At 41.2% G+C, this 72,089-nt stretch overlaps 1 pseudogene; it reads right to left on the bottom strand.

Moving 5' to 3' along the window:
- Nucleotides 1-20,966: 20,966 nt before the first annotated feature.
- Nucleotides 20,967-70,709, bottom strand: LOC147446720 (uncharacterized; annotated as a pseudogene).
- Nucleotides 70,710-72,089: the final 1,380 nt, after the last annotated feature.

Below are 72,089 nucleotides of genomic sequence, written 5' to 3'. Positions count from 1 at the left end.
GGAGGGGGCGAGCCTTGGGAGTAGGGGATGAGAGAGAAACTCACACACACACACACACACACACACACAATCTCCCTTTACACAAAGGGATTGAGGGACACATGTCAGCTCCCTAGCCCAGATGCCCACAAGGTGTACCCAATTCCTATTGGATGGCCTTGGAGGTGGACCAATGAGAATTAGGCTATAGTAAATCTATTTTAATTAATTTAAAAACACTTATTAAAGAACCAATGAGAATTAGGCTCTCTAGAAGACTATTGGACAGTCTCCCAAGGGGTCCAATGAGCATTCAGCAGCCCAATGGCTTGCCTGATTCCTATTGGCCAGGAGGCAAAGGGGTACAATGAGAGTTTAGTTGCATTTATTAAGTACATAAAGCTCTAACAAAAGGGGAAAGGGGACACATGTCAGAAGGCTATCACTTATACTGCTTAATTATCATTGGCTAGCCCTAGGGAGGTCCAATGAGAGCGGAGCATGAGCAAATAGCAAGAGGGGTCAACCAAGAGAGAGAGGGGGCTGATTTTTGCAAGGCATTATCACACACACACTCACACAATCTCATGTGTGAAGAAAAGAAGACTCTCTCTCCTTCTCAAGCTTTAATGGAAAGCTTACCATCTACTCCAAGGTTGTGAGAAGGGAGGCCTACACCAACAACTCTTGGCTTTGTGATGCAAATCCAACCAAGAGACAAGCTCTAATGCACGCTCATATCCTCTACCATGCTAATTACTAAGCTAAGATATGCTAATATGAGTGATTATGTGAGGAGATGTACATCTTTCTCGTAAGAATACTCCTTCTTCCTCTCAATCTACTCTCATACCCCGTTAGCTCTCACCATCTTGGAAGGTGTGTGAGGTCTTGGGTCTGAGACCGGAGAGAATTAATGTTTTGTTTGATAAGTGTTTTTCTTAGTGCATGAAGCTTTCATCTTCATTGCACTAGCTAGTCTTGAAGGAACACAAATAATTGTATTGTACAATGTCTCTCTTGATGGGAGAAACCATAATACAAAGCCTTTTGGAGGGGGGACCGGCTCCATGTAAATCCGGTCCTCAACTATTGTCAATAGCTTAATTTCTCTCTCTTTTGAAAGTATTGTTCATGCTATCTAACTAGGTGTTATGATTTTTGTTGCTCTCTCCACCCAAGCACTCTTGTAATTATCATTAGGAATCTATTCTAATGAAATGCCCACTATGTTCGTGCTAATTTCCACTACACAAAGTTTTAATGCCATTAAATGTTATAGAGAGCCCAACTTAAGTGTGCACAAAAACCCATGCCCGTGAGTCTTAATGAGTGATGTGATGTGAGATGAGAGAAAACACATAATAGATGTTTCCAAAATACAAAAATAACAACACGAATGCATTGAGAACGTCAAAAAACCTTAGGATGGCACTTTAAGACACTAAAATCCGATGTCTCTACCAAGCGAGTAGAGGCCCAAAAATGAGTCTATTTCTTTCTTAATGCAAGCCCTCTTGTATTTGGTAAACAAATGTTGCAATACATAAAGACTCATTCATTGGTTCATCATATTGCTAGAGTTTGATTTTATGGTAGTGGTTAAGAAAGGCAAAACACACCTTAGAGTAGATCACCTCTCTAGGTTACCCAATGGAGAAGCACCCAAAGGAGTAGATGATAGTACACCAAATGCTTACCTCCTCAACATTAAGATGGTTCATAAGTGGTCTCAAGAGGTAGTCATACTTTTACAGAGGGAGGTGCATTTGATAGGAAAAAACAAACCCACAAGCAAAAAATGATTAGACAAGCGAAGACATTTCAACTTATAGGGGGACACCTGTACCATCTAGGATCCAAAATAATATTGCAAGTATGAACTAGTCCAGAAGAACATGAGTGCTATCTCATGGAATCCGACGTGCAGGGAATATCCTTCCATTGGTCTCAAAAGAAGACACACCAACGCCTAAAGAAATTGTGCTACATGCAGGAAAAATCCATCGCTCGAATATGCAACATTGTTTAAAATAATAATTACACCTCAATGGAGCCAATATATGGTTGATTACCTAGCAACTATGACCTCGACTAGGACATTTTGTGAAAATGTAAAGCGATCCAGACAAAGAGACATTGAATTGGAAGCTAGAGGCTGTACGTTAATTAAAAATCAACTTTACAAAAGAGGGCAGGATAACCAAATAAAAATATGCGGAATAGAAAACAAAAATCTACCAATCTTAGATCAAGCACACGGAGGAATTAGCGAAGTCCATTTCTCAAGAGATAAGACAACTAAAATTGTTTTTACTGTTGCAATATGGCGGCCAACATTGCACATGGATGTGAAAGAATATGTTAAGCAATGTGATGATTGGTAGCGTACCAAAGTACCTAGAAGAGAGATGAGATGCCAATACGGCCAATGATGGGAGCAAGGTAGTTTGCTAAGGGGGACTTAGATTTTGTGGGACATATCTCACCACCTACTTACAAATCCCATGCCAAATATATCATCTTTGCCATGGACTATCTCACGAAATGAGCTGAAGAAAAATCCACACAAAAAAGAAAATTCCAAAATCACTACACAATTTCTATATGAAAATGTATTTGTAAGATATGGATTACCCATAGAAATTGTTAGTGATATAGGCACACACTTTGTAGATGAATTTATTCAAAATCTTCTTGAGGAATTTATGATTATTCATAAGAAGTATGCCCCTTATCACCCATAGGCCAATGGATAGGCTGAAGCTACTAATAAGACACTTTGCACAATATTGACTAAAATTGTGATGAAATCACAAACTCATCGGGACCAAAAGTTACATTCTGATTTGAGGGCATATAGAGTGGCCTATAAGACATCCATTGGAATAATGCCTTACAATATGGTGTTTGGTCTGAATTCCATCCTACCCATTGAATTCTTAATCCCAAATTTAAGAGTGCTAAACAATTAGAGTGGGAAGATCATGAGTTGTCAGCAAGACTAGATGATTTACAAAATCTAGATGAGCTACGTCTTCAAGCTGTAGCATCTATCTATGCTCAAAAACTATGCAAAAAAAGAGTTCTTTGACAAGAATGTGCAGTCAAAAGAATTCAAAACATGGGACTAGTCCTTAGTGTATACCCTAAAACAAAATGCTAAAAAATTTAAAAAGAAAGGGATGGGACCCTTTGTGACCAAACATCTATCTCCAAGCGGGGCCGCCAAGCTTGCAAGATTAGAAGGAGAAGAAATGCCTAATTGGGTTAGTGGATGCAAGCTCAAGAAGTATCACATGCCACTAGCCCAAGAGATGCTACAACGGATTCATGGACAAAAACAACGAACAAAAGAAAAGAAATGGATTGTTGAAGATACACAAGAAGAGGCTAAAGAACGAATGGCTAAATGAAGGCTACTATGACAACATCAACAACATGGGAGACCATTGTGGATCAATACTATTTTCATAAATGAATTGAATGAAGATAGATTGGATCCAGTGATCAAGGTCAAGATTCTCAAAAATCAAGTACAAAATACCGCTCTACTCGATACAAGAGCCCAAGGAAATGTCATTTCCTTCAGCTTATATACAAAGCTCGATCAAGACGTAGAGATTCAAATGACACAACACGAGATGGAGAGCTATATTGACGACCATCTCAAATCATTAGTATTGGTAACCTCATTTGCTCAAATCAATCAGTATATCTACCCACATAGATTTTTTGTGGTGGAAGATCATCAGAATCAACACCAATTACTGCTAGGTCAGTCATGGAAAAGGAAGTACAATGTTCAAATAGATTGGATACAAATTTAGATTGAAACAAAGAGTCAAATGGTTTTATTAACTAAAGTAAAAAAAATACGGCCAGCTTTAGAATACATGACTAATATGGGCAAACAACCCTTGCATACAAGAAGCACGCATTGGATTCACAAAGAGTCTCCACAAAAATCAACACTTCAAATCAAGGTGACACTAGTCTCATTCACATTAAAAATGAAAAAATTCCAACAAGACAAACACAAAACAAAAGAGAAAGATGGATACCCAATGACCAACTCAGAATAAAGCAGGTTTGGGATAGGATAGATGAGATATATGCAAAAGAGTCACTCCAAACCCATGAGCCGGTACAGACTCAGCTATAGTCTGACACACCCATACAAACCCCTCATGCATCTATCACACACATATGGCTACCAAAGAAGTTAGTTCAAGCTTAAAAACACAAGAAATTATTTGGATTCCCAAGACCATTATGTCAAAAATCTCTAAAACGAAAAACCACTAGACAAAGCAACCCTTACCGACTCAAAAACCAACCAAGTCAACAAAGCAAGTTTGGATAGTCAAAGAGTTATGTCTTGCACAATGAAATCAATGCTGGATATGGATCCGAGTGGAAACACCACATAGCAAACATCAAAACCATATGCTCAGTAAGGAAATGTAAAAACAACGAGCATGGCAGCCAAAATAGCCCAAGCAAGTTATCAACATGGCAGAACCCATTGATTTTTTCCAAATGCCTATGAAAGATTGTGTTGCACTACTCCAACAGAAACTATATGGACCTAGAAATGTTGCTCCACCCACCTTGTATGTATAATTTCCAATTCATCGAGGATGACTCAGTCACGAGAGGGGGATGCATATGGAACCTATGGAAATTATTATCGCACACTGTCTTACAATGTTTTAAACCTTGTTGTGCTTTATTGCAATTTGATTTTTCAACAAATGATAAGTAGTTTCCATAAGTATGTAAAGGGGAATCGAATCATGTGAGGGCCAAAATTAACCCCGTACTCTTGTATATACTCCACACATGAAATTTTTTGTATTTTGTTTCTAATTATATGATCAACTTTGATCAAAAATCAAAGTTTATCAAAAATCAAGAAAACGCACAAAAAATAGACCAATATAGGCTTAAATAATATCAAGAAAACCCACAAAAAATAGACCAATATAGGCTTAAATAATATAGCAAGAAAGCTTATTTTCTTAATTGAGAATAATTTAGCTAATTTTGAGATAGTTTTTGGATAATTTTTGGCTCTATTTTACTAGATTTTGGAATTTACCGTAGTTTCTTTAAGTACCTTTTGGATATTTCTTCTAAAAATCTAATAGAAAAATCCAATGAAGCAACAGAAAATATATAGAAAAATGAAAAAACATGATACCATGAAGAACTCTCAAAAAATGTTTGGAAGAAAATTGAAGATATCAAAATTTGACCTAAATATGAAGGTGACCCGAAAGGTGAACATGTCGTATATCTGGGACATACAAAGTCCAAATGTGAAAATTGAAGATCCATCAAAAATCTAAGGTATGCATAGGGAATGATGGGAGCAAAAAGAAAAATGGAAATCTAGAAGCACTAGGCACATATACTAATTTAGGGAAATTTCCTAGTCATTTTCACGTAGCGACCCTACGGGAGAGAGGAAGCCAGCGAGTACATACAGCATTTGAAGAGTACATATGCATAGATCAGTCATCTCCATGGTGAGTGGATCTAGTACTGAACTCTATGTTGCTTATTGTTAAAAGGGTAGTTGATTAGCCAATGCTGAATTGGATTCTGCTGAGTCAGAAGTATGCTTAGTCGAATATTGTTAGGTCGAACGGTGCTGACTCGGATGTATATGCCAAGAATATTTAGTTAGAACAGTTGTGAGTCTCTTTAAAAGTAGAGATTGTGGGTATGTAAAGGAGAACACAAGATGTACAATCTCCATCTATGAAGTTTTCTTGATGTGTCTGAAGTTTCTCTTGGCTCTGTTTTGCTCTGTCTAAAGTTATCTATTCTGTGTTTGACTGAATCAAATCATGGAGTGAGAGTTATTTCTCTATTTGAGATCATGTATGGACAAGGAATTATGTGTTGTTTGAACCCCAATACTTATCGAACATGTGCTTGCATGCCAAATACTAACCCAATCACCAAAAACACAAAACGGGGTATAAGTTTCAAAGTTAGAAACATGCACATTGGGGATTGCATAGGTGACCAGAACTTGAATGGAAGGGATCAAAATAACCACTAAGGTGGAGGGAGAGTAGATCCAGAGTCTTAATAGGAAAAATCACCAAGTGACAGCTACCATGGTCGGTGCTACCATTCCAAAAAATTGCATCCAAGTGTTGGAGCATCTTCACAAGGAGTTGTAGACCATGTGCATGCCATGAAATCCCTATTTAAGTAGGTACTTGTCACCAATGCAAGAAAAATGTTTTCACAAGGAAAAATAGGCCATCCAGACCCAACCTTGGCTCCCAATGGATCAAACAAGGCACTTACAGGTACACAAGAATGGTAGGAAGCTACCCATGAAGTTTGGTCAAGAAATCTCTCAAGTGGCAACTACCATGATTGGTGCCACCAAGGCCATTTGCACTGATAGGTGATTTCCACAATTTCCCCATGCTAGGAACATGTTGCCCATGCTTAGAAATCACCGAATGAACCACCCTAAAGTAAAGATAGCACAAATCTTGCAAATTCTAGGACAAAAATCCGTAAAATGAAAAAAATAGGTAAAACCAAAGGGCAATTCTAGAATTTTGATGCCATAAGCTGAAAAGTACCCAAAGGAATCTAAAACAATTGGAAGTTTAGCAAAATTTTCCATAAAACTCAAACTAGGACAAAATGTGTATTTTTTGTGTGTTTTTCACCAAACAAGTCACAATGGACTAAATCTCATACCACAAATAGGAATTTCTCCATGCAAAGCTCAAGAAAGACCTAAGGAATAAGCAAGAAAGAGTTGAAGTTGATTAAAAAAAACCAAAGAGACCATAACCAAGCCAAATACATTTAGGAACACGAAACATTGGACGAGGCGACTAAAATCAAAATTTCTAAGGTGGTGCATAGCATAAAAGGAGTATAAAATCAGTAGGGACCAATATAGATACCACTCTCTTGATGATTTATTACAAAAGCCAGCTACCGCGGTTGGTTCCATAGGGAGAAGAAAGGAAATTATAGGTAGAAAAGGACACTTGAACTGTAGCAAGTGGGTACTCCACTGATCCAGAATGATGAGGGGCTCCCACCTATGGTCTGGGAATCACAAGAAATTATTCTAGGTAATAGATGACCACACAAGACCAAATATGTAAGAGCCAAGATCCCTTTTTTACCTGAAAATAGGGTTGTTGAGATCCAAATTGGTCAAACAGGGTATGGTTGGAATGAGTAAGACAAATAGAACCAAAATGTACAAACTTCATATCCATGTGAAACAGATGCTAGATATTGTGGTTGTTTCCACCTGCTCAAATTTGATAGAGGATGGTATCGGTATGTAGCCTTCATCAAGAGGATCTTACTGACACATCATATGCCAAAATTGGACACCTTAAACTCAAGTAATTGACCAAATTAAATATGAGATAACTACCAGCACAAATGATTGACATCTGATGACTATCTAGCTAGAAATTGTATCTTTATCATTTGTTTGCTATAGGGTCAGACACTCCAAAGAAGATGAGTCATACAAGCATTCTACAAATTGGAAGAGAAAGAGAGTTATAAGTTGACATGGACCACATTACAGGATCCAAAGCATGTTTTGTCGAGACGAATCCATCCAAGTACAACATGGCCTAAGAGTGTTCAACTATGTATAGAAGGAAGAGCAAGGGAAGAGATGTGAGGCAAAATAGACTCCTGTTTATTCATTCATGATATGAGCTTTAAGTATCTCTATAGCCTTGCACCATTGTAGGTGGGATAATTCCACCTTTCCTCTCCTTGACTCATACCTTGTACTCTAGGAAAAAACTCACACTTGATAATCCTCCCGTTGAGGTTTGGACTAGGAAGAAACTAAAGAAACTCACATACCTAGCACACTCAAATCCAGGATCAAAAGGAACATCTCCAATCTAGGAGACCATCCCCAATCTAGGAGACAAACTATATATAATCCAAGAGACACTCAAGAACTCCCCTCAAACACATGTATGAAACTGAGACCAAGCTAGTACAAGCTATCTTCAAACAAAATACAACTGAAGGGAAAATGCCAAAACAAAAGGTAGAGAATGTTTTGGTAGACTAGAAGGATACTACCGCCTTCTTCTTCATCTTCATATTTATCTTCTTTTACCAAATATACTTTGGGCCTTTGATTTCTATAGGTGCTTCCTCTATCACTTTTGAATCACTTGGAATGAAAGTGGCCATTCTTCCCACAAATTTTGCAAGTCTCTGATGCTAGACAGTCCTTTGCTATGTGCCCTTCTTTGCCACACTTGAAAGAATTTTTGTTACTAGAGCCAATGGAAAAATCTCCTCCCCCTTAAGTAGCATTCCTCCCTTGATTCTTCTCCTCGAACATTGAAGAGTTGATGGCATATTCAAAATATGGTGCTGGATCCTCTCCTCAATGATGTTCATGATCTGGTCAAAGCTAGGTGGTAAGGATGCTAGATGAACTGCAATTTTGTCCTCCTCTGGTACTAACTCTTTACATAAGCTAGTTGTGTTGTCATAATAATCAATATCTAATTCTCCTAAATGATTTCTCATGTTAAACTGATCATTTAATATGGGGAAGTGCCAGGGGAGAAAAAGCTAGAATATTGGTTAAGCTAGCAGACCGGCCATAGTAGGGATCCAAAGGGGGGGGGCATCTGCAAAAGAGCCATGTGCAGCAATGGGCTAAAAATACCCTAAGGTTCAGCCCATTAAGACTTCCAAAATGCTAAGGTTCCAAAATTCAAAGGTTGTGTCCAAAGGGCTAAAGCTTAGGATGAATTGGGTTGTTTGTGTACTCTCCAAAGTCAACACACATCCCTACACATGAGTGGGCGAGCCTTAAAGGTAGGGGATGAGAGAGAAAGTCACACACACACATACACACACACAGACTCCCTTTACACAAAGGGAATTAGGGACACATGTCAGTTCCCTAGCCCAGATGCCCACAAGGTGTGCCGAATTCCTATTGGATGGCCTTGGAGATGGACCAATGAGAATTAGGCTAGAGTAAATCTAGTTTAATTAATTTAAAAACACTTAATAAAAGAAACCAATGAGAATTAAGTCTCCTAGATGACTATTGGGCAGTCTCCCAAGGGGTCCAATGAGCATTCAGGAGCCCAATGGCTTGCCTGATTCCTATTGGCCAGGAGGCAAAGGGGTCCAATGAGAGTTTAATTGAATTATTAATTTACCGAAAGCTCTCACAAAAGGGGAAAGTGGGACACATGTCAGAAGGCTATCAATTATGCTGCTTAATAATCATTGGCTTGACTTGGGGAGGGCCAATGAGAGTTGAGCAAGAGCAAATAGCAAGAGGGCTCGCCCAAGAGAGAGAGGGGGCTGATTTTTGCAAGGCATTATCACACACACACACACTCACACAATATCATGTGTTAATAAAGAGAAGACTATCTCTTCCCAAGCTTTAATGGAGAGCTCATCACCTACTCCAAGCTTGTGAGATAGAAGCCTACATCAACACACTCTTGGCATGTGGATGCAAATCCAACCCAGAGCCAAGCTTCAATGCATGCTCATCTCCTGTACCAAGCTAATTACTGAGCTAATCTATGATAATATGAGTGATTATGTCAGGAGATGTACATCTTTCTCGTAAGATACTCCTTCTTCCTCTCAATCTACTCTCATACCCTGCTAGATCTCACCATCTTCGAATTTGTGTGAGGTCTTGGGTATGAGAATAGGGATAATTAAAGTTGTGTTTGCTAAGTGTTTTGCTTAGTGCGTGAAGCTTTCATCTTCATTGCACTAGCTAGTCTTGAAGGAACACAAAGAATTGTATTGTACAATGTTTCTCTTGATGGGAGAAACCATAATATAAAGCCTTTTGGAGGGGGGACCGGCTCCATGCAAATCCGGTCCTCAACTGTTGTAAATAGCTTAATTTCTCTCTCTTTCGAAAGTATTGATGATGCTATCTAACTAGGTGTTATGCTTTTTGTTTCTCTCTCCACCCAAGCACTCTTGTAATTCTCATTAGGAATCTATTCTAATGAAATGCCCACTATGTTCATGCTAATTTCCGCTACACATAAGTTTTTAGGCCATTAAATGTTACATTGGTATCAAAGCACAAGGTTTCTCTTTTCTTGATTAAGAAGAGAGGTCCTCAAGCTAGCTATAAATGGTTGGTATTATTAATATCCTGTGAGTAAGTAGAATAGGGATTTTTCAGCCTTGCAGTGCACCTGCCTTTGTGCAGTTAACGGGGCATCACCGTTGAGAGCTATGGTCTTAATAGTGGAGTCCTACGGGGCTTGCCTACGGCTTAACCACTATTGAGCTATTAGAAGCTTGACAAGAGCCGGTGTTGTTTTGGTGTTGAAAGACCCTCTCTTCAATTCCTTGCAATTAATGGTATTCGAGTTGCGGGTACAGTAGCTTGAGTGCTTTTTCTAAAGGGGTAAAGAGGAGTAGCAACTAGGGCTTGAAGTGCCAAAGTACACCTAAAAAGTTTACACCTAAAAGTTTTTAGAATGGCTGACAATAGTAAAGAGAGTGAAATTAATGTTGATAACTTTGATTTTGCTCATGAGCAAGCTACTAATGATGCTTCAATGCTTGTTAACTATCTTGTTTCTAGGCTTTAACAAGCCATGGGAAATCCATCTCTCCAAAGCAAAGTGCAACGGCAGCTCCGTGCTCACGGGATTCTCCAAGCTCATCATCATGACGAGAGAACACCTAGGAAGCCTCCTTGTGAGACTCCCAAATGAGGTCTCCCTCCGATTCGGGAAGAAGAAGAGAATCCATATGAAGGGCTCAAGAATTTACTTCTTGATGATGCATATCCTTCCCAAAGGAGAACTCAAGAGCCTCCATCGAAGGAATGAGAAAGAAGCGAGTCTCCCGCCACCTCGACAGAGATGGCTCCACGAAGACGGCGGGCTAAACGCTCTCCATCACCACCAAAGCGGAGAAGACCATCACACTCTTCTCCACGCCATAATTCAAAGAGGGATGATAAAAATCAAGAGAAGAAAAACGCAAGAAAGAGGACACCCTCTTCTCCATCTTCTTCATCCTCTTCCTCTTATGAAAGTGATGGTAAAGACGACGAAGATCAAGACAAGAAAAAGGAGAGAAAGAGGTCACCCTCTTCTCCACCTTAATCAAATTCTTCACCTTCTGAAGAAAGTGATGGTGCAACCTTTGAACCATCAAAAAGAAGAGGCCATAGGAAATCCTATGCCGCATGGAAGAGGTCGTCCAAGATGAAGAAATTCAAAGAGGGAGAAAAGAGCATCTCTTTCCTTACCTATGATGGCACCTTTGGTGCTACGGACAAAGTCTTGGCCTTTATCCAGCAATTCGATGCGGCGTTTGGAGATGAGGGCTTCACGGAGTCCTCTAAGCTATGCCATGTAGCTATGCACTTTCAAAAGTCCGCCAGACAATGGTGGTCTAGCCTACGAGCGAACGGTGAAGCCCCACGAACATGAAAAGCTTTAAGAGCTTACATTATGAAGTAGTTTTTGGCCACCGATGCCAAAGACAAAGTACTCACCGAATGGCGAAGCTTAAAGCTCTCTCCCAATGAATCCATCCACAAATATGTAGACAAGTTTTGGGACCTACAACTCAAAGCCACTGTCTTCAAAAAGTTGGATTTTGGAGAGCAAAAGCAACAATTTTGTGCGGGCTTAACCTAAGAAATGGCAGAGTATGTCAACTCCCAAAGGCCACGTACCATATCGACGGTAATACACCATACTATGGTGGCCTCTTAAATCAATTTCCAAACGAGGGCTAAAAGAAATAATAAGCCCCCGGAAAACAAGGGTTCCAATGAGCCTAAGGGGAAGGAAAATGTCCAAAAGTCTCCTAAGGGCAACTCCAACAAAGCTAAAGAGAAGGGAGTTTACAAAGGTAAGAACAAACTCTCTCCTGAAGAGCTTGAGCGTTATCGCAAGGATAACCGGTGTTTCAAGTGCAGCGAACAAGCGCATGCGTACCGTGCTTGTCCCCAAAAGAACAACCGCCAAGATCCTCCTAGAGCTTCCCTGGTTGAAATCCAAGAGGAGGAGACTCACCAAACAACTCACAAAGGATCTCCTCTATGCCATGCTTGGGGAAAGGTAAGAGAACATGATGCTTTTATTCTCTTTGACCCTGGTTCTACTCACAATTTTATCTCTATAGAGTTGGCCACCAAGCTAGGCACACAATCCTACGAGATGGGAGATGTCCTACCCGCAGACAGTGCCTTCAAGGGGCAAGAAGCTTCAGTCACTCCCTTAATCGGGAAATTGAGGCTTCATGTCCAAGGCTATGTGGACAAAGAGGACTTCTTTATCTCTCCTCTCAAGCATGAGGATGTAATCCTAGGGGCACCATGGTTTGACCGCCTGGCTGCCGATGTTAAATTCCTTGAAAGGAGAATCTCCTTTATGTTCAGGGAAAAAGACATGTATATAGATGCTAAGGAAATGGGTAGCACTATCCCCATTGTACATACACCAGCTTTCAACAATTCAATAAAGAGATCTATTTCCGTGTACATGATTTTTGTTAAAGATTCTCAAAATGAACCTAATGCTTTAGCAAAAGAAAATAAAAGCAACCAAAAGGAATTAGAGTTATCCAATTTTCTCAAGGGGTTTCAACATGTTTTCATTGATGACATCCCTTGTGAGGTACCTCCTAAACGAGGTAATAATGACCATGCAATTGAACTTCTTTCAGGAAGTTCACCGCCTAACAAGCCTCCTTATAGAGTTTCTCAAGCTCAACAAGAGGAGATTATGGGGCAAGTGCATGAGTTAGTTGAGAAGGGCATGGTTAGGCCTAGCTCATCTCCATTTTGCTCGCCTGTGCTATTAGTGCAAAATAAAGACGGCACATATCGTATGTGTGTCGACTATAGAGCACTAAATAGGATCACTATCAAGAATAGGTTTCCCGTTCCACGGGTAGAAGACCTATTTGATAAGCTACAAGGATCGACCTACTTCAGTAGGATTGACCTCAAAAGTGGCTATCATCCAATAAGGATAGTTTATCAAGACATTATAAAGACCGCATTTCACACCACATTTGGTCTTTACGAATACATTGTCAGGCCTTTTGGCTTGACCAATGCACCGGCCACATTCAACCGCTTGATGGAGAAGCTGTTCAGGCCTCATCGAACCTTCATTGGAGTGTTCTTTGATGATATTATCATCTACTCTAATTCACTAGACGAACACAAGCAACACCTCCAGGTAATATTTCAAGTTTTAAGAGAGAATAAACTTTATGTTAATCGAAAGAAAAGTGATTTTTTCTTGCAAGAGATTCAGTATTTAGGTCACATTATCTTTCAAGATGGTATCCAAATGGATCCATCCAAGTTAGAGGTAATAAAAGGATGGCCTAAACCAAGGAATCTTCATGAACTAAGAAGCTTTATAGGTATGTGTGCATACTATAGACGCTTCATAGAAAAGTTCTCACAAATTGCGGGACCATTACATGACCTAACAAAGAAAAGCGTTAGGTATACATGGTCTGCTAAGGAGAACAATGCTTTCGAAAACCTTAAATAAAAGCTTATCTCTCAACCTGTGCTTACAATACCGGGCCTCTCAAAACCATTTGAGGTCCAATGTGATGCTTGTGGTGATTGCCTTGGAGCCTTTTGCTCGAAGAAGGGCACGCCATAGGCTATGAGAGTCGAAGGCTTGACCCTGTTGAGCAAGCTCTAGGCATATATAAAAAGAAACTCCTTACAGTTCTACATGCCTTAGACTCATGGAAACACTATTTATTGGGGACTCCTTTCATTCTGCGAACGGATCACCAAATTCTTAAGTACTTCATGACGCAGACCAAGACCTCCGACAAACAAATGAGGTGGGAAAATTTCCTTTCGCAAATTCATTTTCATATTGCTCACATTGCTGGCAAGCATAATCAAGTAGCTGATGCACTCTCAAGACGTCCGAGAGTGAATGCGGTTTCCATAGCAACTCACAATGATCTATCTTCAATGATAGATGAGTACGCTATTGATCCCGATTTTAGAGATGTGATTTCAGCCCTTGCATTAGGGAAGAAAGAAGAACCATTCACTTTACAAGATGGTTATCTTCTCTATGGCAATAGACTATGTGTTACTAACTCACTATGTGAGAAAGTAATGTATGAATCTCATGCTCCACCTTATGCGGGGCATACAGGGATTCAGCCTACCATCAAAGTGAACATACAAGAGCATGTTTCTAAATGTGTGGTATGCCAAAAGACAAAATTTGATAGAGGGAAGCAACTTGGATTGCTTCAACCCTTGCCAATCCCTAATTCACCATGGGAGAGCATATCCATGGATTTTATCTTTGCATTGCCTAAGTCTATCCATGGGAATACGGGAATATGGACGATAGTAGACAGGTTCAGTAAACAAGCTCATTTTATACCTGTCAAAAAGACTATCAAAGCCCATCAAATGGAAACCCTCTTCATTTCACAAATTTTCAAGTACCATGGCTTGCCAATGTCCATAGTGTCGGATAGAGATCCTAGAATGACCAGTAATTTCTGGAAGGGATTCTTTGAGAATTTAGGGACAAGGCTAAACTTCTCTTCGGCCTATCATCCACAAATGGATGGCCAAAGTGAAATAGCTAACCTAACCATTCTCGATCTACTAAAAGCCTATGTAACGGAAGTAGATCAAAGATCCCAATGGGAGAAGTACTTACCCTTAGTGGAGTATACTTACAATAACACTATACATACTTCCATGGGAAAAGCACCTTTTGAGGTAATTGAGGGAAGATAAAAAAGTCCCTTGCTACTTAAGGTACATGGGAAGATCTTCGCTGCAGATGAGTATAGCCGAGACCTACAAGAATCTTTTCAACAGATTAAGGATGTTATCTCTATCTCACAGCAAAGGCAAAAGGCTGTTGTTGACAAGCACAGAAGATCCCAAGCCTTTAAAGAAAATGATTGGGTCTTGTTAAAGTTTCCCAAGGTTCGATTAAGGCACACGACGGGCAAGAATCCTTCGGGCCACCAAAAGTACTATGCTAAACTAGCAAAAAGGTACTATGGTCCCTTCCAGATTCTTAGGCCAATCAATGAGATGGCCTATCAACTCAAGTTTCCCAATCATTGGCTCATACACAATGCTTTCCATGTGAGCCTATTAAAGCCTTACAAAGGAGAGCCACCTCAAGAACCAACTATTGAAGACCCACCGGAGATCGAGGACCAAGAGGAGGTGCTGCAGCCCGAGTCCATTCTCCGATATGAAGACAAGGTATTAAGAGGCGGTAAGACTATCCGACGATATCTTATTAAGTTTCAGAATTATCCTTTTGAAGATGATAGATGGATGCAAGGCATACTATTAAAGGATAACCTAAACCTTGTCAATGCTTATAAGACTCTCTTTTTGTCTTATAAGACTCTCTTTTTCTTTATTATGCACAAAAATCAAGTAGTATGCATGCTTAGATCAAGTTTGCGGAGACGACGTCTCCCAAACACCAAGTAGAGCTTGTCACTCTACTATGGAATACTGATAGGACTAATGTGCAGACATGCTTGCGGCAGCCTCAGGCTCTCAAGCACCAAATGGACTAGTCATCCATTATGGAATGATGTCGTAGGGTAACATAGGGATCCTCTACCCGCTAAGAAAAGGACTCATGAATATGCTTTATCTTCTCTACACCATAGTCGAGGACGACTATGATTTCAAGAGAGAGGTGTTGTCATAAAAATCAATATCTAATTCTCCTAAATGATTTTCTCATGTTAAACTGATCATTTAATATGGGAAAGTGCCAGGGGAGAAAAAGCTAGAATATTGGTTAAGCTAGCAGTCCAGCCACAATAGGGATCCAAAGGGGGGGGGCATCTGCAAAAGATCCATGTGCAGCAATGGGCTAAAAAGACCCTAAGGTTCAGCCCATTAAGACTTCCAAAATGCTAAGGTTCCAAAATTCAAAGGTTGTGTCCAAAGGGCTAAAGCTTAGGATGAATTGGGTGGTTTGTGTACTCTCCAAACTCAACACACATCCCTACACATGAGGGGGCGAGCCCTAAAGGTAGGGGATGAGAGAGAAAGTCACACACACACACACAGTCTCCCTTTACACAAAGGGAATTAGGGACACATTGTTAAGTATGGAGCCTGATTTACCCTTGTAATTTTCTATGGTAAAAGCGCACATTTGTAAGGCCCCCATTGTGAGGAGAAGCCATCGTGCGTGAAGGAAAATCACTTACCGGAAACCAAAATTTTCACGGACAAGAATCAGGGGCAACTTTAAAGGCCTCAAGGGCCGGAATATTCTTTTTCGTCGAAATATTATGGCCGGACGGCGGCCGGAAAGTGGTCGAAAAAAAACCGGTCGGTTGGCCGGTGGCCGGTAGTCAATGGCTGATGGCCGGTGGTCGGAAGTCAATGGCCGGTGGCCGGTGGTCGGAAGTCAATGGCCGGTGGCCGGTGGCCGAATTCAAAAGTGGACTTGTCTTCTCAAGGGCGGCCACACATGGGCGGATTGGAGGGTCCGATTTGGACTTATTCGCACAAGGGCGGCTACACATGGCTGTCTCTCATAAGAGAGGGCAGCCCTTTTGGCCTATAAAAGGAGGCCATTTCTACACACATTCCATAGTGTGAAGTTGATGCAACAAGGTGAGTGTGAGGTGGTGAGAGTGAAGCAAGGCGGGTGCTCCATTAAGGGTATAATCCCTTTGTAAACTACTTCTTGTTTTGAAGTACTAAAGCCATTGAGTGGCTGCTTTCCCGTGGACGTAGCCCACATTGGGTGAACCACGTATATCGTGTGTACTCTCTCTCTCTCTCTCTCTCTCTACTCTATTATCTTGTGTATATAAATCTGTCTCTCTCCATTAAGTAATCTACTCAATTATCTATTTAGCTACGTCTTATTTCCTAACAACTGGTATCAGAGCAAGGTTTGCTCGTAGCTAAATTATCTCAAGGAAAGGATTCCTTGAATTGAGTGGGAGTTATGGCGGAGGAAGGGAAGCTCAAGATTGAGAAGTTCAACGGCAAAAACTACCAACATTGGAAGATGCAGATTGAAGACTATCTCTACCAGAAGGACCTCTATTTGCCACTAGGCGGTCTTGCGAAGAAGCCCGCAACAATGGCAGATGAAGCATGGATTGTCCTTGATCGGAAGGCACTGGGAACAATCCGATTAAGCTTGGCGTCAACGGTGGCCTTCAATGTTTTGGAGATGAAGACCACGGAGGACTTGATGAAGTCACTTGACGACTTCTACGAGAAACCATCGGCATCCAATAAGGTATTTCTTATGAAGCACTTGTTCAATCTAAAGATGGCAGAGAATGGTTCAGTTGCAGAACACCTAAATGACTTTAACACAAACATAAGTCAACTTCGATCAGTGAAAATCAATCTCAATGACGAAGTGCGAGCTCTCCTTATACTATCATCTCTACTGGATAGTTGGGACAGCCTTGTGATGGCTGTAAGTAATTCTATCTCTGGCACAAATACTCTTAAGTTTGATGATGTTGTGGGTGTTCTCCTAAGCGAGAAAATGCAAAGGAGAAGCACAGGGCACCCAAGGCCAACCCTTAGGGCAAATCTAAAGAAAAAATCATACAAGAGAGGGTGCCATGGCATACAACCCCCCCATCTTCTATCTTTAAGTGTAGATTTGGCAAGGTACCAAGAGATGGTAGCTGAGGTAAGTGAGGGCAAAGAATAGCTCTTGAACATCTATAAATAAATTTCTTTTTTTTGAGAAATTCAAGAGTTTCAAAAGCATATATTTCTTCAATACTATCTATTCGGCAATGGTCCTCGGCTATAAAACGAGCTACACCATATAAGCCAATCGATGCTAGCAACACCGTTTTACTAATTACCAATTGAAAGTTCCTCCTTGTCACATTAGGCATGTTATTTTTTAATGGGATTTCAAATATCGGTAACTTTTACACTTGAGCAGAGCTTGAGTTAGCACGGCTAATCAATTTTGGGTATGGTCTCTTCTTGGCACACGACTTTCTCTCCAAGGGACATCTTTTATCTGGCTAGCACAACATGCTACACCATGGATTTGGAGATTAACATTGTAAGAAATGTGGAATACAATAGAATCTAGTAGCAAGGAGAGTAGAGAAAGAGACAAATTAGTGGCACATAAAAAATTAAATTAGCACACTATTACAAACTAATGGCGTCACCCACCCATGCACAGCTTAGATGGAAATTTAAACAACTAGAGCAAATAGGAATACAAGGGGATGTGTAATGGCGCATAGAGAAGGCCTCCTTATATAGATGTAAGGGAGCCTCTAAACGCCAATGTGTAGCCACTCTCACTATAAAACTTTCAAAACATTTATCGCACAGAGAGAGAGAGAGAGAGAGAGAGAGAGAGAGAGAGAGAGAGAGAGCAATATGGAGTGGCCAAAGAGGAGAGAGGGGAACGGGAAGGACTTTTTGTAAATCATATATTTTTGTGCATATTACTGCACATATTATCGCATATATTATCACATAATTTGAAAAAAGAATAGAGGCAGTATGCCGCGTTTTTTACAGTATACCTTGCTCTTCTACTCCTACCGCCATTGCACCTGCAACCATATTCTCTCTTTCTTTCCCTCTCAGAGCTCACACCCCTCTTCCTGCTTCTCTCTCTCTCAAAGCTCACATCTCTCTCTCTCTCTCTCTCTCTCTCTCTCTCTCTCTCTCTCTCTCTCTCTCTCTCTCTCTCTGTCTCTCTCTCTCTCGCTCTCTCTCTCTCTCTCTCCACACCACACACACACACAATCAATCTTTGGTGTAGCACTCCATCACTCGTTGGAGAGGAGAGGGTAGATTGCAAGAGGGATCTATACAAGAGGACCGCAAAAGACTCGAATGCTAGAGGAACACAAGACGCAAGCTTCTACACAATCCCCCCTCCCCCCTAGTGTCTTAAACACACACACACAAATTAGAAAAGTTAGATTCAAAGATGTTGTACCTCTTTCACGTTTGGTGTAGGTACTTCTTGCTTGCTTGGTTGACCTCACTTTGCTTATTTGATTGTTTGTTGTACGTGTGTGATTAGTTTGTAGATGCTTGCTTGCTTAGTGTGTAATTAGGGAGAGAGAAAAAACAAAGAGGAAAAGAGAGGAAGAAAGAGATATTACCATAGATTTAATGGTTAATGTTAAAATAGAGATTAACGTACATTTAATGGTTAATGTTAAAGTAGAGATTAGCGTATATTTCATAATTAATGTTAAATAAACGTTTAAGTTTTAAAAAAAAGAGAAAAAATCAAATTAAACATCACACCGACACATCAAACTTCTTGTATGTTTAATGTTAAATTAGTGTTAACTTAGAATAAGTTGATGTACATGTTAAATTAGAAAAAAAAGGAGAGACAAAAATAATAAACAATAGGTATTAAAAAATAAAAATAGAAAAATAATAGAGTATGATAAATTGTACATTAAAAAAGGGTTTAGAGAGAGATTAGAGAGAAAAAGATTTCAATTTAGTGTATGTGAAATTGGCGAGTGGAAGAAAAAAAACGAGAGAGAGAGAGAGAGAGAGAGAGAGAGAGAGAGAGAGAGAAGAGATAAGAAGAATAAGAAAAAGAAATATTAGAGAGAGGAAAAGATGCATAGAGGGTGTAGAGATAGTGGAGATAGAGAGAGAAATAGAGATAGAGAGTGTAGAGAGAGAGTAGATAGAGGGTACAAAGATAGAGATTACATGGAGAGAGAGTAGAGAGAGTAAATATAGAGATTAGGTAGAGAATAGATAGATAATGTTAGGATCTAGAAAGAGATTAGGGTGTAGAGAGGTGTAGATAGAATGGGGGTAGAGAGGAAAAGATTAAGTAGAGAGTATAAATAGAGAGAGTCAAAATTAGGGGATAGAGAGTAGAGAGAGGATAAATATAGAGATTAGAAAGATAGTGTTAGGATTTAAAAATATTAGGGTGTAGATAGGTGTAGATAGAATGGGGGTAGAGGTTAGGTAGATTAGGTAGAGAGGGAGAATACATAGAGAGTAGCAATAGAGAGATTCAAGATTAGGGGATAGAAAGAGTAGAGAGAGGATAGATATAGAGATTAGGTAGATAAGGTTAGGATTTAGGAAAATATTAGGGTATAGAAAGAGGTGTGTATAGATAGAGAGGGTGTAGAGATTAAATAGAGAGTACGTAGAGAAGGTGTAGAGATAGAGATTAGGTAGAGAAAGAGAGAGGTGTGGATAGAGCTTAGGATGTAGATAGTGATGGGTGCAGCTAAGGTGGGTGGTACCTGTTGCAAGCCATGGTGAGGAGCTGGGCGTGCAGAGAAAGAGGAGCGAGAGAATCGACACAAAAAAACTCACGCTATGCTTTTTTTGTTTGTTTTGTATTATATTGTATATGAAGCCTTAATACATAAATATAGCTTGCCATGCAGACTGAATTGTAATTGCATGCTTATCTACATGCCATAAGGACAAGTGCCCACGGGTATGACAAATTAGCCGAACTCCGGCTTGAATACCCAAAAATCCCCCCCTCAAGCCCGATCTAGACATGCAACTCATGATACCTAGAGTTTTTGGTGTACTCGTCAACCGTGAGTTTTAGGTTTCCTCACAACCAAGGATTTCTAGTGTATCCATAACCTGGTGCTATGATAGTAGAACCCCCCCTTGAACAGGTAGGGTGTAGGTCAAAAAATTAGCTACCAATACATGGAGTTTTTGGTTCACTGCCAAACCTTGGGTTTCAGGTGTACCCAGTAACCTCATGAGAAGCGGTCACAAAATGGGCTGAGAACAAATAGTTTAGGGAGGTCTTACCACGTATGTGTGGCAGTGTCTATAACCCGTACAAGAGTTGCCAAAATAAAACTATGTGGAATGGAAATAATACTCTAAAATTGATAACAATATGTCTCACTGTAAAATGGGGGAATACATAAATATCACTTGTTTATGAGGCTTCACCTCTATTGTGTTCATCCTCATGATCGCCAATATCCTCCATGTTTCTCCCAAGACTTCCAAGAGCATAGCTAGCAGCTGCCCATGCAAAAAACGCCTTCATCAATTCCTGTAATGACAGATTTCCAATCATCACGGAATTTGAACTTGGAGGCCCTCAATGAGACACGACAAGACTCCAAGATACTCTCATGAACCTGAACATCCAGCCTTCGCAAACCTGTTGTTGCCATAAATAAATCCTTGCATCCAATCTCTCTCTTTCAGGCACGTTCTTTGGAGCAAAAACAAGAAGCTCTTCCAAGGACTGGCTAGCATTATGAGGTTCTTCTGCAAAAGAAGATAAGCATGGCTTTGTCTTCAACGACCATTCCTCTTTACCTGAGAATCCCACAACTGGAAGGAGACCCTCATTGATGTAATGAAAAACATGGGCCCTAGAACCAGAGCTTCTTGCATCAATAATAATGATGTAGCCTCTGTGTTTAAAACTACTGAACTGCTTGGAGAATTGAAAACCTCTAGAAAAGGAGAACCCATATAAAGCAAAACATATAACAAGGAAAGAAAATTGTGTAGAAGCATCCAGGCCTGCCGTTGGATGAGAGTTGTAGGGTTTCAGTCCTGACATTGGGCGAGGAGGCAATTGAGTGGGGTGAAGTAAAAAGGGCAAGGTGAGAGAGTTTCTGCTATGTGAAGCTATACGGAGTAGCAATTTCGGGGGCTTTCTAGATGAAGTCCATTTCCATTTCTTTAGACGATAATGTGAGCGTAGAGGCAGAGCAACGCATGAGGCCAAGTGAGGTCGACCGCCTATGCTGCCAAAAATTCCCAATGGGCTCTGTCTTTCCTGTCGTAAGAAATACGCCGGCCCTCGACTGATTTAGCACACTCCCTTCGGCTATCTTTTGAGATGATGACCAAGCTAAGTGGCTAAGCATCCACGGGTTGTTAACTTGCTACCTTCTTCTTGATCTCCTTCTCACTCTCATTGTTAGTCTCCCTAGAACAAAACCCATAGCTCTGATACCATATGATGGGTGCAGCTAAGGTGGGTGGTACCTGTTGCAAGCCATGGCAAGGAGATGGGCATGCAGAGAAAGAGGAGCGAGAGAATCGACACAAAAAAACTCACGCTATGCTTTTTTTGTTTGTTTTGTATTATATTGTATATGAAGCCTTAATACATAAATATAGCTTGCCATGCAGACTAGAACTGTAATTGCATGCTTATCTGCACGCCATAAGGACAAGTGCCCACGGGTATGACAAATTAGCCGAACTCGGGCTTGAATACCCAACAGATAGAGGGAGCAGAGAGGGTGTAGATAGAGAAAGGGAGGATACATAGAGTGTAGAGATAGTTAGAGGGACCAGAGAGAGGTTAGGGAAAGAGAGAGTTGTGGATAGAGGTTAACATGTAGAGGGAGAGTAGAGAGAGGTTAGGATGTTGATAGAGGCAGTAGAGAGGGCGCAAATAGAGAGAGGGAGGATACGTAGAGTGTAGAGATAGATAGAGGGACTAAAGAGAGTGTAGAGATCTACCTCTATATATTGCTCTCTCTATGTTTAGAGGGTAGAGAGAGGGTAGATATAGAGATTATGTAGAGACTAGATAGATAAGATTAGGATTTAAAAAAATATTATGGTGTAGAGAGAGGTGTGGATAGAGTAGCTAAAGAGGGTGTAGAGTTCAGGTAGAAAGGGTGTTGGAATTAGGGTTGCAGAGAAACACACACAGTTTGGAGAAGACGAAGGAAGCTCAAGGCACACAATAGAGAGTGTATAACTTAGTGTGCAATGGAAAAGATAGATAGCCCTAGAGTGATGGGCGTATATACAATGCTCGGGGGAAAAAACCTCCTAAAGAGGGGAAAAATTCCCGAGAGGTCCTAGTGTGTTCACACACATCACTACCACATGTATATGGTAACAAATCCCCCCTGGAGAGATGCGGTGAACGAGAGCTGGCACATGAGTAAAGGGAAGTGCCATGCCCTAAGGAGATGATCAGTCCACGAAGGGGAGTAAGTCCAAAGCTTTGCGGAAAGCTTCAAGATTCTCACGAGACAATGCCTTTGTGAAAAGATCTGCAAGGTTGTCCTATGTTGGCACATAAGCCAAGTTGATCTCTCCTGCTGAGAGCCTCTCCCTGACATAGTGGTAATGCACCTCAATGTGCTTTGTGCGAGCATGAAAAACTGGGTTCCTCGCAACTGCCAATGCGCTCTGACTATCAGTGTAGATAGTGTTGGCAGTGTCCTGTCCAACACCCAAATCAGCCATAAGGCGTCTGAGCCATACACACTCAACCGTAGCTGTGAAGACTGCCCTCTACTCAGCCTCACACCTTGAAGTGGCCACAGTAGGTTGCTTCTTGCTCAACCATGATATACATGAACTGCCAAGCATGAAACAAAAACCACTTGTGGACACTCTCGTGTCAAAACAGCCAACCCAATCTGAGTCTGAAAAAGCATGTAAGTATGGCGGCAACGATCCCCCCTTGGGATAAAACAAGCCAAGATGTAAAGTGCCACTAAGGTAGTGGAAAATCCTCTTCAGAGCCTGCCAATGTTTATACCCTGGGCTATGCATAAATCTGCTGACCTGTGAGACTGCAAACTGAATATTCCTCCTCGTGTTGCATACATAAATGAGGCAGCTATCATCAGTTTGATAAAGAGTGACACCAGCAAGATCGCCAGCATCATGTAGACTCAACTTCAAACCTGTTTCCATGGGATTGGCAATAGGTTTGCAATCCTCAAGTCCAAACTTACATAGCAATGTCTCTATGTAACTTTTCTAACACAAGGAAATACTACCATCACACTGCTTAAACTATATGCCCAAGTAATGATGCAACAGCCTCAAATCTTTCATCTTGAAAGTAGCATTCAAATCAGCCTTAAAATTCAGCAATATGTCTCTCATTTGGTCCAGTGATCAGCAGATCATCAACATAAAGAACCACAATGAGAAGCACATCACCCTCACGCTTTACATACAATGTGCTTTCTGTTCGACTGTTACGAAAGCCTTGTTTGACCAAATGAGTGTTAGCTTTCTCATACCAAGCACGAGGAGATTGCTTCAACCCATACAAAGCCTTGTTACATTTGCACACTTTGTCCTCTTGTCCTTTTATGACAAAACCGCGAGGCTGCGTTACATAAACTTCCTCAAATATGTCACCATTCAAGAAAGCAGTAACAATGTTTGATTGATGTACATCCCAGCCAAAATGAGCTTCCAATGCACATAGAAAATGCAGAGTAGTCATACGACAAGTGGGAGAAAAAGTCTCTTCATAAGCTAGGACTTTTTTCTGTGCATAACCCTTTGCAACAAGCGGAGCCTTATGGAGATCAATCTCACCATCCGGCTTGCATTTCAACTTGTAAACCCACTTCGTACCAAAGGCCTTTTTGCCAGGAGGAAAATCAAATAAAGTCCATGTGTCATTTTCTATGAGTGCATCATATTCTGATTGCATGGCAGCCATCCAATTTTCTGAATTTTGTGCTTCATCAAAAAACAGAGGCTCCTCAACATCATGTAAGCTAGACACAGCCAAAGCATAACAAACTGATGCATAAGATGCATGACAAGAGCCTGAACGAGTACGACTAGACAAAGGTGCATCCAATTTACTGTCACGCAAAGTGTACACCAGCCATTTTGGCATACCTCTAGCCTGCTCATTTTCCGAGCCCTTTCCTCATCAAGTCCTGTGAGCTTACATTACTGTCTCTAGTACCTATAGCAAGGGCTGAACAGAATCTTCCACAAACACTACATCCCGAGAAACTAGAATACGTTTTGTTTGCGTATGATACAACCTATAACCTTTGCTTTCAGCACTATAACCAACAAAAATACATTTGACAGCCTTATCATCCAATTTTCTGCGTTGCACTTGTGGCACCAAAGCATATGCCAAACAGCCAAAAACACGCATGTGCTCAATAGCAGGCTTTCTATCATGCCATGCTTCATATGGAGTAATAGACTCCAAAGCTTCCATAGGACACCTATTAAGTACATAAGTGGCACACATGATGGCCTCAAGCCAAAAAGAATGCGGCAAAGCTTGACTCTTGACCATACATCGTGCCATTTCCGTCAGTGACCTGGTTTTCCTCTCAGCAACACCATTTTGTTGAGGTGTATAGGGCACTGCACATTGGTGTTTTATCCCATGACTAGCCAGAAATGCATTGAATTCATGAGACATATACTCCCCCCCTCGATCAGAACGGAGGGTGCCCATAGTACATTTCGAGACATTTTCAGCCATAGCCAAAAATAGTTTGAAGCACATAAAAACTTCATACTTCGCTTTAAGCGGAAATACCCATGCATGCCTGGAGTAATCTCAATGAAAGTCACGAAGTACAGGTAATTACCCAAGGAAGGAGTTTGCATGGGCCCACAAACATCACTATGCCCAAGCTGCAACCTGCATGTGGCCCGAACTGAACCATCCTTTGGAAACTTAGAACGCTGCATCTTACCCAAAATACAACCTTCACAAACATGTTTGACAGGTGCTTCAAGAGGCGGCAAAGAAGCTCAACCATATCAGATTTCTGCAAACGCAGCAAACTGGCAAAATTCAGATGACTAAAACGTGCATGCCAAAGTTTTGCATCTGAAATAGCCCTTGAATCTGCAATAGCATTTGCAAAATTTTGTCCAGACTTGTCATAAAAAGTGATCTTATACAGCCCACGGCACAAAAGGCCAGATGCAATAATTTCATCACCAAAACTGAGATCATGAACTGTACATCTGTCATCCACAAATTTGACTACAAGTCCAAAGGCTAGCAAGTGTGGATATATACAAGAGATTCTTCTTGATCCCAGGTACATAAAGTGCATCAACAAGTGTGAAAGAACTGCCATTAGTAGCAGTAAGCACAATCTTTCCAACTCCCTGAACTGGATAAAAGGCATTGTTGGCACAAGTGACTGAATTCCCATGAGGGACAGACTCGAGAGAGCTAAACAATTCACGATGTGAGGTAATGTGCTTTGTAGCACCACTGTCGAAATACCACACATGTGAATCTATAGCAACTGACAAGCATGCATCATGGACAACAGGATTGTAAGTGCACTCTGCACTTAAAGCCCATTCTGCATCAACATCAGCATTACAATCTTCTTTTACAAAAGACTCAACAATGGCTGCATTTGTAGTGGAACCAGCATTTGCAGTGCAACCACCCTTTTTCTTCTTAGCCTCTTTTGCCTTCAACTTAGGACACTTCTTTATCAAGTAATCATTACCTTTACAATAATGGCAACGCATCTTCTTCTTTCCCTTATCACCAGAATTGTCATACGAAGTGCTACCAGCAGAAGCATTAGGAACAGTATTTTTGCCGCTCGCAGTAGAACCATAAGAAGTGGCTGCATTGCTGTTACCACCCTTTCTTTGAGAAGCAATAAAAGCTTTTTCAACTGCACACTGCCTAGTCCTGTTTTTTCTGGGGAAAGTGACTCTTGCAATAGCAATGTGCATAATGCATCAAACTTGACAACTTCAGGATTTCCTTGGGTCATAAGTCTCCAAGTACTAGCAAAAGTCTGTTAAGAATCTGGTAAGGCATCAAGAACAGTCTGCATCAGGGAACTGTCTGAAATGACTTCACCTGCAGAAATAATTTCATGCATAATCTTCGACTCCATCTCTTTACGCAGCAAAGCAATTTTAGCCTCATTACGGCTTGCATAAAGACCAGCCAAAATATCCCAAGCCTGTTTTGCAGATTTTGTTGAGCGGATGTGAGGAACAATGGTGCGCTTCACAGATAATGCAATCAATGCATGAGCATGCGCATCCTTTACATCCCAACGAGCTTGTTATGCCGTAGGCAAAACAACTCTAATAGCAGCAATTCTTGCAGCAGGACCTGCAACATCCTCAAAATCGCCTGCATCCTTACAACCAGGATGTACATCAATGCCCTACACAATGTTCCAGACGCCCTTTGACACAAGAACATGTTGCATCATATAAGCCCACATAGGGTAGTTTTCCCCATCCAACCTGTCCTCAGCAGCAAACATCTTGAACACATCTGTGTTGTTGTTGTCAGCCATGGTAAATGCTGCACCAGATGTGAAAACTGCCCGAAAATAGGAGAATTGGAGCGGGAACAACACGTGCTATATAGCACAAACCATAGAAGACTATAAGGCACTTGTTATGCAGAAAATGGCACTGACAAAAATTCTGCACAAAACGATGAAATTGCCTCTGTCGACCTGCCTGTAGTGGAAACGGAGGCCGAAATGAGCCCAAATCGAAAATCTGAGCAGACCAAGCTCTACGAGCTTGCTCGAAGTATTTTTCAACCTACGAACGCTCTTCAAATCTCACTAAAATCGGAGAAAGTGAGCAGGCGTGTGCTAGAGCAGCTGGTGACTAAGCTCAGGAGGACGCAACCCGCTATGATACCAATTGTTGTAATTAGGCTTGCATAGAAACACACATAGCTTGGAGAAGACGAAGGAAGCTCAAGGCACACAATAGAGAGTGTCTAACTTAGTGTGCAATGGAAAAGATAGATAGCCCTAGAGTGATGGGCGTATATACAATTCTCGGGGGGAAAAACCTCCTACAGAGGTAAAAAATGCCCCCGCGGTCCTAGTGTGTTCACACACATCACTACCACATGTATATGGTAACAAAGGGTGGATACTTAGAGAGAGTATAGATAGAGATTAAGTAGAGGGTAGACATATAAGTTAGGATTTACAAAGCGGTTAAGGTTTAGAGAGAGGTGTAAATAAGAGGATGTAGAGATTAATCAAAGAGGGAGGATTCATAGAGAGTAAAATTAGAGACAGTGTAAATGAGAGATTAGGTGGAGAGAGAGAGAGAGAGTAGAGAAATAAATTAGGATATAGATAAAGGGAGTAGAGATAGAGATTAGGTAGAGAGAGATTTGGATAGAGGTTAGGGTGTAGAGAAAGAGTAGAGAGAGGTTAGGATGTAGATAGGAGTAGAGAGGGTGTAGATAGGGAGAGGGATGATACTTAGAGTGTAGAGATAGATAGAGGAAGTAGAGAGAGTGTAGAGATTTTCCTATGTCTATGTTTAAGGATAGAGATAGAGATTAGGTTTAGAGTAGACAGATAAGGTTAGGATTTATAAAGAGATTAAGTTGTAGAGAGAGGTGCGGATAGAGTAGATAGAGAGGGTGTAAAGATTAGGTAGAGAGGGAGGGAGGAGGAGACACAAAGAGTAAAAATAGTGTGGATAGAGAGGTTAGGTGTATATACACCCTCTCTATCTATGTCTCTCTATGTCCTCTCTATCTACCTCCTCTCTGTACATCCTCTCTATCTAGGTGTGTAGATTATGTAAAAATTAGTGTAGAAAGAGGGGTAGATAGATGGATAATAATATTCTATCTACCTCTCTCTCTCTCTTTGTGTGAGTCTTCTCTTTCTTGTGTCATCCTCAGTCTCCCCCTGGGCGAGGGGCTACCTCATGGGAAAGAGTTAACACAGCCTTGCCCTCCCAATAAACATTGCCTTGCCCACACATCCACTCATTCCCACAATTTTGACTTTGTCTGACTATTTGAGCTGCACGTGACTCTCTAGTAGTGTTGCTATGAGTCTCTCCATAGGAAGCATGTGCCTATCATGGCCACTCAAGCCTCATCTCAAGGCAAGTCTACGTTCTCCCGGGTTGTGGAAACACTTTCAAACAAACAACATAGCACATCTTCAAAATGAAGCTGAGAAGCTTTGCAAGGAGAATGAGGAGCTAAAGCATAGACTCATCGTCATCGAGGCTCGACTCACCAAACTTGAGAACCGCAAAAAGGAAGAGATGGAACATATGGAAATCAAGCTCAGTAACACAAAGGTGGAAGTAGAGACAACCTTCACAAAGGAGACCAAACTTAAGTACAGGATATCATCTTTCATAAGGTTGAAGATCCTGGTGTCCACACTACGTGAACGACAATGCCAAGAGGATATCGCTCTCAATGTTCTTATTGGCAAGCTTCCAAGTGAAGGGGGACCTCAAGTTCAATAACACAAAGGTGGAATTAGATACCACCCTCAAAAAGGAGGTCAAAAACCAATTGTAAGATATCATATCTAGTAAGGTTGAAGATCGTGTAGTGTCCATGCTACATGAATGAGAGTGCCAAGAGGATATTGCCTTCAATATTCTCATTGATGGGCTTCCAAGCGACTGGAAAGGGGAAGCAGACCTCAAGTTCGATGAGTCCTTTGCTCACATCCAAACAGTAGTCCACATGGTACAATGGGACCCTGCCCTAATCACCTCTCTTACACACGAACATCGCACCAACCATGCAATCCTCACTTTCAAGATGAAGATGGATCCAATCAAACTCCTTGATAAATTGAGGCTTCTCAAGGACATCAAATTTTGGTTTGCAAAAAATCTAACACCCACTTAACTCAAACATAAGAAGGAAGAACTCCAAAGGATGTGAGAAGCGCAAACAATAGGAAAATGGTCAGTTTATTGAGAAGGTTAAGCCATTGTCCAAGAGTTTTGAACTCCCAAACTAGCTCCCCCCTCACCTATCCCTTCTTAGGTTTTGTTTATTTCATCTTATCTCCCCTTTATCCCACCTTGCTAGACCCTTACTCCTTAATTGAGATGTATCCAACAACCCCTTCACTCAGAAGAAACTTTGTAATGTTTTGGTTTTGGTCCCATAGGTCATAGCTACCTTCCTAGATGATAATTTAATATATTTGTCTATCTATATCTACCTATCATAGATGCCATGATGAGCAGAATGCATAACCATTGAGAATGCGAAATGTATGCCATCACGCACAAAGAAATTATCCTAGCGAGGTAGAGAAGTCGGTCCTATATGCAACCCATCAAAGGGGAGATCCAAACAGATTTTTTATGTAGCGACAAATAGGGAGGACCTTTGATTCTACGAAGATATCAAGGCATATAAGTTCAAAAGGATTGGGGTTTTTTTGGATCTCAAGAGCAGGTGCAAGTATCCTTGCATTCAAAGTGTTTTTTTCCCTAGGTAGCTTGGAGGCAAGGAGAAACCACATGTGTTCAAATTTGGATGGGACCAAACATGCTGCCATGCAGGCATGTATTGAGGAGAAAACTAGCCTGTATGAGGCAATTGCACTCCAATTTCACAAACATGGCCATGGAAATGCCAATGCTACAAAGTGCCAAATACAATGCTTATCTAAAAGGTTAAAGGTCTGCTCCTTGTACTAGAAATAATGATCATGCACAGAGGTTCTTAAGTCAATCATCAATTACATTAGCTATCAAATCATTGGTTGATTTGACTCACTCTTCAATGTCAGAGATGAGTATACAAACCTCCTGAGATAGATAGATCTCCCTTGTGAGAGAGTATTAAGAAGAAGAGACCAATGTTTGTTGATGTGGACTATGTGCTTGAAGAAGACAGTCATAGACCAGATGACTTTATGTAGGTCGACAATGAAGATTCTCATATGGGCCATCCAAATTGGATGGCCAGATGAGCATCTTTATTTTTGAAAATCCATATGGAAAAAATATATGCGGTAATATGCGCAATAATATATGCGATAATATGTGATGTAATATGCACGGTAATATTTGCAATAATATTCATGGTTGTATATGCGATAATAATCATGACACTATATTATTGCTCATATTACCACATATATTGTTGTTAACCACTACCACATCCTTTTTTTGCTATTATTTCCACACACACAATAAGTTCTCTTTCTATTTTCTTTTGTTAATCTGTGGAAATGCTAGACGTTCTGGACTTTTTCTCTTATAGTGACTTAGGTAGCCAAGTCCAAGTAGAACTTGGCCATGCATCCATGTGTGTGGATACCCTTGTGTAACCAAATCCAAGTAGGACTTTGTCATGCACCCATGTGTAGCTCCTCTTGGGTAGACAAGTCCGTCTAAAACTTTGCCACTAGCAATTGAAATCCGGGCACCAGCCAAAGACCAAAGACCATCGGCCATCAGCCATCGAACATCCGTTTTTTTATTGTCTTTGGGCCACCCGGCCAAAATATTCGAGTGAAAAGGAATATTTTGGTGAATAAGGCCCCCAAAGTTGGCTCTGGATTTTCTCTATATCATCCACGATCACAAATGAAGATCTCATCAGAGTGCGAAGCTAAAATCCACCAAATATATGTGCATTATTGGCTTCTCCTCATATGGGGCCCTTACAAACTGTGCAACATATATTGTGGTGGAAAAATTGAGAGGTGGGCATTGTAAGTATACTAACACCCTCCCCCCCTCAAAGAACACCCGAAGATGCTTTATGTTGGTTGTGCGCCAACTCCAAGTTAATGAAGGTGTCAAAGTAGAGCTGGTCTTTCCCAAGAGCTTTGATGAAAATATCTACACAATTATCTTCATTAGGACAATACTCAAGCTCCACAATCTCATCCTCAATAACCTCCTGGACATAATGATACCAAATCTCAATATGCTTTGTGCGTTCATGGAAGATAGGGTGCTTGGCGATCGCCATGCAACTTTGGGTGTTGCATTGAAGTGTTGTTGTTGAATCCATAGAATTTCTAAGTCCATGAGAACTCACCTAAGCCAAACTTCTTCACAAGCTGCAAAACAAGAAACTTTAAACTCTACTTCCACTGAAGATAGAGTGAAGGTTGGTTGCTTCTTGCTTATCCAAGAAAACACTCAAAAACCAAGTGAGAAATAATATCAAAAAATTGAGTTCCTGGAATCACAATCTCCTGCCCAATTAGAGTCACAATGCCTAACTAGAGTATTTGTGTCAATACCATAGAAATCTTTGTGGCTCAAAGTACCTTTGATGTACTTTAGAAAACGCATTTCTGCCTTGGTTGGTTGGAGTACCTTTTTAAAACACCTACTTCAAAGAAGTATGTGGTCTAGTTTAAGCTTTCCACAAGTTTCGTGTACTTATTAATGTTGACTAAGAGAGAAGAATATTCCATGGAGAGTTTCACATTTACCTCCATTGGAGTGCTCATAGGTTTACAATCTATCATCCCCAAAGCTTTTAGGATCTCTATTGCATACTTTTGAGAGATGAAGATGCCCTTTGTGGATTGCCAAACCTCAATCCCCAAACAATAATGCAACATACCCAAGTTTGTCATTTGATGGATGAGCTCTTCATGATCATCTATGATAATCAAGTCATCTACATACAAGATAATAATGATTTTCTTTCCATTCTGTCTAAGCACATACAAATGTTCTTTAGAAGCACTTCTTCTAAAGCCAAGTTTTTTTAAAAACTTATCAATTATGACATACCATGCTCTTGACGATTTCTTAGGACATAAAATGTCTTCTTTAATCTGCACTCACTACTTCAATCTAAAAGGAATCTGGCATATCCTTGGCTATGAGCATGCATCATGCCATCTCTACCATCATCCGATTGCGACACTCCACAACTATAGTTTTTTGTGGTGTGTAAGTAGTAGTAAGGTGATGTTTGATGCTATGCTTGTTGCTGTATTTGTTGAATTCATTTGAGACGAATTCTCCTCCTCCATCTCTGCAAATCTTCTTGGCCTTCTTTCTTGTCTCATTTTCTACAAGCTTTTGCCAAACTTTAAACTTTCCAAAAACTTTAGACTTCTTACAAATGAAATACATCCACATATTTCTACTAAAGTCATCAACTAACAACAAAAAATAGAAAAATCCACCCAAAGTGGACGTAGAAATTTTTCCACAGAGATCCGCATGTACCAACTCTAGAGGAGACTAAGCTCCATTATTACTCTCTTGTGGAAATTCCTTTCTTTGTTGCTTGCCCATCATGCAAGATTCACATACTTCATTTATATCTAAGATTTGAGGCATGTGTTCGACCATACCAACTTTCTGCATCTCTTTTAGCAAAGCAATGCTTAAGTGACCAAATCTCTCATGCCATAATTGAGTTGTATCTTTTTTTGTAGCAATCGTAAGTGCAAAAGTGGGTAAAGGTTGTTGCACTTATCACTTTCCCAATGTGTTTCCTTCAGAATCCAAGATTTTTACTCCACGTTGTGAGAGGGATGAAAACACACACAATGCCTCTATAATGACCCGACACACACTCTTGGGATGATACACACACACTATGGGGCACCACTCGGCTTATACAACCCACCTGGCCGAGACAGGGAACACACCGATGGAGTGAGAGGAGAGAGACTACCCATTTGCCCACTCCACACAGAGAGACACACATACACACCTTAAAAAACTCTGCTCAAAAGAGGAGAATTTCTAATGTTTAGATACAATTGAGCTTGGGCCAACATCAATGGGGCAAATAGCTCACACAATATGGGTAAAATATGCCAGATACAATCACAAATTGGAGCAGAATCTTTGCTCACAGGAGAAACTTACACAACCAAAACAATAGAAAAATAGTGAGTAATTTGGCAAAATGGACAGTGCCATCGTGTCTGGAACTGCCCAAAACCCCAGTCTACAATGTCAAAGTGCTCAAATCCAACCTCGGATGAGCAGTTTATGGCCAAAACAGGGTGCAAAAACTCAGTTGCGGTTGTTCCTCCTCTTCTCTCCATGTTTTTTCTGGTCTTCTCTCAGGTTTTTCAGTTCCCACACTTAGCTTTATTACTTGGGCACCTTTGGCCTTTTAGTTGACCTCAAACGGACCCCGAACATGCCAAAAACTAGCCTCGCAGTGCATAGTTGTCACCCTGCTACATCCATCCGCACACCTGGCACTCAACTTTTTCCAATAATGCATCCCGCAACCACGTGAAGTGGCCCCCAAATATAAACCTCATGATGACCATTCTCTAGCCTGCTAGATCATTCATGATCAGCAACAGCAAAAAGAGATATGAGACTCGTCGCATCAGAGGTCTCCTCATCCCTCACCAACATTACTTGCTCCACAGATATCTCATCTTGCTCCACCATCATCAATCTAGCATGATGCAATTTAAGACGCAATCCATTTACCCTTGACTTATGTAAAATCCCATCCAAGTTAGCCAGTTGATATGTACTACTCCACTACCTTGAAAGGGCATTCCCACTTAATTTGAAACTTCTTTTGGAAGGTGTTGTCCAGCTTACTATTGTACCGCAAAACCAAGTCATTCTTCTTGATACCCTTACTTTTCACCTTTTCATTTATCTTCGCCAAAGCCTTATCTTGCATCTGCACATAATGTTCCAATGCGCTCATCCTATCCAGTTGAACCTCTTGTAACTGCTAGAGCCTCTCTTTGAATGCATCATTAGGCAACCCAAGAAACTTCTCTAACATCTTTACTACATGCAACTCTACCTCCACAGGCAATAGTGCCTCCTTTCCATATACCAGATGAAATGGAGTAAACCCTGTATTTGTCTTCACCGAAGTACGGTAAGCCCATAATGCACCAGGAAATTCCAAATCCCAATTCTTTCCTTGGTGTTATGTCACCTTCGAAAGAATTTGTACCAACTCACCATTGAATCTTTCATTTAAGCCATGACATTGCGGGTAATAAGGAGTGGTATGCTGGTGCCTAATCTTCATCTTCGAACATAAAAAGTCTAGCAGTTTAGCTCTAAATCCTGGCCCCTTATCCAAAAGTATCTCTAGTGACACCCCAAACTTGCAACATATTTCATCATACGCAAATTTTGCCACATCCTTTGCAGTGATTTGTTTTACTGTTATAGCCTCTTCCCATCTAGAGAGATAATCCACTGCATTCAAAATATAGCTTTTACCAATGCTTGTGATAGGTAACGGGCCGATTGCATCAATCCCCCACTTTTCAAACACATCAAATGTCATAATGGTTTTTTGTAGCTCTGGTTTCAACACTCTCTTCCAAAATGCTTGACACCTATTGCAAGACCTACACCAATGGTGAACATCCTTGTGCAAACTAGGCCATACATACCCCTCTTGCAAGATCCTCCGTGGGGGTGCCAAAAGAATGTAAGCGGGATGAAAACACACACAACGCCTCTATAATGACCAAACACACACTCTTGGGATGATACACACACACTATGGGGCACCACTCGGCTTATACAACCCACCTGGCCGAGACAAGGAACACACCGATGGAGTGAGAGGAGAAAGACTACCTACCCATTTGCCCACTCCACACAGAGAGACACACACACACCCAAAAAAAACCCAGCTCAAAAGAGGAGAATTTCTTATGTTTAGAGACAATTGAGCTTGGGCCAACACCAATGGCGCAAATAGCTCACACAATATGGGTAAAATATGCCAGATACAATCACAAATTGGAGCAGAAGCTTCGCTCACAAGAGAAACTTACATAGCCAAAATAGCAAAAAAACAGTGAGTAATTTGGCAAAATGGACAGTTCCATCGCGTGCGGAACGGCCCAAAACCCCAATCTACAATGTCAAAGTGCTCAAATCCAACCTCGGATGAGCAATTTATGGCCAAAACAGGCTCCAAAAACAGCAAAAACTCAGTTGCGGCTGCTCCTCCTCTTCTCTCCACTTTTTTTCTGATCTTCTCTTAGGTTTTTCAGTTCCCAATTATATTTATTACTTGGGCACCTTTGGCCTTTTAGTACCTCAAACAGACCCCGAACAGGCCAAAAACTGGCCTTGCAGTGCATAGTTGTCACCCTGTTGCATCCATCCGCACACCTGGCACTCAACTTTTTCCAATAATGCATCCCGCAACCACATGAAGTGGCCCCCAAATATAGTCCTCATGATGACCTTTTTCATAATTATCACAAGAAAACACCCACATTGTGTCCTCGCTTACCCACGTGCAAGTCTTGACCCCATTCTACCTCCTGACGCCACTAGATGCCATCTGACGCACCTGCTTACCTCATGTCGTCGGCCCGTGGATAGCTTCCTCAAGAATTTTTATGCGCTACCAACTCCTCATTATTATAGAAAAAACACATTGGTACTGGTTGAAGGAGTACGAGCGGAAGTGTGATGCAAGAGAGAGTGCGAGAAGAAGAGCACGATGATATGGTGAACTCGCTCTACTGTAATGTGTAGAGCATAGTGAGTTCTTATTAGGTTTTTACAAAAGAATATGTGTACATACCTGGCAGCCCGCCCACTTACCTGGGCGACCACATTGGGCTTTATACCCCAACAACCTCCCACTTAAAGTCCAATGTGGTACTTTAAGTGTGAGAGAAGCTACTATACAAGCTAATATACAAGAGATGTAGAGAAGTGATGTACTACCCTACACCTAACTGCTTGCGAAAGTGCGCAAATCTCTCTGAGGGAAGTCCTTTTATAAGTAGATCAGCAGGATTTTCTGTGGTGTGAACTTTGACAAGCTGAATTTGCTTATCCTCGAGCATTTCCCTGATGAAATGATACTTCACATCCACATGCTTTGTCTTTGAGTGATAAACTGGATTGCGAGGCAGTTGTATAGCACTCTAACTATCACAATATAACACGGGCATCTCTTCTTTGATTCCCAAATCTGTTACTAGTTGATTAAGCCAAATTGATTCTTTGCATGCCTCTGATGCTGCAACATATTCAGCCTCTGTAGTAGATTGAGTAACACAATCTTGTAATATAGAATGCCATGATACTGCTCCACCAGCCAATGTAAAGACATACCCTGACGTCGACCTTTGGTTGTCTAAGTCACCTGCATAATCTAATTCTGTAAAACCCTTTACACTTAGCTCCTGACTCCCATATCATATACGCATACTCTTTGTAGCTTTCAGGTATCTCAATATTCCTTTCACTGCCTCCCAATGTTTCTTGCCTACGTTTGACATGTATCGACTTACTACTCCCACTGCAAATGCAATGTCTGGGCGAGTAGCAATCATTGCATACATCAAATTACCCACGGCAGAAGCATATGGAATCTTAGCCATTTCAGCCTGTTCTTCCTCAGACACAGGACAATCTTGTTTGCTAAGTTTCACATATGGTGGCAATGGAACACTCGATGCCTTTCCCTTCTCCATATTGAAACGTTGCAAAACCTTGTCAATATACTCTGTTTGAGATAACCAAATCAACTTCTTTGATCTGTCTCTCTCAACGCGCATACCAAGTATATGACTTGCCTCACCCATGTCTTTCATGTCAAACGATTTTGCCATCTTTGACTTCAAAGCTGAAATTTCTTCCAAGTGCTTGCCAGCAATCAACATGTCATCCACATAAAAAATAAGGATCAGCCAACTACCATCCTTAGCCTTCTTTGTATATAGACAGTGATCGAACTCACTACGTTTGTAGCCTTGAGAAAGCATAAACTTGTGGAATTTATGGTACCATGCCCTCGGTGATTGTTTTAAGCCATAAAGACTCTTTAACAACTGGCATACCAAATCTTCCTTGCCTTTCTCAACAAACCCTTCTGGCTGCTGCATGTAAATTTCCACATCTAAATCAACATGCAAGAACGTTGTCTTGACATCCATTTGGTGCAACACCAAATCTAATATGGCAACCAATGCAAGAAAGCATCTCGATGTAGTCATCTTGACCATTGGAGAGAAGACTTCATCAAAGTCAATGCCTTGTTCTTGCTTAAAGCCCTTGGCAACAAGCCTTGCTTTGTACTTTGGCAGAGTATCATGAGCGGTGATCTTATACCTGTAAACCCATTTACAAGGTAGAGCCTTTTTGCCCTATGGTAATTTAACTAGATTCCATGTCTGGTTTTTATGCAGAGCTGTCATCTCTGACTGCATGGCCAATTGCCAATTCCTGGAGTCCTTCATTTGCACTGCTTCCTTGTAACATGAAGGCTCATTGCAATTAGTCAACATGACATAGTTCATAGATGGAACAAACCGATCAGGAGGTCGCATGATACATCCAGATCTATGCAAAATAGGTGGCTCGGACTCACCCACAACCTGTGGTTCCAATCTATCCTGTCCTTGCTCCTCTTGAGCCCTGACATTTTGTCTTGCACGTGCAGGTCCATCTTCTTGGAAGACAACTCTTCTAATCTCCTCAACCCTCTCTGGTTTAGAATGATATTTGGATTCATTAAAGTGAACATCATTGCTGCGGATAACCTTTCTGGATTCGGGATCCCAAAGTTTGTACCCCATCTCACCAGAATTACCATAGCCTAGAAAGATGCACTTTCTACTCTTTGGCTCAAGTTTGTTCCTAAATTCCTTTGGAACGTGAGTATATGCCTCATAGCCAAAGACTCTGAGATGCTTGTATGAGGGAATTTTGCATGACCATACCATCTCTGGCACTGAATCCTTCTGCAAAACCTTTCTAGGAGATCTATTTATAAGATGAACAGCTGTTGATACAGCTTCAGCCCAAAACCCATTTGGCAGCTGTGCATTAGACAACATACTTCTGACCTTCTCTTGTATGGTCCTATTCATCCTCTCAGCAACACCATTTTGAGGAGGATTATAGGAGCAGTAAGTTCACATTTTATACCTTTTGACTCACAAAAGTCCTGAAAGGACTTTGAAACATACTCTCCACCATTGTCAGTGCGTAAGCATTTAAGCTTCTTGCCACTCTGATTCTCCACAAGTGTCACAAACGTTTTGAAAACACTAAACGCTTCATCCTTGTGCTTGAGAAAGTAAACCCATACATTCCTCGAGTAATCATCTATAAATGTCATAAAGTAAGAAGCTCCCCCTAGAGAGGTTAGGCATAGGTCCACACAAATCACTATGAACAAGTGCCAACTGTGTATCTCTTCTATTGCTTCTATGCTTATGTGGCTACTGTGTTTGCTTACCATACAGACAATGTTCACAGAATTCAAAATCATTAAATGAAAAGCCAGGAAAATAACTAGAACGAGACAAGATTTCCATTCCCTTCTTGGACATATGTCCTAACCGGCTATGCCACAAAGAAACGTTCGGCTGCTCGGGTACATTGATTACATTTTTAGAGACATTTGATACATAAATCATGTAAAGTCCTCCTGAAATTACTCCATGTGCTACTGTCATCGAACCCTTGGATATCTTCCACATGTTTTGTCCAAAAGTGGTGACGTAGCCAGCATCATCAAGTAAACCTTTGTTGATCAAGCTCTTTGTAATTGCGGAAACATGTCTCACATTCTTCAGCGTGAAAGAAGAGCCATTCTGAAACTTCAATTGAACATCTCCAACACCTAAGATCTCACATGTCTACCCATTGCCTAGCCGAACATGATCTTTAGTGGTCACATAAGAGGTAAACCACTCCTTGTTTGAAGACACATGAAGTGATGCCCCTGAGTCTATAATCCAGTCACTCAGTGCATTTCCATCAGATGCTGTAAGAAGAGCTGAGTCCATTGTATTATTCAAGAAGTAGATGTCTCCTGACACTAGACTGTCATCCTATGCAACAGTGTTTGTCACATTTATTTCTTGAATCTTCACTGAGGACTTGTTCTTCTCACCATGGTCTTCAGCTTTCTCTTTGCCGTTTTCTGCTTTCCATTCTCTGCAGTCTCTTTTCATGTGACCTTTCTTGCCACAATGGTAGCATTCTATGTCACTCTTGCCTTTAGCACTGCTGGACTTGCTACGAGACTGATTCCTCTTTTCACCTTTGTACTTTTCTTTGGTCCTTCCCCTGACAACTAAGGCTGTTCCTTTGCCTTTGTCCATTGTCTTTCTATTGGTTTCTTCAGTAAGCAGACTTCCTTCTACACCTGTTATGTTCAAACCATCTGGAGGTGCAGAATTACTCAAAGTTGTGCGAAAAGTGTCCCAACTTTCCGGCAATGTGATCAACAGGAACATAGCTCTAACAGGTTCATCAAACTTGACACCTTGAGCTGACAACTGACTGTAGACGGTGTTGAATTCATTCAGATGATTGGACATAGGTGTCCCTTCTTTCATCTTTAAGTCAACAAGCTTCTTAAGCCACTATACCTGTGAAGCTGCACTCTGCTTCTCATAAAGATCACTCAGCTTTGTCCATGCTTCATAAGCCGACATCTCGTCTGCTACATGGAAGTAAATGCTTTCTGCCAAAGTCAGCATAATGATAGAAAGTGCCAATTCATCCATTTCGCTCCATTCATCTTCATCCATATCTTGTGGTTTTATCCCCTTGAGATTTATAGGTTTTATCTGCTTCTTTTGTACCAACACGTGCCAAATCTGCTTCTTCCACAATGGGAAATTGGTTCCATCCAGCTTCTTGATATTGTAAAGAGCAGTGTCCTATGATCCAGCCATAGCTAAGCTTCACAGTAGTTTACTTTCTTGGGAAAAATTTGGCAGAGATTCCCCTGTAAACTGACCTCTAAACCAATATCAACCTGTCAAATGAACCAAGAAAGATTCAGATTATGCAGAAATTTCGGCAGAGTCTCCTTTGTAAAATGGCTCTGGTGTACTCAAAAACAGACCAAAAACAGCTCAAAAAACATTGTCTCTCTGACACTGTAAGCTGCGGGTAAACCTGTACTGTCTCTCATTGTCCTGTCACTGTCCTGTAAGCATAGACTGCGACAATGCCTCAACGACAGTAAAGCAAAGATGCAATCCCAACTGTCTAACTCACAGTCAATACATTCAAGCTGCCTATCTAAGGGTGCTCGAGGGATCGCTCCAAGACCTGTATCACCGAAAGGATCTCAACATTCGAGAATCCCCTAGCTCAATAAAACCTCACTCGAACCTCAACAAAGGCTGCAATGAATCTAACAATACATAGACTTCCCACAAAATCATACATCCACAAATTTTCCCACTATATGCTGTAAGCGCTGCGACGGTTGTTTGCTTCGTGACTCACAGCCAGCAAACCCTCAACAGACATACATCATCTCTAACAATACATCCCATGTGGAAGTACCTGCAATGTTAGGATGAAATCTGGAATATCAAGTAGCAAACACAAGCTACCTGATGAACTAGTGGATGTCGCCTACAGTCTGTGTGTAGATGCGCCCGTGTCGTATGTGACACGCCTCCAAGAACTGTGAGCCATCCTTCGATGTGTAGACAACCACAAATCAACACTTTGGGAGTGTCGATATCCTCAGCACCTGCAGTCGTAGGCTGAAATCCCAAATTTGCAGAGTCGGATCTACACCCACTGAGACCACGTAATCGAAAATGGCCTACGCGGAACTTTGTCGAAGCCGAACGGTGGCCGAGATGACCTCAGAATGAAATTCTAAGAACACCTAGCCCTTTGGGCTTGCCCACAAGATTTGGGGCCGTGTCTTCGCCTGTCGAATCTCACTCCAATCTAAGCAGGTGACTCTGGCTACCTGCAAATGCTGCCCCGAGCCTCGATCTGAGCTCTGATACCAGTTGAAGGAGTACGAGCGAAAGTGTGACGCGAGAGAGAGTGTGAGAAGAAGAGCACGACGATATGGTGAACTCGCTCTACTGTAATGTGTAGAGCATAGTGAGTGTTATTAGGTTTTTACAAAATAATATGTGTACATACTTGGCGGCCCACCCACTTACCTAGGCGACCACATTGGGCTTTATACCCCAACACTGGTGATAGTGAAAATCGATGCACTATGTACATGCTGTCCTACCTGTACACATGTGGGCCCCACGTAAGCACTTGGCTCTGGAAAATGGGCATAGGATGGAAGTAGGACGAACCCTAACAATCACCCTCTTAAACCTGATTTCGTCCTAGGATTGCCCAAGATCTGTCATGCCTGCATCTCACTAGATTTCGTAGGTCATGGTTCACACAAGGCTTCCTTAGGTAGATGCATGGGCTCACATTTGGATGCATAAACATGGTTCCCAAACTGGATACATCATGTTTTGCTCACATTCAGATACACCATGCAAGTGTAGAGGGTAGTGTAGTAGTTAGGGATTCATTGTTGTGCATCCGATAGCGTAATGTGATCCTAGTTCTTCGTGTCATAGTCCTCATGTTGGTTGTCATTTTCATGTGTTAACGTAGTTTTTCTTCATTGATGGTCGTTCTTGTCATCTTCATTTCATGTTGAGTTAACTGATTTTCATTGGCATCGTTGGTTTGATTTGTTGAGGAGTATCTTTCTTGGCTAATGGTGCAATACACATGTACATAGAAAATGTGGTGCGCATCTGGTGTGTGCTGATGTTGACGGACAATCTTATCATACACTTGGTATGTAGGCAATGTCTAAACCCATGTGTGCATGGATGAGTTGCGTGCTCTCTCTCTTTCTATCTACTCTATAATCTCTCATGCATGAAATTTATCTCTCTCCATTAAATAAGCTACTCAATTATCTACTTAGATATGTCATATTTCCTACAACTAGTATCGAAGCAAGGTTTGTTCGTAGCTAAAGTATCTCAAGGAAAGGATTCCTTTAATTGAGCGGAATTAATAGTGGAGGAAAAGAAGCTCAAGATCAAGAAGTTCAATGGCAATAACGACCAACACAAAAGATGTAGATTGAACACTATCTCTACCAGAAGGACCTTTATTTGCCACTAGGCGGTCTTGCAAAGAAGCCTGCAACAATGGAAGATGAATCATGGATTGTGCTTGACCAAAAGGCATAAAGAAAAATCCGGCTAATCTTGGCATCAACGGTGGCCTTCAACATTTTGGATATGAAGACCACGGAGGACTTGATGAAGTCACTTGACGGCCTCTACGAGAAACCATCGGTAGCCAATAAGGTATTTCTCATGAAGCGCTTGTTCAATCTAAAGATGGAAGAGAATGGTTCAATTGTAGAACACCTAGATGACTTTATCACCAACATAAGTCAACTTAGATGGGTGAACATCAATTTTGATGACGAAGTGTGAGCTCTCCTTATACTATCATCTCTATCGGGTAGTTGGGACAACCTTGTGATGGTTGTAAATAATTCTATCTCTGGCACAAATACTCTTAAGTTTGATGATTTTGTGGGTGTTCTCCTAAGCGAGAAAATGCTAAGGAGAAGCACAGGAGAATCATCAAGTGCTACACTATTGTCGAAACAAGAGGAAGGCCTAAGGAGAAATTCAAAAACCAAAAGGATCGTGATAGCTCAAGATAAAGCAAGTCAAGCACAAAGTCAGTTCTTGAATGTTGGAACTGCGGAAAGAAGGACCACGTGAAAAAGGATTGTTGGTCCAAGAAGAAAAAGGAGAGGCCAATGTGGTAGGTAAAGTAGAGCAAGATTCTCTAATTCTCTCATTAGACAATGTGTTTACTTTTTGGATAGTAGATTCTGAGGCTTCATTCCATGGGTCCATGGGACACCACACAAGCAACATTTCCAAGATTACACCAAAGGTAATTTTGGGTATGTATACTTGGGAGATGATGAAGCTTGTGAGATTGTCAAAAAAGATACAGTTTGTGTCAAAACTGCAAACGGAAATGAATAAAAGCTTAAAGATGTTAGGCATGTTCCTTCTCTTTGCAACAATATGATTTTTGAAGAAAAATTGGACGATGAAGGTCACAACATTGCATTTAGAAACAAACAATGAAAGATCTCAAAGGGATCCGGTACACTTTACTTATGTACTGTTAACATGCAATCTTCCACTTGTGCAATAGCTAAAAAAGTCAACAGTGCAGTGTGGCACTACCGGCTTGGGCAGATGAGTGCTAAAGGAATGCAAATCCTTCAATCAAAGAAGCTCCTACTAGGTTTGAAAGAAGTGGACTTAGAGTTCTGTGAAGATTGTGTTTATTTTAAACAAAAGAGGGTAAAATTTCTAAAAGCAAAAAATGAAAGAAAAAATAAAAAACTTGAATTAGTTCATCTTTTTGTTTGGGGTCTTGCAAGTACACCATCTCTTGGTGGCTAATTGTACTATGTAACATTCATAGATGATGCAACTAGAAAAACATGGATTTATGTCACGAAGAATAAATCCGATGTGTTTTCCATATTTCAAAGGTGGAAAGTATTTGTGGAAAATGAAGTAGGTACCAAGGTTAAATGCCTCAGATCCGACAATGGAAGCGAGTATTGCAGCCAAGCTTTTGAAAAGTTTTGTGCTAACAATGGCATTCAGAGGCAAAGGACAACCACAAGGACACCTCAAAAAAATAGAATTTCCAAAAGGATGAACAGAACAATCATGGAGCAAGCATGAAGCATGTGGCTACATGCAGTCTTACCGCTTGAGCTTTGGGTGGAAGCAGTAAGTATGTCTGTGTATTTGATCTAGTGGTCACCCTCAACAGCATTGGATAGGGGAGTTCCACAAGAGGCATGGACAGGTAAACCGGTGAATTATTCGTTTCTCAAAGTGTTTGGGTGTGAGTTTTCTTTAACCCTTGTAATTTTCAATATTAAAAATGAACATTTATAAGGTCCCCGTTATGAGGAGAAGCCATTGTGCGTGAAGAAAAATCACTCGTCGGAAATCCAAATTTTGACGGCTAGTCTTGAGCAAAGAGGATCAAATTTACATGCTTCAACCAAAGGGGTATGAAGTAAAAGAGAAGGAGAAAATGGTTTGCATATTAAAGAAAAACTTGTATAGTTTAAAGTTGCCTCACCATAATTTTCCTTTTTGCTGAAATATTATGGTTGGACAGTGGCCGAAAAGTGGTCGAAAAACGGCCGATCGGTGGCTGATGGGCGAAAGTCAACGGCCGGTGGGCAGTGGCCGAATTCAATGGCCAATGGCCGATTCCAAGATGGACTTGTCTTCTCAAGGGCGTCCACACATGGGCGCATTGGAGAGCCCAAGTCGCGCTTGTCAACACAAGGGCGGCTACACACGGCTGCCTCTCATGAGAGAGGGCAGCCCTTTTGGCCTATAAAAGGAGGCCTCTTCTACACTCAAAAATGGATTGTGAAGCATTGTAAAGTTGATGTGAGGTGGTGAGAGTGAAGCAATACGGGAGCCCCAAAAGGGTATAATCTACTTTTTGTTTTGAAGTACCTGTTGGAATTAGGGTTGTAGAGAAATGCACACAGCTTGGAGAAGACGAAGGAAGCTCAAGGCACACAATAGAGAGTGTATTACTTAGAGTGCGATGGAAAGATAGATAGCCCTAGAGTGATGGGCGTATATACAATGCACGGGGGAGAAAACCTCCTAAAGAGGGAAAAAATGCCCGGGCGGTCCTAGTGTGTTCACACACATCACTACCACATGTATATGGTAACAAATCCCCCCTGGAGTGATGCGGTGAACGAGAGTTGGCACATGAGTAAAGGGAAGTGCCATGCCCTGAAGACATGATCAGTCCAGAAAGGGGAGTAAGCCCAAAGTTTTGCGGAAAGCTTCAAGCTTCACACGAGACAATGCCTTTGTGAAAAGATCTGCAAGGTTGTCCTATGTTGGCACATAAGCCAAGCTGATCTCTCCTGCTGAGAGCCTCTCCCTGACATAGTGGTAATGCACCTCAATGTGCTTTGTGCGAGCATGAAAAACTGGGTTCCTCGCAACTGCCAATGCGCTCTGACCATCAGTGTAGATAGTGTTGGCAGTGTCCTGTCCAACACCCAAATCAGCCATAAGGCATCTGAGCCATACACACTCAACCATAGCTGTGAAGACTGCCCTATACTCAGCCTCGCAACTCAAAGTGGCCAGAGTAGGTTGCTTCTTGCTCAACCATGATATACATGAACTGCCAACCAAGAAACAAAAACCACTTGTGGACACTCGCATGTCAAAACAACCAGCCCAATCTGAGTTTGAAAAAGCATGTAAGTCTGGCGGCAATGGTCCTGCCTTGGGATAAAACAAGCCAAGATGTAAAGTGCCACTAAGGTAGCGGAAAATCCTCTTGACAGCCTGCCAGTGCTTACACCCTGGGCTATGCATAAATCTGTTGACCTGTGAGACTACAAACTAAATATATGGCCTTGTGTTGCATACATAAATGAGGCATCCAACAACAGTTTGGTAAAGAGTGACATGAGCAAGATCGCCAGCATCATGTAGACTCAACTTCAAACCTGCTTCCATGGGAGTGGCAATAGGTTTGCAATCCTCAAGTCCAAACTTACATAGCAATGTCTCTATGTAGCTTTTCTGACACAATGTAATACCACCATCACACTGCTTAAACTGTATACCCAAGTAATGATGCAAAAGCCCCAAATCTTTCATCTTGAAAGTAGCATTCAAATCAGCCTTAAATTCAGCAATATGTATCTTATTTGGTCCAGTGATCAGCAAATCATCGACATAAAGAACCACAATGAGAAGTACATCACCCTCATGCTTTACATATAGTGTGCTTTCTGTTGGACTATTACGAAAGCCTCGTTTGACCAAATGAGTGTCAGCTTTCTCATACCAAGCACGAGGAGATTGCTTCAACCCATACAAAGACTTTTTACATCTGCACACTTTATCCTCTTGTCCTTTTATGACAAAACCGCAAGGATGCATTACATAAACTTCCTCAAATATGTCACCATTCAAGAAAGCAGTAACAATGTCTGATTGATGTACATCCCAACCAAAACACATAGTAGTCATACGACAAGTGGGAGTAAAAGTCTCTTCATAATCTATGCCTTTTTTCTGTGTATAACCCTTTGCAACAAGTCAAGCCTTATGGTGATCGATCTCACCATCCGGCTTGCGTTTCAACTTGTAAACCCATTTCGTACCAATGGCCTTTTTGCCAAGAGGCAAATCACATAAATTCCATGTGTCATTTTCTATAAGTGCATCATATTCTTATTGCATGGCAGCCATCCAATTTTCTGAATTTTGTGCTTCATCAAAAGATAGAGGCTCCTCAACATCATGTAAGCTAGTCACAGCCAAAGCATAACCATCTGATGCATAAGATGCATGGCGAGAGCCTGAACGAGTATGACTATACAAAGGTGCATCCAATTTACTGTCACTCAAAGTGTGCACCAGCCATTTTGGCATACCTATAGCCTGCTCATTTTCAGCCCTTTCCTCATCAAGTACATCATGTACATCTGCATCAGTAATAGGCTGATCTGTAACATTTTTAGAAACCCCTATAGGTTGTACATTTGCCTCATGGAACTTACATTTGTATTTCCACCACTAAAAAGAGGCAACAAAGTGTCATAAATGTCCTGTGAGCTTACGTTATTGTCTCTAGTACATGACAGCAAGGGCTGAACAGAATCTTCCAAAAACACTGCATCTCGTGAGACCAGAATACGTTTTTTTTGCGGATGATACAACCTGTAACCTTTGCTTTGAACATTATAACCAACAAAAATACATTTGACAGCCTTATCATCCAATTTTCTGCGCTGTGTTTGTGGCACCAAAGCATATGCCAAACAGCCAAAAACACACATGTGCTCAATAGAGGGCTTTCTATCATACCATGCTTCATATGGAGTAATAGACTGCAAAGCTTTCATAGGACACTTGTTAAGTACATAAGTGGCACACATGATGGCTGCAAGCCAAAAAGAATGTGGCAAAGCTTGACTTCTTTGACCATACATCGTGCAATTTTCGTCAGTGACCTGTTTGTCCTTTCAGCAACACCATTTTGCTGAGGTGTATAAGGCATTGTACATCGGTGTTTTATCCCACAACTAGCCAAAAATTCATTAAATTCATGAGACATATACTCCCCCCCTCGATCGGAGCAGAGGGTGCCCATAGTACATTTTGAGACATTTGCACCCATAGCCATAAATTGTTTGAAGCACATAAAAACTTTGGAGTTCACTTTAAGCGGAAATACCCATGCATGCCTGGAGTAATCATCAATGAAAGTCATGAAGTACAGGTAATTGCCCTAGGACGGAGTTTGCATGGGCCCACAAACATCACTATGCACAAGCTGCAACCTGCATGTGGCCCGAATTGAACCATCCTTTGGAAACTTAGAACGCTGCATTTTACCCAAAATACAGCCTTCACAAACATGTTTGATAGGTGCTTCAAGAGGCGACAAAGAAGGAACCATATCAAATTTCTGCAAACGCAACAAACTGGCAAAATTCAGATGACCAAAACGTGCATGCCAAAGTTTTGCATCTGAAATAGCCCTCGAATCTACAACAGCATTTGCATAATTTTTTCCACACTTGTCATACAAAGTGAGCTTATACAGCCCACGGCACAAGAGGCCAGATGCAACAATTTCATCACCAAAACTGAGATCATGAATTGTACATCTGTCATCCACAAATTTGACTACAAGTCCAAGTCTAGCAAGTGCGGATACAGACAAGAGATTCTTTTTTCTCCCAAGTACATAAAGTGCATCAAAAAGTGTGAAGGAACTGCCATTAGCAGCAGTGAGCACAAGTGACTGAATTCCCATGAGGGACAGACTCGAGAGAGGTAACAATTCACGATGTGAGGTAATGTGCTTTGTAGCACCACTATAGAAATACCACACATGTGAATCTGCAGCAACTGACAAGCATGCATCATGGACAGTAGGATTGTAAGTGCACTCTGCGCTAAAAGCCCATTCTGCATCAACATCAGCATCACAGTCTCCTTTCATAGAAGACTCAACAATGGCTGCATTTGTAGTGGAACCAGCATTTGCGGTGGAGCCACCCTCTTGCTTCTTAGCCTCTTTGGCCGTCAACTTAGGACACGACTTGATCAAGTGATCATTAGCTTTACAATAATGGTACCGCATCTTCTTTTTGCCCTTGTCACCAGAATTTCCCGACAAATTGCTTCCAGCAGAAGCATTAGGAACAGAAGTTTTGCCACTCGCAGCAGAACCATAAGAAGTGGCTGCATTGTTGTTACCACCCTTTCTTTGAGAAGCATTAAAGCCTGTTCAACTGCACGCTGTCTAGTCCTGTCTTTTTTGGAAAGTGACTCTTGCAACAGCAATTTGCATAATGCATCAAACTTGACAACTTCTGGATTTCCTTGGGTCATAAGTCTCCAAGTACTAGCAAAAGTCTGGTAAGAATCTGGTAAGGCATCAATAATAGTCTGCACTAGGGAACTGTTTGAATGAATTCATCTGCAGAAATGAGTTGCTCATTGATATCCTTGACACTAGCAAGGAAAGTGTCCATATCATCTTCCTCATGCATAATCTTCGGCTCAAGATCTTTACGAAGCAAAGCAATTTTAGCCTCATTGCGACCTGCATAAAGACCAACCAAAATATCCCAAGCGTGTTTTGCAGATTTTGCTGAATGGATGTGAAGAACAATGGTGTGCTTCACAGACAACGCAATCAATGCATGAGCATGTGCATCATGAACATCCCAATGATCTTGTTCTGCAGTAAGCAAAACAATTCTAACAGCAGCAATCCTTGCAGAGAGACCTGCAACATCCTCAACATCGCCTACATCCTCAGAACCAGGGTGTACATCAATGCCTTGCGCAATATTTAAGATGCCCTTTGACACAAGAACATGTTGCATCATGTAAACCCACATAGGGTAATTGTCTCCATCCAACCTGTCCTCAGCAGCAAACATCTTGAACACATTTGTGTTGTTGTTGTTAGCCATGGTAAATGTTACACCTGATGTGAAAATTGTCCGAAAATAGGAGAAATGGAGCGGGAACAACACGTGCTATATAGCACAAACCATAGAAGACTGTAAGGCAACTGTTATGCAGAAAATGGCACTGACAGAAACTCTCCACAAAATGACAAAATAGCCTGTGCATTACTGCCTGTAGTGGAGACGGAGGTCGAAATGAGCCCGAATTAGAAATCTGAGCAGACTGAGCTCTACAAGCATTCCCGAAATATATGTCGAACTGCGAACGCTCGCCAAAGCTCACTGGAATCGGAGAAAGTGAGCAGGCGTGTATGGGAGCAGCTGGCGACTAAGCCTGGGAGGACGCAACCTGTTTGATACCAATTGTTGGAATTAGGGTTGTAGAGAAATGCATACAGCTTGGAGAAGACGAAGGAAGCTCAAGGCACACAATAGAGAGTGTATTACTTAGTGTGCAATGGAAAGATAGATAGCCCTAGAGTGATGGGCGTATATATAATGCACGGGGGAAAAAATCTCCTAAAGAGGGAAAAAATGCCCCGGCGGTCCTAGTGTGTTCACACACATCACTACCACATGTATATGGTAACATGACCAAAGCTAGTGAATGGCTGCTTTCTCATGGACGTAGCCCACATTGGGTGAACCATGTATATTGTGCTCTCTCTCTCTCTCTCTCTCTCTCTCTCTCTCTCTCTCTCTCTCTCTCTCTCTCTACTCTACTCTATAATCTCTCATGTGTGAAAACTATCTCTCTCCATTAAGTAAGCTACTCAATTATCTACTTAGCTACGTCATATTTCCTAACAATTTTTTCATGAAAGTTCAAGGTTTGTCAAATTGACAATGAAGTAGATTACTGAAGGAAGCCATGTTGTCTTCAGTAAGGTGAAGGGGATCAGATGTAGTTCCTCAACTATGATGAACTTTGGGAACACATTTCTACAAGAAGTAAAGCCAAAGTAAATATAGCTTTGGAGGTGGAAGATTCAGATTTAGAGGACCATATTTTTAACAACCTAGAAAAGGTAAACAATGATTTTAACGTTGAAATAGAAATAGATGAACTTTTTTCAAAGATTTCTCATATGGAAGTTACCTGCAATAATGATTCCAATGAGGACGTAGACTGTACAGCAAGTGTATCACAAGCAACTTCCTTGGCATGGAATGTTTTCAAAGAGTTCATCAAGAAGATGAGCCTCTACAAGATACTAATGGATCTATCATCACTATAGCTAAGCAAGACAACAGGTTTGCTACAGACGATTGCATTAATAAATTTATTATATATACATCAATTGATGAAGTGAAGGAGATTTTGGAGCCAACACGGGATGAGACTAAGAAAACCAATGAGTCTATGATTGCTATTAACTATTAATATGCTTGCAAGTGTTGTTATCACAGAAGAAAATGCCATAATTAATGGATTCTTGGCTAGATCCAAAGGAGATGATTATAACAGTATAGAAGAGCTCTCTAATGCAGGTACCCCTTCAGAGGGGGTGCCAGATGAACCTTTATAGTGTTGTAGCATGGATGTAGATGAGGAAGCAAAGGATGACATTTATGAGCTTGAAGATTGTCTAGATCATGCTGATTGTGAACAGGTTATCCATGGGGAGTCTACTTCTATGCCTATACATGGGATGTATGAGGAGATAACTTCTACAATTATGATGAATGTTGAGACTTTGAAGGGTGGTTTTCCTAAGGATTCTATGGATGAATATTTACAGGCTAGAATTTTTTTCCATGATCAAGTTGAAATCAAGGTTAAAAATTTTCTGATGATACAGGTTCAAATTGTTCCAAGGTTCTTCGTGATGGCTAGGGTGGTCAGTATGCTTACATGGATATCTTCTAATTGACATCATTGGACAATTGATAAAGTATCTTCTCATCTTTTGAGTTGGTTATGTTGCCGCCATAACTTGAAAGGAAGGACTTGATGACCATTTTGTGTGTAGACAGACTAAGGCATACTTGAGCTTGAGAGAGTTCCCTAAATTGAGCTTGATGGTCAAGCCATGTGCATAATTAACTAGAGCACTTGACTCTAGCAGGGTTCACTGAGCAGGTTCTCCATAATTGAGTGCTTTGGAGATACAATAGATATGGTTCAAAGATTTGTGATGGACATCTACCTAATGATTAAGCTAGACCATTGATAGGCTTTAAGCCTTTTGTTTTTTACACGTACTTACCAGTTATGTGAACTTGATGATGGCAAAGAGCTTTAAGTGCTTATAGTAGATGCAGATTAAAGACCGGTTTGCACATACCAGAGGTTGTGCAGGTTCAAAGGGGGTGGAGGCCGTGAAACTCTGCTTCCATGATGGAAAAAATAGCAAAGACATGCATATAAAGTTTATTTGAAGCGTGTATGATTATCCAGCAATAATAAGGGCTTGATAACAAGCAAGTTAAATGCTAAATGTATGCCACATGTGGCTATAAGGGTCAAAAGTTGTCTTCATGATGCTAAAAAACGAGTATGGTTGAAGTGATCACAGATTGGAGTTTATGAACTAGAATTGTAGTGCTTGAATTTCTCTACAGGCTTGTCTTTACGGCTTGTCAATTGGAGCTATGGTGAGGAAGCTAGCGACAACTTGAAGTTGGGATGGTTTGCAAATCGGATGGGTGCAAATGAAGGATTAGGGTTGTAGTTAATGCATGGGCCTGAAGTGCTCATCTTGTGGAGTGCGTTGATCTTTCTAGACTAGAAATTGGAGTTTTGGCTGCCAAGATATTGCTCGCTTAAGTTTTCGTGTGGGCCAGTTTTGTGCCAAGTTGGCACCCCGATCAATGTACCGTTTGGGAGTTTTGGGGCTTCAATTAGGATCTGGAGTATGGTGCACTTAATAGATCAATAAGTTCTTGAGGAGCATCTTGCCCAGAATGGCATCTCTTGGAGTGCATTGATAGATGGGTGTGCTCGGCATTGCCGAGGTTAAGATGTAAGCCAAATGTGATGATCATCGATGCTTGGTCAATATTTACACCAAATATGTTGTGGTTGGCGATTCTGGGGTTTATATGTAATTAAATGTGGTGCTCTTACAAACACACATAAAGTTTTTGATGAGCTTTAAGTTAAAAAAGGTTGTTTCTTGGAGCACATTGGTAACAGGATATGCCCCTTATGGTTGTGGCAAGGGTTTTGTGGGTAATTTTAACCAAATGCGAAGGGAACGCCTCTCCTCAAATGCAGCACCTATAGTCGCATCTTGAAGGCATGTGTCACCATCCTGACATTGAAAAGGGCAATGAACGAGATGGAGAAGCAGGTGGTGAGCAAGGGGATGAAGGAGAGGTGAAGGGGATGGAATCTCCTTTGCTCTCTCTCTTTTTCTGCTATGCTTTCTCCTCCTCTCAACTAAGAAAGGGAAGAGCATGAAACTCGAGGAACGAGCATGAAGCTGAGGAACGTGAAGGGCAAGGAGATAAGTAGGGAATAAGGGGAAGTAAGTCTCTCTCTCTCTCTCTCTCTCTCTCTCTCTCTCTCTCTCTCTCTCTCTCTCTCTCTCTCTCTCTCTCTCTCTCTCTCTCTCAAAAGCATCAAAGTGGGAGAGCTTGCAAGAAAGGGGATCATAAGCCCGTATGAAGAAAAATAAGCTCGTGGCTGTGAGGGTACACAAGGGAGGGGAGATGCTTTAGGATCTTTCTCAGTCTCTCTCTCAACTATGTGCTCCATCTCTCTCGGCATGAAGAAATCACGTGCTCTATCTCTCTCTCTCTCTAACTCCAAATTTCAAGGGAAGCTTGAAAGGAATTGAAGCACAAAAAGAGCGACAAGAAGAAGACTTCCATCACCATCATCAATTTAGTCTGTTGATCAATTTTTATAAGTCTTGGAGCCGTTAACAGCCCATTTTATCTTGTAAAGGGAGCCTAAACTCCTCGTTTTCAGTCTATTCAAATGATGGTGCTATTAATAGCCACCTTGGCTAATGATTCAGTTGTATTTAAGGCACTACTCAAATTCATGCTGATTATGGTAATTGTTGGAGCTTTTGGTGTCTATTGATCTCTCTCTCACACACCTCCCACAGCCAAGGGCCTGGTGCCTTCCTGGCTCTCGTTTCGAACACATATCCCCCACACCATTTGTCGAGAGTGAATGAGTTATTTGATAAGCTCACTCATGCTCGTATCTTTGCAAAGGTAGAATTTTGGTTAGGGTATTATTAAGTACAAATTAGGCTTGTTGATATGCCCAAAATTTCATTCCAGACAAGGTTTGGACATTACAAATTTTTTACTGTGCCCTTTGAATTGACCAGTGCACCCGCAATTTTCATGACAGCTATGGACAGTGTCTTGAAACCATACACGAGCAAGTTTGTGATCATTTTTCTCAATGAAATTCTAGTGTAAATTTTATTTGAGGAAGAGCAATTACAACATCTGAGACAAATGTTTGAATTGTTATGGAAAAGTAAGTTATTCATGGTGTTGTGGGAGCACGTGCATGCACGAGCTATGTGTGGGTGCAGTGCAATGCAAAAAGAGATACAATATGGTGGAGCTCTTGGTGATAATTTCTCACCACTCCTTATTGCTCATATAAACAAAGAACAAGGAGATATTGGTTAGTGATGGAAAGTTGGCCAATTAACCTGGCTCCTAACAGTCTCCCACTTGAAGTCCAACATGGCCTATGTAGCCATTATAAGTGTAAGGGTTAGTATGTAAAACTATACAAGTGTGAAGCATGACCATAGGTTCACCCTACTCCCGTTATCTCTATGCAATGTGCAAACCGCTGTGAAGATAGGCTCTTTGTTAGAGCATTTTCTAGGTTCTTATCCATGTGGACTTTCGCTAACTCAATGCATTTGCTAGCCAAAATATCCCGTATCACATGATACCTAACCTCAATGTGTTTTGATTTGGAATGAAACGCGAGGTTCTTTGATAATGCAATTGCACTCTAGCTATCACAATGTAACATTGGAGTCTAGTGTATACCAAGGTCTCCCACTAGACGAGATAACCACACGACTTCCTTGTTGGCACTAAAAACTACACCATACTCAACCTCATTGGGGGAAGACAAAGTTCAATTTGAGAGACATGATCTCCAAGACATTTCCACTCTAGCAAACAAGAGAATGTAGCAAGATGTGGATCTCCTAGTGTCCACACAACCTGCATAATTAAAATCAATGTATCCAAGCTATGGATGCATCAATGTTCCCAAAACGTAAGCACTTGTTGGTTGATGTATATAAAGATATGATTCACTGCTTCTCAATGCTTTTCTCTCTGATGTTTTTGAGAGCCCTTTGACACTAGAAGTGTAGTTTGATATGCCCAAGGTGCTCATCAATGTCAAATGAATGTACCATCTTGTACTAATGCTTGTGATCAAGGCAACAACGGCTTCTTATGTGATGTGTGCGGTCCACTAGACATGCCCAATTCTTTATTTTTGTTTTGTGTCTCCTCTTTGATCTCTATGCTTGTTCTATTACTTTTGGTGGGGCCATCTACTTCTCTTCTTGGTCCTTCATCTTTGTCATGTCCTTAATGGTGGGTGGACTCCCTGACACTTGCTTTGATGTTTTCTCTAGCACTTCTTCCTTTTGCTTGTCAGTCCCTTTGTTTGCAGCTTGTTCAATAGACTCTTGAGCCCTTCGGAGGAGGAGTGGTCGGTTGGTTTGATAGGGGTGGAGTAATATCAACATGTATATCTAAGGGCTCCACACCACCTCCTGTGATTTTGACGATGTGCTAGATGATTCAAGATTATTGAGTCATTGCCATTTAGACTCCTACTATTCCCTTTGAGTGACTTTCCACTTGAGCTCCCTTTGAATTTGTTGCCACATTTTGATGGCAATTTCTAAGTTATCTTTGGTAGTTCTTCTCTTATATTGCTTGATTTTTTCAAACCTTTCTACCTTTCGCTGCTTCAATGGTTTATCTTTGTCGTCTTCTCCTTCGTCATCTGCCTCAGCTCCCCTTGTTCTTTTTTCCCGACATCTCCTGCGAAGTTTATCTCTTTGTGCTTGTGCAACTTCCAGTGACCTTTGTGCTTGAGAGATTGGTATTTGATCTCTATGCTCATCAGATCTTCTTTTTAGGCACACCTAGCAAAGTATGTATTCCTCCTTTTCCTTGTCATCCCCTTCCTCTTTATAAATCTAGTATTCCAACAAAGTGTCCTTGTTCCCTAAATTAATTTCTTCACTGAGCTTTATATCTGATTTTGTCCCCTCACTATCAGATTTTTTCCTTCTGAACCTCTGTCCAGCTGCTTTCTTGGGTTGTTGAACTGCTCAGGGCCCTACCACTAGTCTAAGAACATGCTTGGACTTGTGTAGTAAATCCAACTGTGATTTGGTCGGGGGTAGCTCATCAATCATCCCCAATGCTTGGTACACAATCCTCATTAACACTAGTCCACCATTCATGTAGGTATTGTTTTTATCACCATTCTTGAGATTTGCTTCCACTAGATTTTCTAGTATGTAAGTTCCCAGATCACATTGAATCATCCTTTGCTTTGATAGTTTAATGGTCATCACTATAACAATGTGAAGGTTAGGCTTGGTGTATCTAGGTGGCCCTTGGACCTTCAGATGCTGTGAGATAAGACATGTACACGAGATCCCGTCATTGCTTCTTGACAAAATCTTTTTCATTTTTTTGCAGATTTGATCTTTAGCAGCAAGTTGTGGTTGTTTGGTGGCAAGTATAAGGCTTGATCGATCATATCTGTAGTGATTTAGACTTTCATGGTTTCACCATCCTTATCTATCATAGTAGGTTCTTCATTGTACTGAATTGAGGACATAAGTTCGTGTGCTCTCTGAGGTCTATTCCCCATGGTTGCAGCCGCAAAAATGTGAAGGCGCCGTATTCCTTCAATAACTTCTTGTTCTTGATGTAGAATCCAAAGTTCTCTAGGGAAAATTTTCATCTTTACTTTTGTACCATCGGCTACTTCAAATTTGCCAATGAAAATATTTTTGGGGATTTGTGTAAGCTCCTCCTCTAATACATGAGTGAGTGTTCTCATTCGATGAGATTGCCAACACTTGGTAGGGTGAGGCTTCCCATTTCTTTCTTGTTTGTCTACGAGGCATTATGTGATCAGACATTCCATAGATTATAGATCCAAAAATTGGCCAACAAGTTGTCGAGAAAATTCAAAAAACACAAACTTTGACCAATGAGAAATGATTAGAACTTGATCAAAACACGTCCAAACTTCACGAATGCATCTAGGGAAGCTACATACACTAGGTCAAAAGGCTGCAAGTCAATTTTGGCTCAGAGGGTCATGGATTGAAATCCATGTTGGACAACATTTTGAAATTCTAGTGGTGTCATCTGATCAAGAATGAGTTGGGGATGCTATGGTTGACTTCTTTTTGAATTTGGATCTCTGGTTGTTTGGGATTTCATGCCAAATTTTGGCAACTTTCTCAAACTTTGAGATTTTTGGTGTTTTGGCAAAGATTTTGAAATCCAAACGACTTGAAACTCTAGGGTTAGGTTATCCTTGATATTTGGGACCAGATGGTATGGTTTTTGCTTGGACACCTTACAGGGGGTCATGGATCACAATCCATGTTGGACAGCCTTTGGGGGTAAAACTTTTGGAGCTTGTTCCTATAGTCTATCCTAACACACTGGTGCTGGTGAAGTTATTTCAAATTTGGACAAGTTTATCTCTAGTCTCCCTAGTTTTCCAAGTTATGGTCTTATTTGGTCCGAGTTTGCCATATGTGGTTTTGGGTGGCACTTTAGATCCTTGGTTGTGATCAATTTGGTTGGCATTTTGACCATCAAAAGCTTTGGAGCTAAAGAAGAGTCCCAATCCCAGTTGTTTGTTGATTTTTATTGCATTTGGAGTTTGTTTGTGCCCTCCCAGACTCTCTAATACTTTGATTCATTTCTTAGGCATTTTTGGTAGTTCTTGAGTTACAATAAGTTCATAACTTCATTTGATACCCAAAATTTTACACCTGGACACAATTTGTATATTTGACACTTGTACAATGCTAAATGTGAAAATCATAGCACTTGACATTACCAAATACTGAAATTTTACCACATCTCATACTCTTTGACTTATGCACGCAGTCTCAACCAATTTTTGACGGCTCTGCTTCAGGGGGACATGGATCGCGATCCATGTTTGGAACCCACTTTTGACCAAACTTTCAAGATAGCATATTGACATAATCTCTAAACCAATGGTGTACTTTTCCCTGAGTTTCGGTTAAATTTTCCCATTATGGGTCAAATTGACCATTTGGAGACTAAATTTGCCATTTGGCTTGGTTTTTGGTGATTTTGAAGCCTACTTTACTCCAAATCTCCAAGGTCCATTTCCCAAGGCAAGTTTAAAGTGTGTGAACAAAATCTTTTCCATTCTGGCATGTTGGGGCACATGGATAGCAATCCATGTCCAGCAACATTTTTAACTGTGATTACTGCAGCTATACGCGCTTTCAAGGGTAGTAATTGACACAATTTATTTCTACAATCCATGTTCCACCCACTCTAACAACTGTGATTGCATGGCCAAATTTTTCTCAGTGATTAGAACTTTCCAATGGACTTATCTTTGAATTTGGACTTGTCTACCCATCCCAAACATCCTCTGCCAGTTTGCACAAGTCCCGTCTTTGATCTAATTGATTCTCCTTTTTGTGCATTTGTTGGGTGTTTTTGGCAATCCACAAATGTTCTAGAGTTAAGAGGATATACCTAACCAATCTGGTGAGTGTCGGTGTCCAGTGTGAGTGTAGTAAGTAGAACCACTACAAAGTGCTCGAGGTCACACAAACTCTCTAGCTCTCTCTGTGAACTGAAAGAATGCAAATGAGATTTGTCTTGCCCATTTTGACTCTAAGTGCCCGGCTCGTCATTTGCACCCTTGGTCGTTATTTTCTCTTGATTTTGCAACTCTGGACCGTTTTAGGTTAGCCTTATATTTGGCTTTTTTCAAATCATTCCATATTTGTCATGCACAAAGCTCTTGCTTATTAGGTTTGGTGTTTGCTTTCAAATCTCAAATCCAAAAACCTTGGCTCTGTTTATTAACTTTTGATTATTATTATTAGATTAAAAAAGGAAAGAAAATTACTCAAAGTTATTATTATTTCGCCAAAAATTTTCCAAAATTATTCTTCACACTCGTATGTACATACTCTCTATTTTTTTGGTCAAAATTTGTTAATATGGCTCAATACTTTGCCAGATAAGAGTAAAAATCTACCAAAAGTTGTCGAAAACAAAACATTTAAGCATCAAACACACTTTATACACTGCACACATAATATCTCAAAAAAAATTAGGTTAGTATCTTGCAATTTTTTGCTCCAACTACTGTAGCCACTGTTACTCCCCCCTTCCCATTTTGAGTCACCTCAGACAAAGGTTGGTGCTATATGCATGGGGAAAAACGACGTGTTTATGAAAGGCCATGTAAGGTGGCCCTATTATGCTTAAAGAAGAGATGCATTGGGTAATACAATGTTGTGCAAGATGTGGGTATTAAACCAACTGGTTAGTGGTTTTTGTTGGGGTATAAAGCCCAATGTGGTCGCCCAGGTAAGTGGGCGGGCCGCCAGGTATGTACACATATTCTTTTGTAAAACCTAATAAGAACTCACTATGCTCTACACATTACAGTAGAGCGAGTTCACCATATCGTCGTGCTCTTCTTCTCGCACTCTCTCTCGCGTCGCACTTCCGCTCGTACTCCTTCAACTGGTATCAAAGCTCAGACCGAGGCTCGGGGCAGCACTGCAGGAGGCTAGAGTCACCAGCTCAGATTGGAGTGAAATTCGACAGGCAAAGACACGGCCCCAAATCTTGTGAGGTCATCATTCTGAGGTCATCTCGGTCACCGTTAGGCTTCGACAAAGTTCTGCGCAGGTCATTTTCGGCTACGTGGTCTCAGCGGGTGCAGATCCGACTCTGCAAATTTGGGGTTTTCAGCCTACGACTGCAGGTGCTTAGGATATCAACACTCCCAGAGTGTTGATTTGTGGTTGTCTACACATCGAAGGACGGCTCACAGTTCTTGGAGGCGTGTCACATACGACACGGGCGCATCTACACACAGACTGTAGGCGACATCCACTAGTTGATCAGGTAGCTTGTGTTTGCTGCTTGATATTCCAGATGTCATCCTGACATTGCAGGTACTTCCACATGGGATGTATTGTCAGAGATGATGTATGTCTGTTGAGGGGTTGCTGGATGTGAGTCACGCAGCAAACAACCGTCGCAGCGGTTACAACATACAGTGGGAAATTTGTGGATGTATGACTTTGTGGGAAGTCTATGTACTGTCAGATTTACTGCAGCCTTTGTTGAGGGTCGAGTGAGGTTTTATTGAGCTAGGGGATTCTCGAATGTTGAGATCCTTTCGGTGATACAGGTCTTGGAGCAATCCCTCGAGCACCCTTAGATAGGCAGCTAGGATGTATTGACTGTGAGTTAGACAGTTGGGATTGCATCTTTGCTTTACTGCCATTAAAGCATTGTCACAGTCTATGCTTACAGGACAGTGACAAGACAATCAGAGACAGTACAGGTGCAGGACAGGTTTACCCACAGCTTACAGTGTTAGAGAGACAGTGGTTTTTTGAGCTGTTTTTTGGTCTGTTTTTAGTACACCACAGCCATTTTACAAAGGAGACTCTGCCAAAATTTCTGCAGAATCTGAAGCTTTCTTGGTTCATTTGACAGGTTGATATTGGTTCAGAGGTCAGTTTACAGGGGAAACTCTGCCGAATTTTTCCCAGCAAAGTAAACTACTGTGAAGCGTAGCTATGGCTGGATCACAGGACACTGCTCTTTACAATATCAAGAAGCTGGATGGAACAAATTTCCCATTGTGGAAGAAGCAGATTTGGCACGTGTTGGTACAAAAGAAGCAGATAAAACCTATAAAGCTCAAGGGGATAAAACCAAAAGATATGGACGAAGATGAATGGAGCGAAATGGAGGAATTGGCACTTTCTACCATTATGCTGACTTTGGCAGAAAGCGTTTACTTCAATGTAGCAGACGAGATGTCGGCTTATCAAGCATGGTTAAAGCTGAGTGATCTTTATGAGAAGCAGAGTGCAGCTTCACAGGTATACTGGCTTAAGAAGCTTGTTGACTTGAAGATGAAAGAAGGGACACCTATGTACAATCATCTGAATGAATTCAACACAATCTACAATCAGTTGTCAGCTCAAGGTGTCAAGTTTGATGAACCTGTTAGAGCTATGTTCCTGTTGATCACATTGCCGGAAAGTTGGGACACTTTTTGCACATCTTTGAGTAATTCTGCACCTCCAGATGGTTTGAACATAGCAGGTGTAGAAAGAAGTCTGCTTACTGAAGAAACCAATAGAAAGACAATGGACAAAGGCAAAGGAACAGCCTTAGTTGTTAGGGGAAGGACCAAAGAAAAGTACAAATGTGGAAAGAGGAATCAGTCTCGTAGCAAGTCCCGTAGTGCTAAAGGCAAGAGTGACATAGAATGCTACCATTGTGGCAAGAAGGGTCACATGAAAAGAGACTGTAGAGAATGGAAAGCAGAAAAAGGAAAAGAGAAAGATGAAGACCATGGTGAGAAGAACAAGTTCTCAGTGAAGATTCAAGAAATAAATGTGACAAACACTATTGCAGAGGATGACAGTCTAGTGTCAGGAGACATCTACTTCTTGAAGAATACAATGGACTCAGCTCTTCTTACAGCATCTGATGGAAATGCACTGAGTGACTAGATTATAGACTCAGGGGAATCACTTCATGTGTCTCCAAACAAGGCATGGTTTACCTCTTATGTGACCACTAAAGATCATGTTCGGCTAGGCAATGGGCAGACATGTGAGATCTCACGTGTTGGAGATGTTCAATTGAAGTTTCAGAATGGCTCTTCTTTCACGCTGAAGAATGTGAGACATGTTCCCGCAATTACAAAGAGCTTGATCAGCACAGGTTTACTTGATTATGCTAGCTACGTCACCACTTTTGGACAGAACATGTGGAAGATATCCAAGGGTTCTATGACAGTAGCACATGGAGTAAAGTCTAGAGGACTTTACATTATTTATGTATCAAATGTCTCTAAAAATGTAATCAATGTAACCGAGCAGCCGAACGTTTCTTTGTGGCATAGCCGGTTAGGACATATGTCCAAGAAGGGAATGGAAATCTTGTCTCGTTCTGGTTATTTGCCTGGCTTTTCATTTAATGATTATGAATTCTGTGAACATTGTCTGTATGGTAAGCAAACACAGCAGCCACATAAGCATAGAAGCAATAGAAGAGATACACAGTTGGCACTTGTTCATAGTGATTTGTGTGGACCTATGCCTAACCTATCTCTAGGGGGAGCTTCTTACTTTATGACATTTATAGATGATTACTCGAGGAAAGTATGGGTTTACTTTCTCAAGCACAAGGATGAAGCATTTAGTGTTTTCAAAACGTTTGTGACACTTGTGGAGAATCAGAGTGGCAAGAAGCTTAAATGCTTACGCACTGACAATGGTGGAGAGTATGTTTCAAAGGCCTTTCAGGACTTTTGTGAGTCCAAAGGTATAAAACGTGAACTTGCTGCTCCTTACAATCCTCCTCAAAATGGTGTTGCTGAGAGGATGAATAGGACCATACAAGAGAAGGTCAGAAGTATGTTGTCTAATGCACAGGTGCCAAATGGGTTTTGGGCTGAAGCTGTATCAACAGCTGTTCATCTTGTAAATAGATCTCCTAGCAAGGTTTTGCAGAAGGATTCAGTGGCAGAGATGGTATGGTCAGGCAAAATGCCCTCATACAAGCATCTCAGAGTCTGACTGTGATGCATATACTCACGTTCCAAAGGAATTTAGGAACAAACTTGAGCCAAAGAGTAGAAAGTGCATCTTTCTAGGCTATGGTAATTCTGGTGAGATGGGGTACAGACTTTGGGATCCCGAATCCAGAAAGGTTGTCCACAGCAATGATGTTCACTTTAATGAATCCAAATATCATTCTAAACCAGAGAGGGCTGAGGAGATTAGAAGAGTTGTCTTCCAAGAAGATGGACCTGCACGTGCAAGACAAAATGTCAGGGCTCAAGAGGAGCAAGGACAGGATAGAGTGGAACCACAGGTTGTGGCTGAGCCTGAGCCACCTATTGTGCTTAGATCTGGACGTGTCACGCGACCTCCTGATAGGTTTGTTCCATCTTTGAACTATGTCATGTTGACTGATTGCAATGAGCCTTCATGTTACAAGGAAGCAGTGAAAATGAAGGACTCCGGGAATTGGCAATTGGCCATGCAGTCAGAGATGACAGCTCTGCATAAAAACAAGACATGGAAGCTAGTTAAATTACCACAGGGAAAAAAGGCTCTACCTTGTAAATGGGTTTACAGGTATAAGATCACCGCTCATGATAGTCATCCAAAGTACAAAGAAAGGCTTGTTGCCAAGGGCTTTAAGCAAGAACAAGGCATTGACTTTGATGAAGTCTTCTCTCCGGTGGTCAAGATGACTACATTGAGAAGCTTTCTTGCATTGGTTGCCATAGTAGATTTGGTGTTGCACCAAATGGATGTCAAGACAGCGTTCTTGCATGGTGATTTGAATGTGGAAATTTACATGCAGCAGCCAAAAGGGTTTGTTGAGAAAGGCAAGGAAGATTGGGTATGCCAGTTGTTAAAGAGTCTTTATGGCTTAAAACAATCACCGAGGGCATGGTACCATAAATTCCACAAGTTTATGCTTTCTCAAGGCTACAAACGTAGTGAGTTCGATCACTGTCTATATACAAAGAAGGATAAGGATGGTAGTTGGCTGATCCTTATTTTGTATGTGGATGACATGTTGATTGCTGGCAAGCACTTGGAAGAAATTTCAGCTTTGAAGTCAAAGATGGCAAAATCGTTTGACATGAAAGACATGGGTGAGGCAAGTCATATACTTGGTATGCGCATTGAGAGAGACAGATCAAAGAAGTTGATTTGGTTATCTCAAACAGAGTATATTGACAAGGTTTTGCAACGTTTCAATATGGAGAAGGGAAAGGCACTGAGTGTTCCATTGCCACCATATGTGAAACTTAGCAAACAAGATTGTCCTGTGTCTGAGGAAGAACAGGCTGAAATGGATAAGATTCCATATGCGTCTGCAGTGGGTAGTTTGATGTATGCAATGATTGCTACTCGCCCAGACATTGCATTTGCAGTGGGAGTAGTAAGTCGATACATGTCAAACCCAGGCAAGAAACATTGGGAGGCAGTGAAAGGAATATTGAGATACCTGAAAGCTACAAAGAGTATGCGTATATGCTATGGGAGTCAGAAGCTAAGTGTAAAGGGTTTTACAGACTCAGATTATGCAGGTGACTTAGACAACCGAAGGTCTACATCAGGGTATGTCTTTACATTGGCTGGTGGAGCAGTATCATGGCGTTCTAGATTACAAGATTGTGTTACTCAATCTACTACAGAGGCTGAATATGTTGCAGCATCACAGGCATGCAAAGAATCAATTTGGCTTAATCGACTAGTAACAGATTTGGGAATCAAAGAAGAGATGCCTGTGTTATATTGTGATAGTCAAAGTGCTATACAATTGGCTCGCAATCCAGTTTATCACTCAAAGACAAAGCATGTGGATGTGAAGTATCATTTCATCAGGGAAATGCTTGAGGATAAGCAACTTCAGCTTGTCAAAGTTTTCACCACAGAAAATCCTGCTGATCTACTTACAAAAGGACTTCCCTCAGAGAGCTTTGCGCATTTTCACAAGCAGTTAGGTGTAGGGTAGTACATCACTTCTCTACATCTCTTGTATATTAGCTTGTGTAGTAGCTTCTCTCACACTTAAAGTACCACATTGGACTTTAAGTGGGAAGTTGTTGGGGTATAAAGCCCAATGTGGTCGCCCAGGTAAGTGGGCGGGCCGCTAGGTATGTACACATATTCTTTTGTAAAACCTAATAAGAACTCACTATGCTCTACACATTACAGTAGAGCGAGTTCACCATATCGTCGTGCTCTTCTTCTCGCACTCTCTCTCGCGTCGCACTTCCGCTCGTACTCCTTCAGTTTTTGCTGGTGAGGTTTCATCTTGTTTTGCTAAACAGAAGTTGTTGAAGCTCAGATGTTAATGCTTGGTCTTGTTAGTATCCTTTGTGTGGCTAAGAGATGATTGGGTTGTACTTTAGTGAGCTATTTGAGGCTTGTTTCTGGAGACTGCGAGAAGATTTGGTTGCTTGTTGGTTTCAACCTCCATTTCCATTTGGTTGTCGTGGATTTCTTTTTCTTATTGAAGTTGGATTTTGCAATCCATTTGTAGTGTGTTAACCTATTGAAAAATTCACATGTCAATTGAGGTTCTACTATTGGCTTTGTTTAGCTTTTTTGGTTTGGTAATTGGGAATCTATTTGTTGGTAAGGGGAAGGTTTGAGTAACAAGCATTGTCTTTGGAATCCATATTTGTTTTGGTTTTGATACCATGATTGATTTTTGGATCCAAACTTTGGTAATTTTTCTCTCGCGATTACTTCCAGATAGTTGTTGTAGAAACAATCAGGTCTCCCCTTGTGTCATAGTCGTTTGAATGCTTCCGTTTATCCCAGATATAATTCGTTTACGTAAATGGTGTAACACATGGCTTATCATTGAAATTAATAATGTAGTGTGTTATCTTTCCAATCTAGAACAGCCTTGTAAGTGTGCATCCATGAAACTCCCAAAATGATTCACTCATTTAGATTTTTATCCGCCATAATGTGGAACCGATGTGGACAGTGGTTGCCATCAATGTTAATTGAGACATTGGCTTATCTTAGACTAATCATGATTTCTCGATTAGCCACTTTGAGTTTAATTTGAGTTGTTTCTATCTTTAACTCTTATAGTTTTATATTGCATAGCATTGACACGTGCTCCAGTATCCACCACAACTGCTCTTTAGATCCTTCCATTGGCTAGCTAAACATTTTTCCCTCGTGCATTGTATATACGCCCATCATTCTAGGGCTATCTATTATTCTATTGAACACTAAGTAAAACACTCTCTATTGTGTGCTTTGAGCTTCCTTCGTCTTCTCCAAGTTGTGCGTGTTTTCTCGCAACCCTAATTCCAACATTTGGTATCAAAGTAGGTTGCATCCTCTCGAGCTTGATTGTCGGCAGCTCCAACACACGCCTACTCACTTTCTCCAATTTTGGTGAGCTTTGGAAAGCGCTTGTACGTTGACTAATATTCAAGGAGAACTCAAAGAACTCAGTCTGCCCAAATTTTTGATTTGGACTCATTTCACCCTCCTTTTCCACTACAAGCAGTACTTCACAGGCTATTTTTATCATTTTGTGCTAGATTTCTATCAGTGTTGTTTTATGCATAATAGGTCCCTTACAGTCTTCTATGGTTTGTGATATCTATCACATGTTGTTCCCGCTTCATTTCTCCTATTTTTGGGCAATTTTCACATCAGGTGCAGGCATTCATCATGGCCGACAACAATACAGATGTGTTCAAGATGTTTGCTGCTGAGAACAGATTGGATGGGGACAATTACCCTATGTGGGCTTACATGAGCAGGAGACTGGAGGATCGATTTGCTGCGAGCTAGCTTAGCTCTTGGGAGCAACTACGAAGGGGCCTAGAGGAGCACCAGCCCACTTGCTCGGAGGGCGCTTGAAACAGTCCCTTGTTTGGAACCCCATGTTTACCACTCAGACATGCCACTTGGTTGGTATTTGGCCTCATGTTTCTTCGGGTCCCATGGCAGAGGGTCCAATCCGCACTCTAGGCGAGTGGCTTCAATTTTCATGTTTGCAAGAGGAGGTATAGAGCACCCAGTTACGGGGCATGAGAGGGGTGCAGAGCATGTGCCAAGACATTGTAGAGGCTCTTCCAGCTAAGTGGCTCACCACTCTAAAGACAGCAACTCCCAAATGGATGGAGGCCTTCACGCGACTTGAGATCCTCATCGCAATGTGTGCTTGCTTGGAATTCGTTCCCTCCATGTTATTCGAGATCCAGGGAGAGGGTCGAGTTCACAAAGTTTTAGTATAGGCTCCACAAGTTGCAGAGTGTGTCGCCTTTGTTCCTAGCAACATGCCCACTCTATCCTATAGGTTCATCTCGACTTGTGCGTCTGTCCTCCACCTGCGACCCAATGCAGAACAATGACAGAGCAGGCTACCTGTCCATCGAGCTCTATAGCCAAAAAATATGCACTTGTCAGATGCACAACAAGATCTTTCTCTCTCTCTCTCTCTCTCTCTCTCTCTCTCTCTCTCTCTCTCTCTCTCTCTCTCTCTCTCTCTCTCTCAGTGCAGCCGTTTTTTGACCTAGTAGACAGCAGTCCACTCTCTTGATCATAACTTCTTCATCCGAACTCCGATTTGGGTGATCTATAGCCTCAATCGAAGAGCACGAAGTCCTCTACGCATTGATGTAAAGACAGAAATTTTCAGAGTTATGGAAGGCGTTTCTGTAGCAGCATTTCCGAAGTGAACAGGTTCAACAAAATTGATTCTCATCTCCTATTTTACATACAATGTCTTCTGGCACTCGCAAGGGTTCTTCTTCTTCAACAAGGTCCACAACCATTGTGGAAAATGATCCAAAATCTCCTAAGTGTGGAGATAGCAACACAACCACCCAACCAACGACATCGGAAACCATGATCATGGCGTACTTGGTATCATTGCAAGAGACCGTAAACAAACAAGGCGAAGACTTACAAGCACTTGCAATGGAGAATGGAACACTAAGGGTACTTGTGGTTGAGAACGAGAATCTCAAGAGGACACTTGAGATGCAAACAACACGTTTGATGCAACTTGAAGAGGAAGTCAAGGAATGTAAACGCTCTCTTGTGGACTTGAATACTTTGAAGGAGCGGATGAGCAAAGTAGAGCATGACCATGTATTGAAAGAGGAGAAATTTGACACTATGAGCCGGGATGTATGCGACATGAAAAATGTATGCACAAACAAGTCTCGGGCTGATGTATGTGGTAGCAATGTGGTTTCTAATTCCTCACTCATGCAAGCTATGGTTCAAACAAAGAATGTTGAGAATGTAGATGTGGAGGAGTTGAAGGAACGGGAGCGACGTTCCAAGAACATTGTTATTCGTGGAATTCCCGAAGAGAAGTTAGAGACACCTCCTTCTCTTGCCATTGTTATTGAAGATTTCTTCAAAACCCACTTTCGCATGTCGGGAGTTATGGTCTATGGAGCACATAGAGTGGGGAAGCAAGGAGCTCCTCGCTCGGGAGAACGGCCAATTGTATGCACCATGCCGGATGAGACCAAGCGAAAGATTATCCTTGATAATAGTTGGATCTATTTGAGGAATACAAAATGTTTTGTATGTGAAGATCGCACTATTAAGCAACAAAATATGCGTCGCAAGGCATATGAGGAAAAGAATAATAAAAACAAGGAAATCTCTCATGAAGAAAATGTGCCCAAGGAGGAGGCAAGTCTCTCAAGCAAATAGGGATGCGTGACCTATGAGACCGAGTTACAATTGAAAATATGCTTTTGGAATTGTAATGGATACCCATGGAATGCGGGGGTTGGCATTGATGAACTAACAAGCAAAGCCGATGTTGTACTTCTTGTTGAAACTTGGGAGCATGATACACAAAGGATTAACGGCTTGGAGGATTACAATGTACATTCATTGATGTGGTCAAAGAATCTCAAGCAACGAAGAGGACAAGGAGGGTTAGCATGTATGGTTAAGAAAGGATTGGAAGATTTTGTATCAATTGTGAAAGATGACAAGTACAAACGTTATGTATGGCTGAAAATTATGACACCAAAAAGAGCACCCATTTTTGTAGCCGGTTGCTACATTCCTCATCATGATTCTCCCTTTTATGCTTGCATGGATAGAGATCAACCATTTTTTGATTTGGAAGAGGACATTGCTTATTTCAAAGGTGAAGGTGATGTTATTGTATTTGGGGATATGAATGCTCGCACAAAAACATTGCAACATGATCCTCAACAATTTGATATGCCATACATTTCAAGGGAGTTGGAGGAAGTTCACTTGTATGATCGTACTTCAATGGATGAGAAAGAGCCCGATCACTATGGAAAGTTACTTTTACACATGTGTAATAGCACGGGTATGCTCATTGCCAATGGTGTATCTTTGTGGAGTGGAACCAATGGATTTACATGTAGAAGACATAATGGGGATAGTGTGATTGACTATATGCTACTCTCTGAAGCCATCATGTATCGCATAAAGAGTTTTATGTTTGGTCAATGGACCCCGGAATCCGACCATCGCACCTTATGTATCGACCTTTCATGTGGAGAAGCAACTAAGCATGATAATCTCAGCCAAAGGAAAGAGAAGTTATCACTATGTATGGATTTCAAACGGGCACCAATGTACATTGAAATGGTTGAGCAAAAATTATGGATGACAAAGCTTCAATGTGATGCACCATTGAAAACTAAATGGGAAGCTTTCAAGAAAGCTATTTGTTCTTGTGCGGAAGAATGCTTTGCCATAAAGCATCTCCATGGTATCAACAAAGATAGATCACGCAAAAGGTGGTTTGATAAAGAATGTCAAGATGCTCGAAAGTCCTTGATAAAGCTTGATGCAACTATGGACAAAGACAACTATCAAAGTCATTTGCATACATACAAGGCATTGATTCAAAAGAAGAGAAGAAGATGGGAAGTAAAGCAACAAGAATTTCAAGTCCAAGAAAAGGCACATGCATGTGGAAGATTTTGGAGAAACTTGAGAGGCAAGCGGGTTGAGAATTTTGGTAACTTGAGTCTAGTGGATATGTACACACATTGTAGGCAATTATATGAGCAAGCAAATACTGAAAAAATGCCATTTTATGGTTCACTCCCATGTATGCCGTCTTTTTTTACTATTGAGGATGTATGCGGTGGGCTTGAAAAGTTGGCCACTCGCAAAGCGGGAGATCTTCAAGGTATCAAGCCGGAGATGATCAAATGGACGGGAGATTTTACCCATGAGTGGATGTGTGATATGTTCAACCTTGCACTTCAACATGGTATGCCTTATAATTGGAGTACTAATTGGGTTAAGCCTTTGCATTAAGGAGGGGATGTAAAGAATGTAAGCAACTACCGGACTATAATGATTGGGTCTCTTATGGCAAAGTTATTTGGGTGCATAATGGAGATGAAATTGAGTGATTGGGCTGAAGAGAATGACAAGCATGCAAAGGGACAAGCGGGTTTCCGTCGATGCCATAGCACCATTGATCATCTTGTCACTCTTCGTGTTCTCATGGAGGAAAGTCGGTTGAAAGGAAAGCGATTGTATTGTTGTTTTGTGGACTTTAAGAAAGCCTTTGATATGATTCCACGTAACAATTTGTGGAGAAGGATGGAAGAACTCCAAGTGCCAAGTGAGTTTATGCTTGCGGTTTCTCGAATCTATGAGAAGGTGATTTGTCAATTGCGCATGGGAAGAGAAATTTCAAAATTTTTTGTAAGCACTATTGGGGTTAAACAAGGATGTCCATTGTCACCAACTCTCTTTGGTCTATGCATCGATCAATTGGAACAAATGGTACTTGACTTTATGCAAGAAGAAGGCATTGAAGAGGTCACTATTTGCAATGCAGTAATCATGCTTTTGTTGTATGCGGATGATGTAGTGCTTCTAGCACACACTTTAGAAGATGCACAAAAGCTTATGGTTGTCCTTGAGAACTTTTGCTTGCATAGTGGGCTGATTGTAAATGAATCCAAAACAAAGGTTATTCTTGTGAAAACCAACCATAAGGAGAAGCCATGCATTGTGTACAACAACGAGACACTTGAAGTTGTTGAGAGCTTTAAGTACCTTGGCCTTGAGGTTCCATCCAATCACAAGTGGCATGAATGTGCTATGCGTCGTTTGGAAGCGGGAAAGAGAGCATATTATGCATTTGAGAACATGTGTAATGCGGGAAACATCAAGTGTTGGGTTCTCAAGAAGTATCTTTTTGATGCATTGGTGACACCGGTTCTTCTTTATGGAGTTGAAGTGTGGGGTGGGAGCATCTCAAAGTCTACTTGGAAAGAGTTTGAGAATGTCCAAAAGTGTTTTCTTACAAACTTTCTCCAAGTTAAGACACAAACACCATATATGCTCCTACTTCTTGAGTCGGGATCTCTTCCAATTGAGGTTATGGGCATGGAAAGGGTTGTGGAGTACATGATAAAGATGCGTCAAAACCCCTCACATCGACTTCCTACAATTGCATGGGAAGCAAGCAAAAAAGTTCAAAAGACGCATAAAAGCAATATCTTGAGCACGGGATGGATGCAAGACATAAAGAAGTGGTTTGGGAGATGGGATGCATTACACTTGCTACATGATGCTTCAATTGACTCTCAAGTGAATGAAGCTTTTCTACAACGCCAATGTATTACGGCTTGTGAGAAATCCGGTGGGTCACGCTTCATACATTACACCACCTATATTGCCCCCAACTACAAAACCATGTTCTTCGTTGAGAGAGGAAACCGTACTCACACTTACATGCTTGAGCCTATTCCCTTGTCCGCGATACGCACTATCGCAGCAATTCGGCTTAGCTCCCATTTCCTTCGATGCGAGATAGGGCGTTGGGGCAATGGAGAAGAGTCAAATCGATTGTGCACATTATGCTCACTGCAAGTTCGAGAGTCTGAGTACCACACACTACTAGAGTGCTCAGCTTTTGATCACATCCGAACTTGCTTCTCTCACATTTTCAGCCATAACTTAGACCTACACACTTTCCTCTCCCAGCCAAAGTGTGGGCTCTCCATTGCGACTCTCATCACTACAATTTTGGAGCATCGAGAGTCACTCATCAGCCGTACACATACTACATCACATGTAACTTTGGTCCCATAGGTCATATTTGACCTCCGAGGATGAAAATAAAATCTATCTATCTATCTATCTATCTCTCTCCACCCACGTGCCATCTCCTTCCTTTTTCTACTCCAAGGCATAAGAGGATCTGTATAGATTCTCCTTAATAAACCCCACTTTCAAAATTGAGTAGGCCTAGTCGATTTAGTATAACCCCCCTTACTGAATTTTGAGATTTTCCTCAAAAGATCTAATTTGCCTTTAAACACTCAAGAAAACATAGATTTAGTGCAGTCCCACTTACAAACTTTGAGATTCATCTTTGAATTATAAGTCAACCCAAAGGCGAGAGCACTGAAGAAACTCAAAAAAATATCGCGTAAAAACCTTCAGAAACAGTCGAGAATTGTCGGAGTTGCCTCTTGTCATCCACCTTTGCTGTTTCTTGAGGTATGTTCCTACCTTAGGCTTGCACATCTTCTTCTTTAGATTTTTTGGATTGAACTTTACAAACTGCGTGAACTCTCAATTTTGTAGATGTCGATGTTGTTTTTTTCTTTTTGATTCTCGACTATGGATTTTGTTGATTTTCTCTCTATCGATTGCTGATTGTAAAACCAATGCTTATTCTCCCTCTCCTCTCTCTCGAGTGCCGGTGTGAGAGCTCTCTCTCTCTCTCTCTCTCTCTCTCTCTAGAGCTTACTGTTCTAGCACACACTTTAGAAGATGCACAAAAGCTTATGGTTGTCTTTGAGAACTTTTGCTTGCATAGTGGGCTGATTGTGAACAAATCCAAGACAAAGGTTATGCTTGTGAAAACCAACCATAAGGAGAAGCCATGCATTGTGTACAACAATGAGACGCTTGGAGTTTAGGGTGC

Source organism: Adiantum capillus-veneris, chromosome 12 (assembly GCF_014529385.1).
Source record: "Adiantum capillus-veneris isolate H3 chromosome 12, ASM1452938v2, whole genome shotgun sequence".
Lineage (NCBI taxonomy): Eukaryota > Viridiplantae > Streptophyta > Polypodiopsida > Polypodiales > Pteridaceae > Adiantum > Adiantum capillus-veneris.
The sequence above is the reverse complement of the archived record's forward strand: the minus strand, read 5'-3'. Positions and strand labels throughout refer to the sequence as shown.